This window comes from Cupressus sempervirens, chromosome 5, assembly GCF_028749045.1.
Source record: "Cupressus sempervirens isolate cs-2001-9-10 chromosome 5, ASM2874904v1, whole genome shotgun sequence".
NCBI classification, from domain to species: Eukaryota; Viridiplantae; Streptophyta; class Pinopsida; order Cupressales; family Cupressaceae; genus Cupressus; species Cupressus sempervirens.
The window spans coordinates 135110322-135182410 of NC_143122.1; the positions used below are offsets into that span (position 1 = coordinate 135110322).

Sequence of the window (72089 nt, forward strand, 5' to 3'; positions counted from 1 at the left end):
CATTGGCAGAAATTTTGACCAACAAAGGCAGGAAAAAATTTAGGCATTGGTGGAAATTTTGACCAATGAAGGTGGAAATTTCCACCAACAGCTAGTGTAAATTTTTTTTAGGCATTCTATAAAACAGTTCACATGCCTTGCCTATGATATGACATTTTGCATGCATCCTACACTCTCTCATCCAACTAATGATGGATTATGTAGAGTGATTTGAAACCATGATTCTAAAAAACATACACAATCAAATCCAAAATGAACTTGCACTACAAATGGATTGTGGAAATTTGATATTGTTAATTTTGCATGCATGTCTACTCGGACAAATATATGTTTAAGTTGTGATTGTCCTGGTAGACATGCATGCAATTTCACCAATATCAAATTTCCACAATCCATTTTTAGTGCAAGTTCATTTTGGATTTGATTGTGTGTTTTTTGGCATCATGGTTTCAGATCACTCTATATAATCCATCATCAGCTGGATGAGAGAGAGTGCAGAATGCATGCAAAATGTCATATCATACGCAAGGCATGTGAACTTTTTTATAGAATTCTTGAAAAACACTGATAGTAACTAATATGAAGAATATATAATTAGTTATATGATTGAGACAAATCATTTACATTGTATGAAGGTAGTTTGTGGCTGACATGGCCCACCAAAAGATAAAACATATGATAAAAAGAATTATTTTCATGTTTTGAACATATGGGGTACACATAACATGACTTATTATTGCATAATTCAACTAAGTTTAGTTAATTTCCACAGGGATTGTCCCCATTTAATGGTGAAAGTTTTGCCACATTTCAAGCCTTTTGATTATATAAAGAAATGGATAGCATGAAAAGTTTAAGTAATGTCAAGCCATTTATTTACTTGATATATAATGTGAATAGAACTATTATGTTGCTCAACAACAACCACCAAATAAAATTATCATCATGTACCCAAAAAGGGATGGATGGAATGTCAAAATTAACCTCCAACTAACTACTATCACCATCCCTCTATATTATAAGTTATAGTGGTACTCTAGATTTTCTCTATTCCATCATACACTTACATATCATACACTTTACCATAGTCCATACCAACAAGGTCAGAGAGATCAGTTTCATTTGACTGGTATGTGGAAGACCTTGATGTTGAGAAGTTGTGTGATTCACATGGAGTGGAAGGTGTTTTGGTGCCTTGGAAGGAAGCTTCATCTCTTTTACCGGCTTCTTTATTTTTACTTGGAGAAGCATATTTCTTTGAATTGTCCCCATGGCTCCTTGTAGATGATGCCAAGAGTGTCCTTGCTATTTTCTTCTTCCATAACATAATGTTCACAAAGTGTTAGAATTGTCTCTAGATGGAAAGAAACTGTAGAGGATTAATTGACATGTGATCTTAGTTAATGTAGAAGATAGATTATGAAATATCATTTGAAATGTTGATACAAAAATCTTTCTAAAACAAAAATGTAAACCATATCAATTAGAAAAAAAAAATGTAAACCATATCAATCCTAAAAATGATTTATATCATTAATCAATGTAAAAGAGAGTAGAAAGAAATCATAACTGATACCTGAAATGTGAACATTGTAGGCATTTGATCCTTTGAAATGAAAATGTTCTCCTGATGAAGGCTTAAAATAGTCTAGATCCCTATAGAAACACATGAAATGTAATCGAATGGATTAAAATTTATGGTACAAAGCACTTGAAACACTTAGACTGGATAGTGCAGCTCAAGTGCCAAGGTCTTGAAAAATGCTGAACACATTTACTTATTGGTGAAGTTTATATGAAACATCAAGCAAAAGTTTTTTATATGATGCAACACATTCACTCAAAGCTAGTGATCCGGCTAAAGTCATCTATTTAGCAAGAAAAACTCTTTACTATTTTTCCCATTGTTCTTTGCACCATCAAGTTTTATTTTAACTATTCTATGTCGAAAAAATGTAATATGGAGAATAGTTTCTGTTCTACCAACAGGTTCCATATAAATAAATGTCAAGGATTTTATATTATTCCAATCTAAACTAATTAGAAAGTTTACCTCAAAATTTTGCAGATCTATCTCCGACCATGTGGAAGCTATGTAATAGATCAATTAGAGCTAAAGCAAGCTACCATATTAAGATGTTGAGGAAGATGTTGTACTTCTATCACTGGGAGCTTGTGTGTCTTCCTCATTACATGCTTGGGCTGAATATGTGATTGTAGAATCACATGTCTCACCTATTAAAAAAATATAGTACATCAGCATGGCAAGAAGGCTTCCATCTTTCGACAATACATTTAATGAATTGAACATCTCAATTGCAACTAGCATAGTTTTGAGGGCTACATCCCAAATGATTTGGCTAGAACTTGTGTTCCAGGCCCAGATGTTGCAAATAACGACCTATGATACCTTTATCTATACACAATGTCTTTCTAGTTTCTTTCTACTCACACGCCCATTTCATCTCATATGATCATCTAAAAATTGTGTCACTCTAAGCTCTCAATTATTTCCTCCTGATTGATCATTTGATAACTATTGAATGAGAGCTTTGGGATAAGCTATAGGCATCCATCAAAGCATAAAGGATTTTTTTAGATGGTGTAGATGAAGTAGTAGCATTTTCCTTAGGAGACATGCTTGCAAAATAGAAGCATAGATAAGTCATGTGAACTATTTGACAGGATGCATGAATGTAATGTGGTCATCAAAAGTCATGGTTGTTGGATATGCACAAAATAGATATATTGAGAGAATATATTTGTTTAAGTTGCAACTGCCCTGGTAGACATGCATGCAAAATGTGGAATCCTAAACAAATAGTTCAACTGAATCCTCCTCTTGGAGGAATGCTACAACAAATACATAGTTCAATTGAATGGTCTATACATACCATCAGGATCATCATTTTGAACAATCCATCAAGATCCTATTATGTATTGGCCACTATTCCTAGATGATTTGTAGTCATATGTGTCATGTTTTTGGCATCACATCTCACCACACTTATCGTTGTATAAAGTTTTATGTCTCTACCAGTAGGCATATTCAACCTGCAATAAGTTTGTGACAGCTAATATTGAAAATCTCTTACTATAGTTTTGAAATAAAAGCTCCACTAAGTAGCCAAAAAAATTTCATCCATATTTTATATAATATTGAGCACCACATTTAGCATATGCTTTTTCTATCTCAAGGAGCTTAACTAGACTAGTATTGGGTTGATGATGGCCTAATACTACCTTGTTAAGATCCTCAAGACAAGACACATCGACTCTGAGCGGAAAGCATCTTGATAAATTCAAATTAAGTGTGGAATAATTAGCAAAGCTAGCATTCAAGTATTAAAAGGGAATGGAATAAAATATTTAATTTCTTACTAGTTCATGTTTTCTAATTATGCACTGTTCTTTAAAATCCATTTTTCTATTGTCTCACAATCAACATGACGATGAGCTTCCTCGGAGTCCTGAAGAGGTTTCAGTCAAAATTTTAAATTACTTAAGTTTCAATAAAATATATTAAAATAAAGAACAATCTATTGGAAAAGAAAAGCACCTTCTAGAAGGACTATTACTAAGCACAATATAACATAACTTACATTAGAAGAACTTACAATTAAATTATCATTATTATCCCAATATAGGGAACATGGAGTGCTCTTCCTAAAGATTACTAAGATGGAAACATGTATATTTGTAGAGAATTATTCAAAAGATGCTACAAAAAATAAAGAAAACTACTCTACAAACACACTCAACAAAAGATAACCAATTTTTATCAGTTTAAGTAGAGAAATAGATGAACCATTGAATGCAAAATTTAAATCAGGTAGTCCCTTCTTGCAAAGAAACTAACTCAAGAGAAAAAGAGGTATATATTTTGTAGTCTTATAGATAATAGAACAATAGACATCTATTTTGTTTTGACATTTCAACAGAATTGAGAAAACAATGATACAAGAACATGAATCTCAATAGATCTCAATAAGCTAGAAGTGCCATGCCTAACTAATACCACATAGCATGATGAAATTAAAAGCTAATATGCACTTCAAATCTAATCTAGATGACATAAACTACAAAAAAAAAATTATCATATTAAAAAACTTTTGTTATATGTAAGTCATGTGAACAATTTGACAGGATGCCTGAAGGTTCACAAACAAATTGAATTTTACCTTTACATCTCATCCATACCATCTAAAGTAAACTAACTCTAAACTATCAAAACATAGTTGTAAGTTTCTAACTTCTATGTAGTACATTATATGTAATCATTTTTGACTCACGTACCTCCCTGGATAAATCCTGTGGCACCATTTCTTCTAGATCCCTTAAACTCTGATTCAACACATCCTTGATCTTTGTGAATTTTACAAGGACAAAATCCCTAGTAACTACCTAAGAAAGCATGGACATATATGTGAACATCACATAACTTGAAAAAATTCAAAACCTCTACACTTATCAGTTCAACTAATTAGTTGCTTAAGAATATGAAGTTGAATTGTGTGACATCTGTTGGAAGCCACCCTCGGATGTCAATGATCTTAGCCTAAATGTTAAAAAAATGGCTTAACTTCAGCTTTGAAACAGTCCTATTAAAAGTTTTAAGCCACTTTGGATACCATTTGTTTCCTAGAAAGTCTACCATGAAAGGAATGAAAGTACCTTTAGAAATAGAAGCAGAAAGACAAAGTAAGCTATGAAGAGAAAAGAAGGGTGTGTATTCAAAACTCGAGACTAGAAATAATATAACAACCTGTAAAAAAATGGACTCAAAACAAAATGCTCTCTTACGTCAATTAAATCTTCACAATGACTGAAATTATGTCACTAAGATCATGATGTCCTCTTTGTTGGTTAGAAATAATAAGATTTAAGTTAGAATTTCAGGATTTATTCTTTTGAGAAGGAAAAACTTCAAAATATTTTCATGTGTTATGTTTTAATTTTAAGGTAATATGGGAAGCTTTCCTGCTTTAAGTTTAGGAGATAAGAAACACAAATTCCTAAGTATAGTTCTATAAACAACATATGGAATGGAAAGAGGATGAGCTATTCTAACTCTGGGGATTGTGGAATGGCACTTACTATGGTGGATGTTGCTGGTATCATCCCTTGTACTTCTATTACTAAAAAAAGTAATATGAAAAGGGGGGCCATTTGAAGCCCAATTTGCAGAGAAGCTCAATAGTTTGCCCTTTGCAAAGTTAGAGATTAACATAATTGTTCCAAATTAAAAAATCAAGCAACATACTCAAGAAGGCCAGCAACACAAATAGAAATAAAAGAAAAACCATTTATAATTATGAGTTGTTGTTGTACACATGTGATTGTCTCCATACGGTAGGTAATGGATACCAAAGAAAGTTCCTCAACTATTCTGGTGCATCCAATTATTTGTTCGTTAGAGTGGAGAATTTAATCGAAGACTTACTTGGCTCGATAATTCTGAATGATGATGGATCTTATATTGACTAGACTGAGGAACCACTTCTTGACCTGATGATGCCAAGGAGGCTAATGAATGCAAGCATGGAATTCAATGCATTGTTTTTAACAACTTGGGAGTTATCAAACAAATAATCTAATTTACATTTTCTTGTGGATGCAGATTGAGAATGTAATGAAGTCAAAGGATCTCGATGCAAATACTTGATGTTTCTAGTTTTTGGTTACCTAATGTTGGAGCTAAAATTGTGTTTACATTCTTTTTTGCAAATCTGTACATCAAGTACTTCCATTATAAATCTGGACTTTCCTGCTAAAATACTAGCTTGTGATTTCATATTGGGAAATGAGGTAGGGGAGTGGGGAAATGGAAGATAGAGATTCTTAACGTGACACAAAATCTTATCATAGGGATATGACACCTTATAAATAGCTTGTAGTAGTAAATGGATAGGTATATCATACATTAGAATAATAAGCTAGTGAGGTCCCACGAGGTGAATAGTGGCTCGCATTAGTACCATGGAGAGTGAGGATACAAATGCATCAACTTTGAGACATACACCCAAAAAACTGCTTCTAAGTTGGCAAAAAATTATAGTGTTCCACAAGGATGTCTCCCCCTCAAAAAACCACGTCCCCAATAAGGAATGTTTCCAAGACTATGGAGCTTGGGGAAAATATCCCCCATAATACTATAATACCCCAAAATTGGCTCATTGCCATGATACCAATTCTAGTCTATTTTTTATCAATTCTAAGACCTATTCTAATAGGCAATTCTTATTCTGCTACCCACTACTTGACTTAATTGTCAGATGCAAAAACCCTAATCTGCATTCATCATGCTTATTATTTAATTCCTATAGTATTTACTCATATTAGCCACATTAAAAACCTATTGCTTAATATTTAATTTAATTATTAAGTATTTATACTTTAATTAAATTAAATTATACCTTAAGGCTAATGTACTAAGGAATTAAATTGATTTAATTTAATAAATATGCCTATTCTAATTAATTCAATGAAATTATTTAATTAAATAAGAAAAGGTATTTATGAGGTCATATCTCATTTTATTAAATTACATATCTTTCCTAATTCTACCCTTCAGTTCTAAATGGAAACTCTGAGTGAACTCTCTCTCGAATTAGAAACAATCTAGTTAACTTCTTCTCACACTCATGAAAAGCTCAGTTAACTCTCCTTTCTTAAGGAAGTTTCCATTTTAACTGAATCTTGCTTCAATCCTGACCGTTGATCCGAGTTGATCTCAACCATTGAAGGATTTCAGGAATTCTATTTAAGAAGCTCATAATTCCTCATTACGGAGGTTGAATATTATTGCTATCAAAACTCTAGTAAACTGTGCACTTATTTACTTGTTATTAGCTTACACTTCCATTTCTTAGATTAAGAATCATTCTAGTATTAATATGCATACATTTAGCTAATCTTTCTTTATATGTTCTTAGATTAAGTACACATCTCATGGTAGAATAATTGCATTCATCTAGCTTAATTGTATTCATCAAATCCTTCATTCTTAGAGGGTCTAGTTGCTTACACTTTGAATATGAGGATATCTAATAAGAAAAAACCCTTTAGATAGGAGGCAACGAGTTTCTCTATTAGGCATTCTAGATGAACAATCTCATGTTTATCCCAGGATGATTCTGTAGGTAATGACCACGTTGAAGTGTTTGTGAGGTTCAGAGGCCCACAATTCATAGGTACATTTATGGCACCCACCATGGGGCGTTAGAAATGTATGCATGAATATGTGGCCTCTGTTAACACATACACTTCAACACGGTCTTTATATGAGGATTCATCGCATAATGAACATTGAATTGTTCATCTGAAAATCATCCAACAAAGCAACCTGTTGCCTTCTATCTAGAAGGTTTTTGCATGTGAGTATCCTCAAACTCGAGGTGCAGGCAACCAGACCCTCTAAGAACGAAGGATTTGAAAATGAGATGCGACTAATCTATGTGAATATGAAAATTAATCTATGATGAGATATGCATTTAATCTAAGAACAAGTAAAGGAAACTAGACTAATCATATGTGATTAGTCTAGTTTCCTTTACTTGTTCTTAGATTAAATGCATATCTCAAATCTAAGAACAAGTAAAGGAAACTATACTAATCATATGTGATTAGTCTAGTTTCCTTTACTTGTTCTTAGATTAAATGCATATCTCATCATAGACTAATTTTCATATTCACATAGATTAGTCGCATCTCATTTTCAAATCGTTCGTTCTTAGAGGGTCTGGTTGCCTGCACCTCGAGTCTGAGGATACTCATAGGCAAAATCCTTCTAGATAGAAGGCAATAGGTCGCCTTGTTGGATGATTTTCAGATGAACAATTCAATGTTCATTCCGGGATGAATCCTCATATAAAGACCATGTTGAAGTGTGTGTGTTAACAGAGGCCACATATTCATGCATACAAATACAAATAGCTCTACCACCTCTGATGGGGATACTTCTGAGTCACTTGATATAAGGCACAAGCCATTAATTACTAATTGCAACCTATAACCTTGTTAAAACCAATTTACCTTCCATGGACACTAAGAATTGATGGAACCAATGCCTCATAAACCACATCTTACAATTTTTATCCACATAGCATAGTAACAACAAACACACACTCCAAACAACTATCAGATTCTTAATAATAGTCCAGACATGATAGCAATGTAAACACTAATAGGAATAATTCTATAAAGTGGATGAAAAAGAAAAATCAACTCTTGTTTCAGGAATCCAACATAATTTTCCCTCCATGATCTCTATCTATTAAATGGTGTAACTTCAAAGCTAACTGCATGTAAGCATGATCTTCAGAGACTAGGATTCCCCACTACTATCAAATGAGTAACAAGGAGGTCCACAAGTTTCTTTGGTCACTATCCCAAGCCAGTGTCTTATAATTATTAACTATTCAATCAATTGTAGAAATAACTTCAAATTCACTATGCTAGAATTGTACTAGTTAATTTCCTTCAAAATGCATATTCAAATAATCAAATTTAGAAAAAAATTATCATGCCTGTAAAGCAAGACTCAATCCCCCATTCTCTTCTTGTTCAAAGTACAACAACTATTTTATAAAACAATACTAAAATAAGTGTTCCCATTTCAATTTATCATAGAAAATGATTATAATTAAATATTAATGAATATCAACTAATAAGAAATGAATGTTAATGGCACTGTAAGCTAAACATACACAAGAAGGCTTAATAACACCCTAAAAGTGCCAGTCACTTAATGCCTCAAATAATACACATAGATGTATAGTGGATCAACTAAGCAGAAACTATAATGAATACAAGCCATCTTAACTAAGTACAAGTTTAAAATCCATAATAGATAATACCTTTCCACGTTTACTAAGAACTTCAGAGTCTCAGATAACAACTGTGTCCTAAGCTGCCAATACAATTGTTATAAATATGATGTGATGATTTTGAAAGTCTAAAAGTTGTAGTTCAACTAGTACAATTGATTCCATCATGAAGCTTAAGTCTATATTTCAACTTCCTCAAATTTTTGGGACATTTTCAATACATTTCTTTCTATTTAAAAATCTTTGTATGCACATCCACCATCAAGTGTATCTTAGCTAAGCTATAGACAAACATAGCTTTAAGATATGACATAGTGCAGCCCCAACATGGTTGGTCTCAAGATATAAAACAAATAAGATCATTGAATCTTGAGAACATCAAATTATTTTAAATTAATTGGTAGCAAGCAATTTTTATTTTTAAAAAATGGTCAAGTCCTATAAATATGCACAATAATAATATAACCAACCTTGAATTTGCTTTTATCAAAGGATATTACTCATATCACTAAACTTGCCTCTACTTTTGTTTCTTTTATTGTAACAGAATAAAAGTGTGTACATTATTTTTTGACCTATTGTGGGATCATATCCACACCCAATTTTTATGGCATTCAAAACACAAGAAAATTAAAATTAGAAATTAAACAAATATAAAAGTTCAAAGAGATGATTTTTCCTCACCCTTTTATGAGTAGGCTGGCCTAAAATAAGTGGTCTGATTGTAACTGTACCAGTTAATGCCTCTTCCAAAATAGTTGTTGATACTGTAGTCTTTATGGACACACCAAGCTTGCTTTAAACATTGAAGATTTCAACCATTAGTGATTAAAAGGTTGGAGGATCTGAGCAACCCAATGCCTTAAAGATTTCACAAGATATCACTTAAACTGGAGAGATACTGACCTAAAAAGAGCAGCAAACATGGTGTTCACTACCCCAAGACTAGACAAATCCAACTCCAATTCTTGGTTCTCATATTCAATTTCCTGTTTCAGCAAAGACCTAAGTCTTAGTTTATTATATATGCTTAATATCAATACATGACACAATTAGGTCAAGTTTGTATGCTTCCAACACAAGAAATTGACTCAGAAATCTACATAACCCGTTGCTTAAGGATATTACAAGGCAATGACTCAACTTCCAAAGAAACAATATTAAATTCAAATAGTATAATAAAGGAGGAAAAACTTTAGGCTAATATTTATCATATATAAAATTATAACTAAATAGTAAAATATCCCAAAAATTTTTGTAAACAAATTAAAAATCATACCTCAAAACCAGCTGCATCATACTGACAACGCTTCTCAGGATCTGAGAGAATACCATAAGAAAAGGTCATTTCCTTGAACCGTTCAGATGCTTCAGCATTGTTAGAGTTTTTTTCAGGATGATACCTGTAGAATATCATTCAACCTGTAAATATAACATCAATTTTTGAAAAAAAAAGATAACTGATTGACGTTTAAAGCTTCTCCTAAATTTCTAATTTTTCCCACTACTCATCTTTTTAGTTGAAACCTCACTAAGTATAATACATGGAAAAAGTAGAAACATTACCTGATATGGTCTAAAAGTAGTCCATACATAAAAAGGACAAAAATACAATAAATATTGTTAACAAGGAATTCAAAATTTAATAATAATTTATACATGGAAATTACCATAACTGTATCTATACCCAAATTTCTTGGACTAAACCAGATTGCATACATACAGGGATGCATAAATCTATATATTTACATGAACATTTATAAGCTTACATATAAAAATGAACATAGATACTTTAGCAACACATCAAAAACTTTTCTTGCCTCAAGGCACGTAAGCTAAAATAGGGTCTCGATCCTAGAGGATAAAATGTTTTTGTATTCATGATATTTCCCAAGTCCCAATTTAAACTTCTAAGAAGAGGTATGATGCACTCAAGAATGGGGGATGGAATTAATGATAGCCTTTCTCCACCAATTACATTGTTCCAATCTATGAGACAAAGAATCCTATTTATCAAGTGTACTTATAACAATCTGACCTTTCACAAGTAACTTCAAATTAGTCGCAGTCTCACCTATCAGTTCAACTACTTTCCATCCTATATATTATAAAGTTTCTCTAGTTTTAATACAGTTGTCCCCACTATAGTCCCCTATTTTCCCCTACTCTAGGATTAAAATCCATCCCAGAAATCCATTTTCCTATTCCCCCATCCCCCCTTTGTGGAACCCCGTGGTGAGATAGGTTTGGACCCAAAGCATATTCCTTTGTTCTCAATTTGGGCTGTGGAAATAAATTTATTAAGATGGTCAAATAATATCTAATTCTTAGCATCTCTGAATATGGTTTTGTTTTTCTATAAATTTATTTTCCATTTAATTGTGTCAGTTTCTAACAACACACTATGAGGGAGTTACAGGGTGACTTCTAAGATGATTTTATGTTGAAAAAGTGGAGTACTACTTTGGACTAGAACCTTTAATGACACTTTCTATTCCACTAATGATGTTAGCTTATGTGCATCACTAGGATTTGAGACCTCCTTTGTGTTGTAAATTGAGGCATATGGCCATTAGAAGACTGCCCTTTTCTGATATGTTTGTCAGGCTTATTGCTTAGCTATTGATTTGTGTTGAATCTATTTAGTCTTTTTGGCTAGTTGTTTTTCTAGACTTAAATAGCAATAGAGAGTAAACATTGGGTCAGTTTTAGAGAAATGCTCATTGGCTATTGCATATTGCTGCAGGTTATTTGCAAGCAGTTGTATGTTATTGTTGATTAATGTAGCCTAGCATGTTTCATCAATAAGAATCCAGTAGTTTTAGTGTGGTGAGTTCTTTATAGACTTTTTTTTTGTAGAACTGGTCAATGGTTGCATTCGTTAGAGAATTTACACAATATTATCAGTCTATGGAATTAAAATTCAAATGTAAAGGGAAAGACATGGTGCTTAAAGGAATTTTTGATTAATCAGTATGAGTGTCACTCCTAGGGGATGGAGAGGACTCTCCATAAGGGACATATTGCATAGGTAACCAACTACTCTCTAGTAAAAGGCATGCCTACTAGGTAAGCTTCATTTTTCATAATAAGATTCATATAATATTGGATAGCCATAATGTGCTATTTAGTAATTTGTCTCTAGGATTACTATTGGATAGGGTATTTCAATGCATCATAGAGTTGGAAATAGGTTCTAAGCTTGTCATGAACGTCCTTTACTACCATCCACAGATGTACAGAGAAGAAAAACAAAACATTACAAAGCAATTGCTGGAGATGGATCACATCAGGCCAAGTTCTAGCTCTTTTGAATCATATGTGGTGCTTCTAAAGAGAAAAGATGGTATGTGAGAAGTGCATAGACCACAGAACCTTGAGTAGGAAAATCATCAAGAATAGGTATTTGTCTCTCATGATGAATGGCTTATCAATGAGTTGCATGGAGCAATCTATTTTTTAAAGATTTATCTCAAGTTAGGATATTGTTAAATCCATGTGTGCAACGAGGATTTTCATAAGACAACATTCATATTCTATTTTGGGTACTAGAGTTTTGGTCATTCCATATGGCTGATAAATGCTCTAGCGACTTTCTTGTCATGTACCCATTGCCAATCAATAATCAAGTAAGATTTTTTTTTTTTTTTGATGATATATTGATTTACACATAACATAGAAATACCATCTAAAGCATTTAAATATAGCTCTTGGAATAGTAGAGCAAGAGGATATTTTTAAGGAAGTGGGCTAGTGCTAGGTTGGGGTTATAAATTTTCTCTACTTGTGCCTTGTTATTAGTGCTCAAATTTTTCAGGTGGATCAATAAAAAATCCAAACCATTTTGGATTGGCCTCTTACTAATTGAATTGACATGGTTAAGGGGATGCTTTGACCTTTATAGTTAAAGTAGGAGGTTTGTTAGGTTTTCACTCTCGACCAAAAACTCCCATAACTAATATGATTAGAAAGTGCAAATTCTCATGGGAGTGACATTTCCCAAGAGGTCTTCAAGAAGCTCATGGAAGTAATGAATTCATGCTCTATATTATGATTACCATCCAAATTTCTCACAACCATTTGTTGTATAGTGTGATGCATTAGAAGAGATAACTGATAGGATTCTAGAAAATTGAAAGAATTTAAAAAGGGGTTCTCCATATATGACAAAGAGATGCTCATTATCATGCATAATGAGAAAGAAGAAGAGACAAAAACTAGTGCTTCCCTAATAAAAAAGTGTTTATAGAGAAATAAGAAGAGAACATACCCAAGATCTGGTGTTGCTCTTGAGAATGGTGATGTTAACTTCAAAGGCTTTAGATAAAATAACTCCTCTTCTTAACTGATAACTCTTTGTGTGTGATATCTTCTTACCTACTGCCAATGAACATGACATTGTAAGAAGACTCTGAAAACTATTTTCAAAAATGAGTGAAAATTGTTTTCAAAAATGTGATTTAACATGAGAAATTTGTAAGTCATCAAATCATCCCATGGTTTTGCAAATAAGAAAATAATCATTGCTATCTACTAGGATAGAGAACATGCTATAATAACACTATTAAAAAGTAAAGCAATGAACTATGTATATAAAATATATTAATAATGCAATTGCACTAGTATCAGAAGTACTTCAAAAGACAAAATGAATAGGAATAACAATTGTTTAAAGTGATAAAAAAAACAAACAAATAATGTGGCATTTCCTAGAGAAACTACAACTTTCATTCTGGCACAACAAAAAATGATGGATAAATTGATAATAGACTAAACCCACAGCAAAAATATTGACTTGCAAAATAATAAAATAAAAACCCCTCTAAAGCAAGTTGTGTGAACAAAACTAAATAACCACATGCACTTGAGAGCACTGAAAGTGATCTAGATATTGACAACAGTAGAAATAAAAGAATATATATAAAAAGCTTAGCTCAAATAGGAAATAACATACAACATTGATATATGAACAACATAATCATTAAAAATTAACAAAGTAACTTACCATCTAAGTCTGGTACAAGGGTTATAGGTGGCCTTCGCTTTGCTTGTTTGAGTAACAATATGGGTCGATATGGAGAAACCACTTTCGAGAGATTAGACAAACTCTTGATGAATAAATATGGGTCAAAATCATCAAGTTCATCAAAGGTGTTTGAGTCATTTCCATCATTAACACCATATTCTAAAGACTTTGTCTATTGCATTACGAGGAACAAGCATGCCCCATCTGAGTTAAGGAAATCTTCAATAGATACAGTGTCATATGTATCATCACATGTTGCATTTTCATCCACAAGAGGCCATACAATGCAATTTTTAGTGACATAAAATGCTTGTGATTGAATAAATTCATCTTTAGGCAAGCTTGTTGTATTTGTGAAAGAATCTTGCACTGTTGCAGTTGCATCAGTATAACCCTGAACATAGATGTGTCTTTAAATACATCTAGAGATGAATAAAAAGCAGAGGAAGTCATATAGTTCTCTTCAGATGCAACATTATCATTGTCTTGTATGTTGTCTACTATATTGATTCACTTATCATCAACCTCACAATCATCAACTACAAAAAGAAAAGTGTTAACGAGTTCAATATTCAATGCCCTGCCCATTTCTTCTAAAATATTTAGATATTTAAATTGTTCCATGAAATCTAAGAATTTAAATAAAAAAAGTGAAAGAATTTGAAAGTATGAAATTTTGAAAAAGATGGATGTGAACCTTGGTACAAAAGATTGGAAAAATGGATTTCTTTGGAACACAATAAACAAAATTGATAGAAACAAGAGCTATTAGAAATCCCTGAAAAATGGATTAGAAAAAGGTAACCAATTTCGATGGTAAAGAAGAGAAGTAAAGCATGTCACACAACTATCATATAAGAAGAAACAAAAAGAAAGCATTTCATGGTCATGGCTATGCAATACAAGTTTTCTCTTGACCCTTCAAATTTTTATTTTAATGATTAATCATTATCATAGGTCTATGGTATATGTCCACAATGTCTACCTGTTTTTAGATTTGGTTCATAACTCAAGGATTACCCAAGTTTGACATCAGTTATCCACAATGCACACAATCATTTATCCAAGATAAGATGATGCCAAAAAACATTTAAAAAGATAAGGCTTTGTAAAATATAACACATTTGACATGTCACCATTTAAGGTTTGTATAGTATGATCCTCTCTTGTTGCATTATTGATCAAATGTTGTCCATGTTTTCAATAAAAGGAACCAAGAAAGACAATGACTAAAGAAGATCCACAAAGTGTGATAGGATGAAATCCTAACAAGACCAAACTTTGGTTAGAACCTATGTTTTGGGGATGTTACAAGTGGCAAAAATGTCAGGCAATTTTTGTAAGTTGTAACTGTTTAATTTTATATAATGAATATAAACATTGATAATGAAGTTGAAAATAATTATACTTAGTTGATTAGATAGCCAGCTTTTGATTTAGCCAAAATGTTATGTACAAGAGTAAACTTGGTGTAATATAGGTTAAAAAAAGATGTAGATGATTGGTTTACTTTTGAATGATAATCTTATAAGCTTAAGTATCTCAAGCTAACTTCAATGTTAATCTTAAACTATGAGCCAATTTTGAGGCGGGTCTCACATACCCTTGAGCAATAAAAAGCTTGCAAAATACTTCCCATGTCTTGCACTAGAAGAAAGTACTAAGGAAATATGTTATCTTGGTTCCTAAAACAACATTTTTAGTGGTAGAGAAACAAAATTCTATACTTGTAGAAGGATCACTTCAAAATGCATGGAAAGGACTAGAAATATAGCAACCCCTAGCACTAAACTAGTCAAAGCAGTTCAGGTGTAGCTTATTAGCTCATTAATTAATTTTAGTTTTGAGAGGTAAATGGAGATTTTTTGGGTTCTTAACTTTTAAATTGATATTTATTTGTATTTTACGTAAAAAGAGTCATGTACAATGTCTATTATACTATTCTCTTAGTTCAATTTTTTTTAAAATTATGTGAAAATTAAATCTTTCACATGGATAAAGGTATACGTGATAAGTTAAATTAAGCCATTAGGCCTTAGAAATATATTAATGATTTTGGATGTATGTGGTTGTGCACAGGCATATGACAACTATGCCTCAACTCAGGCATCATCTAAACTTATCTAGTAGGTAGTTGTGGCTTGAACTTGTGTATACACCTGCATCAAAATATATCTTGCCTCTTTATGAACTTTCACATAAGTTATCTAGTAGTACTAGAGTTTTCATTTTTAACCAATTTTTGGGAAAGGAACTTCAGGGAGATTACTTCCACTAGCTACAGTTTCATGTTTTTCTAGTAATTACAGATTTCTATTTTGCAGAAGTCACATATTTTGCATGCAAACATTCGACACATTAGCTGAGTTCAGATGTTTTTAGATTCCTCCACTTGTTTCAGATTCTGTTCAATTTCATCTTTCGTGAGGCTTGCAAAATATTACCACAATCTTTGAAGTAAGGCTCATAACATCCATATATGCATATCCACAAAATGGAACAATGAACCTTCTAAAATAGAAGCAAGAGTATTTGTATCCCTATTATGATATTATCCATTCTTTTCACATGTATCATGTAGTTATATTACCATTGTATTGAGTTATATTTAACAAACAATGTGCCTTAAAACATTTGCCATTGGCATGCCATCTAATTATTTTTAGTTTTTATTATTTAAATATTGATCAAAACAAAAATTAATAATAGCATTATGATACACATATTCCATAGGTATTTATCTAAGTGCTAACTAAAAAAATGCTTTAAGTTAATAATAACCGACCTTATTATAATAAAAAAGGTTATCAAAGGGGAAGGTTTCCAACATACCACCACTAGCACAATTAGCTAAGGCTTCATCGTCAGGCATATGATGAACATGTGAAAATTGGGTCTCAACTGCAGATTGATGTGTTGTATTCATGCATAACCATACAAAGAGATAATAGTTTTCTTATTTACAAATAGGAAATGGATCCAAAATGACAACTCCTACATTTATTTCTATTGGCAGATTTAGAAGAAAAACAAATTACGTTTAGCAATATTCACAACTTTTTTCCAAAAAGCAATGTTCACTTTGAATGCAGATACATATGAAAAGACAATCCTAACCTAAGGTGACCTTCAATGTTTTGTCTTCTCAATGGCTACCACTAAGCCACAACATCTAACTATTAATTAGCAAAAAGCACAGGCAGAATTCCAATACAACAATAATCTATTCTAGTCTATAATAATGTTTTATTTAGCTATTAGAAAAGTCAAATTCCTAATTTTATTTTTTTTAACTCTCAAACTCAAAAAGCATTTAGGAGAAGCTTTCCCATAAATAGAACTGTCATTACAACAATTTGAAACTTAGCAACATTCTCTGAGAATGAGAATGTATTATAACCTCTCCTTAAATATTAAAGCTATAGGTCTAAGACAATTATTTCAGAATCCCAACTATATCAACTAAATCTAAAACATATTACTTCTGAAGTCTTTGTTTAGAAACCCTACATAATCAAATGACTCTCAAGATATTGACAGTTTATGGCACATTAATCAAGAAGAAAATGGTTCTACAAGGAATGCAATCAAGCATTATATAGCCTATTGATCATTGCAAGAGTCATTTGCCATAGAAAATGTGAGTCTTATATCTTGAGTTTGACAGTCATCATCAGCTAACTCTCTTTTATAGTTGGTATCCTTGACTCATTTTCCTCCAACATATTCTAACTGGTCATTGCATGACTTAGTGAAATGCAAACTGAAACATAATTAGGATACAAGTCTAGGCTTTTGACAATTTCAGCTATTATTACTTAATGGAAATGAGATGGAAGGATAAGTCCTTGATGCTTTGTAGGCCATTTAATGATGGATCCATAATCTCACAACACACTAGACCAATCAATCTTAAAGCATTGCATGATTTGTGTTTTAGTAGTTGTAGGCATATCAATGCATGAATCAATGGAAGTGGCTATATTAAAAGGCATTTCAAATAGCTAGTTATTCCCTCTTTATAATTGGATGTGAAAAGCAAAAAATGATGATTATAGAGGTGCACTCCACAATGAGTAGGGTTTGTGTCATGGTAAGTTCATAGTCTTTGCAATCAAATTTATTGTAGTCCACCTTAGGAATGTCCCCCTTGGTCAACCAATGCTAGAAGAGGAGGTCCTACCCTCCTCAATAATTGATCCTAAAGGGCACTACTTGGTCACAATGTGGCAAGTTTGGCCCTAAGTTTGACATCCTAAGCACTCAAGAAGAGACCTACCTTAAGAGATTTGGTACAAATGCCCTCAACCCTCCTTAGGTTAATGCCAAAAAAACCCCACTCTATTTCAATAAGCTTCTTTATGATCAACATTATATGATTCTCAGGTTTAGAAATAGTTGTAGGCTAGTGCTTATAGTCAAAATGATGAAGACAAATTTCAGTGTGTCTCTGTTAGATTACTCTAACAGAATAAAGTAATCTATGTAATAAAGTCAAAAAGATAGAATGTAGAACAAGTATTATTTAGACAACAACACACAAGAAGGTAGGTATGAGAAATTAATTTAATATTTCTCACTTATTATGGAGATGCTAAAAAGACTAAAGAAGTGTAAAAGTAAATGAAATCATAGTAGCATGCCATTTAAATAGCAATGGTAAAATTACAAAATGTAAATGGAATTCAATTACTCTAGAATTGAAATAGCTACAACTGGGGAGAAAAAAGATAATACTATATACAACCGAAAAAATAAGGGCATTCAGATAAATTCCATGGGCAAATTTCGCTCTGAAGGGCCTCAAAGATGTAGAATAAGAAAATGTAGAAACTATTGTAAACTTATTTTTTTCTGGAAAGTTTAGAATTATGTATAGAATTGTTATTTGGATGATTGTGTCACTTCTTTGATCATTCGTTTATCCTTGAGAAGCAGTAGGTCCCATTGCTCCTAATTGTAACAAATGAGGTAAGTTTTCTTGATTTTGGTACATGGTGAACCATTTTCTCTTTTCCCAAAATTGTCCAACTCTAATGATTGGATGGAGTGGAATCTGTCAATTATTCATTTCATTGACCACTATATCAATGATTTGATTAGTAGTCATTTTCATGGCGTTGGTCATGGTTTGGTCTTCTGCTCTATAGTGGCTTAGCAACATCTGACATGTGCATCAGTGGTGGGATTTATGGATAAGGTAATTCTACTTTGAGCATTAGAGGCAACTTGTGGTAGGGTGCCTGCATTATCACTTGTCTTCTTATTGATGGCCGAGGTCACTATTTTCCATTTGGACCATTCACATGCTCTTTTTGAAGATGTAACCATAAATTGTGTCCACTTGAAACTAATGAGTGCTATAAAGCTAATCAAACTATTGCTTGTATTTCCCACTATTATATGCTATAAAATTTTGTGAACTAGCTATCTTTGTCAAATGCATACAATTTTTTTTTCTTATCTTGTTCCCTTTTAATGCAGGGTTAGGCCTCTTCCAACATGACATGTAGTGCTACATCAATGGATGTAATTGTTCGAGTAAGCTTTTTGAAATGGATTATATCTTATGAAAATATGAAATTCTTTTGAATGTAGCTGCATGTTAGTGTGAATAAGGTTATTTTCTATCTAGCTCTTTCTTAGCTCTTTTCATGCTAGGTTAAGGTTACTTAGGGTATCTTCATCAAATGCAAACAACAAAGTTTGTTTTCTTATCTAGTTCCCTTTTAATGTGGGTTGGGTCTCTTCCAACATGACACATAGTAATACATCAATGGATACAATTGTTCAAGTAAGTTTTTTTTAAATTATTCATATCTGTCAAATCATTTCTTCAATCTTCCGTTGTGCATCAATATCAAAAGGATCGGCATTAAGAAGTGCTTGCGACATACAAAGCCCTTATAGAATTAGAAAATAAAAAAGAGGCAATACCTTAAACAAGAAAAACTCGGTATGTCTCAAGCTGAAGGTTAGAATTAATATAAATATCGAAGCATTATCCCCCTCCAACAACTAGCACTTCATTCTCCCATCCTAAACTAAATGAATAAAAGGAAATAAATAACTAGTGTAATAAGATTAAAGTTTAGATACGAGTTTGAAACATGTGTAATCCCTAGAAAAAATTAGTCATGACCATACTTGTTGGATTTGAATATAGAATAGATGTGGCATGCTAAGTTTGAACCCAAACTTGGAGTCAACACCTTGATTTGGCAGACACTTGGCAGATTGAAGAAACCATGAAATATAGAAGATTTTTAGTGAACTAAATGCTTTTTCTGTGCACACTTCTCCTAATCAGCTTTAAGAGAGATATATATTTACATAACAATATATTATGTAAGACATTGTTGTACACCATAGCCTAGGGGCATCATAATCAACCCTAGATCCCAAAAGATCATACATCCAAGCTTTGATCTTTCCATCAATGGTTGTAGAGAAAATGAACTGTATGCAAATAAAAGAATTACAACCATCCTACCTTCCACATTATCAAGTACTGAAAGAAATGGTGAATGACTTGACATTGGGTGGAAATCAAACACCAAAACAAGTAGTGGTGCAAATATTCTTAAATATTCAATTGCCATGTCAATACATTAGATTTTGAGAAATCAAGTACCTAGATAGTTTCTTTGTGGTGAGGACAAACTAAATGTACAAGTGCTTCATGCCCTTCAAATGTATATTGTTTTCGACCAGCTATTGCATCCCATACTTGCAACATAGAGAGGAAGCTTACCTCTAATCTCACATAAACTAGATGAATATAAGTAATTGAGATTTGATAAAAATATATATGGAAAATATGCTTGGAAAAGGCAACACCTACAAGACCAATGCAAGTGTGTTAATAAATCAATGGAAAGAATCCTAACCCAAGCAAACATAATAATATTTACAAAGGGTATTTAGAAAATATGCACTAAGGTCAATTTTTCTACACACTTCCCTTGAGAATACAAATAATAGATTCACTTACCAAGTACTTGCCCATCTAGGCTCCAGATACAATGGTTCATTGATACAATTGGATCTTTTAATAGGGCTACCTAAGACAACATAACAGAAAGAACATATATAATTATTACCTAAATAAACACAACACTATCCTCTTGAGTATATACTAAATATATTTTCATGTTCCTTATTAAAATATTAAAATCAAAATTCAAGCTTATTAAACTATGCCTACTTGCATTGGCATTGAGTAGGCAAAAATGTCCCAAACTTTAAAGGTCCTTTGAGCTAACTTTTCCCTAGATGCTACCTCCCAAATTGCAATGTCACCAACATTTTTTCCAACTGAGAGATCAAATCAAAAATCAAAATCTCCAAAAAAAACCAAAAAATATTCTTTATTTACAAAACCAAAGCCACATCTTCATAATTGAAGGAAGAATTGTACTTCATGTGGAATTACCTCATAAGATTGTTTGCTGCAGATGATAAATCTGATGAAAATGCTATCAAACCTATGGAAGCTGCCTCCAAACTTGATGATGTGATATTTTTAGGTGGAGAGTGAGGAAGAGATGCAATGAATACTGCTACAATTTTTACTGGATCATCTTCCTCCTTATTTTCCTCTTCAACTTCTTCCTCTTTTTCTTCCTTGTCTTTCTCCATTAACGTATGCAGCTCTCCCAGTGAGACTATGATGGATGGAGAGGCAGTTGTATCATCATTGTCACTGCTATCATCATCCTAGATTTCTACTAGATCTTCACTGGGCTTATGTAGATGATAGATATTTTTCCACATGTTTGTTCTGTCATTTACAACATGCTCAATGTCTTTGATTAAAATCAAACAAGTGTGGAATTTGATCATCATTTTTCCTTCATGATTTTTCATTGTAGCCTTTATTTCTACTCTAGTGAGATTTGGTTGAAGGTTTTTCAGAGATTGCTCATAGATATCTTTCACCATTTTGGTGGCTATTTCCCATCTTGGTTGCAATCTCTCTAGTAGTTCCTTGGAGATTTGAGAGGCAAGCTGGCTCGAGGAGTATTTCCATTTTCCCATCTTAGAGAGTACCAATTCCTCTATCTGCATTTTCTCAGCATCTGTTCTTGTTTCAAATTTCAAAGCTTTGAAATTTGTGATGCCTTCCCCTTCTTCCAATTTTTTGAGCCTTTCCTCAAATGTTACAGGTTCCTGTTTGCCTTTCCTGGTCCTCCTTGAGAATACTGCAGTAGGTATCTTCTTAGGTTTGGTAATGGTTACCTTACCTTTCTTCTTTAAAGGTTCTTCTCCTATAGATTCTTCTTCTTCTTCTCCTTCTCCTCCTTCTTCTTCATCATCTTCTTCATCCTCTCCTTTACCTTCAGTTAGCATAAGAGGACCAGTAGCAGTTTTCATTTTGGCTATCTTCCTCTTGCCTTTGTTTATTGCCTGAGGTGGCTTGATTTCAAGCTCTATTCTGGCCTTTGCTTCATCATAGGTTCCAAAAGAAGGAATGTTAGGGATAGCTAGTTCATTGACCAGTACCTCAATGATATCTCTTGCATCATCAATATTTAATTCATAAGGCAATGGTTTTACCCATGCCACTCGGGGTATGACTACCTGTATGTACACATGATCACAGTCAACCATGAAATAGATATCATCTTTGTAATCCTCAACAAGCTTAGGAGGAATTTTAAACCTGTTATTCATCCTTTCCTTGAAATCTTCAAAATAGTTATCCATGACTTTGTCAAAATTTTCACCCATGTTTGTTATGAAATCATTAATCTAATATAAAATTGGAGTGTCTTTCCTCCATACTACAGATCCTTTTGATGGAAAAAAATTTTGTACATAAAAGAATAAACAAATTAACAAAGAACCAAATTTATAGGGGTTATTCTTGGAAGTCCTTATGCTTTCTATATTTTTATTCAACTGTCTTAACAGAAATTCTGACAAATCAAATTCAATATTTTCCTTTACAATCTTAAATGCTAAATCCATAGGTTCACACGATACACTATTCAATTTGCTGGAACTGAATAATTTATATGCAATCACATAAATGCCAAATCTAAGTTCCACATTAGATATATTGTTAAGCTTTAGTCCTCTACCGTCCCACTCTTCTATGGTTTTCTTCTGTAACTCATCCCGACCTAGGATTTTAGTGGCTTTAGCTTGGCTTAGCATAGGCAAACCCATGATTTTATGAATCATATTTTTGGTTAGCAATATGGGTTGTTCCAACCACAACTGACCATTATGAACATAGCTCAGAACATATCTAACCCATTTAACCTAGAAACTTCTTGGTAGGTTCGAAATATGGGTCAAACCTTTTCCTTCTAAGTGTTTGTGCTCAGGTTTTAGGGCTCCATCAAAACATAATTGACCTAGGGCATTATCCATATCTAATGTACCAATTTCTTGAACAACACATTTGAAATGAGCATAAATATCATTAACAAGAAGTACCTTAGGAGGGATTTTTGATTGAGCTTTGTGAATGTCAAGTGATTCTGCAACTATGAGCACTACCTTGAATTTTGGGGCTTTCCATTTGACTCCTTTTATGAGCATTTCAGAACCCTTCTTCACCTTGTTGTTGCTATTGCTTGCGGATGCCATTGATGCTCGGTGGATGAAAATATTTTCAAATAATTACTTCACAAGAATTTTGCTTCAAATCGCTTGGCATGCAACTGGAAATCCTTTTGGCTCTGAGAATTTTAAGTCACGGTGGAAAATGAAATCAAATTCTGCCCTTTTAATGAAATACTATCATAAAGGCTCAGTACAAAGGTAGATGAGATGACATAGTGCGTGCCAGTCTTTCATTGAAATACTTGATAGAATCTTGCAACTCGGTGGACTAATAAAATCTTTGATACTCCCAACCTAGCTCGGTAAGGTCTTTAGTCAACCTTGCTCGGTACATGCAAGTCGATGATTGATACCATTTCTATGATCCATGTATCTAAAATACTGTATTGATCATTTGCACCCATTTTTATAATCTAGAACTATTTAAGATGTGGCTAGAAGATGCAGTTCCTAAGTATTCTTAAGTCTCAATTGGAAATGATTGAGTCACCCACTTCTTGAGTGACATGATCATTATTTGAATTGTCTTGATCGGTAGATTTAGGAATCAACTGTTGTCTCATTTGCTTCTGAATGTTATCAACTTTTGCTTTCTTTTCATCTTTAATTCTTCTAGTATTCATGCAATTCTTAGCTATATGACCAAGTTCAGTACATGTGTAACATCTTATGGTTGTATCCTTCTTTCTTAGGTGATGTCTTGCATAGTTTATCCCGATGTGTCCATATTCTCCAAAATAGTGACATCTGCACCAGGTATTGTAGTCCCAAGAAAATATTGCTTTGATAATTTTTTCTACAAGATTAAATGCCTTTGATTTGCATTGAGATGCCTTGTCACCTAGTTTCCTGCATTTGTGACATTTGCCTTCAAATTTTGGTTTTTCTTTGCATTCATTAGCTTTTTGACCATGCTGATTGTAGTTGAAGCATTTGCCATTGAATTTTGCCTTTCCATTACTCCAACATTAGTTTGATGTATGACCTATCTTACCATAGTGATTAAAAGTAGGCCTTTGATTTCTTTTTGCACCTTGTTTGGAAGTTTCACCTTCTTCCTTGTAACCAAGTCCAACTTTTCCTTTTTGTCTATGAAGATTTTGCTCACTTAGCTGATTTAATTGAGTCATGTCTTCTTGTGATTTCATCATTCTCTCATTGATTTTATTTTCAGTGTTTAGGTCATTTTCCAAAATTTCATTGATTTGTCTTTCAAATCTCAAGTCACTTTTTAATCTTTCATTAATTTGTCTTTCAGTGATTAGAACATTCCTCAGGTCTTCATTTTTAGATCTCAAATTCATAATTGCTTCATTTGCATTGGAAAGTTGATTTATAAGATCTTGATGCTAAAGGGATTGACTATTTCTTACCTCTTAGTCTTCATTTGCCTTTTTTCTTTGTTCTAAGACTTCACATAGCCTAATTGATTGGATTTCTTGTTCTCTTTTGAGTTTTCTTACTTCTTCCTGCAGGGAACCATTCTTTGCCAAGAGTTCCTTGATTGCTTCATTAGCTTCATTTGAACTACTTGAAGGTAAAAGGTCTTCAGTCCTTTCTTCGATATACTGATGATCATTCATTTGTCTTGCAAGTTCCTTCCTTCTTTTTAGGGATTGAGAAAGATGCTCCTTAGCTTCTTTGAGTTGAGCCATGATCATTTCCAGATCTAACTTTTCATTTTCAATAGTTTTGTCAAGTTTGAATATCTCCATTGCTCTTGATCTTTGCTCAAGCTGTCAAAGTTTGTCCTAAGAACCAAATGCTCTAATACCAATTGTTGGAAATATTCAGGATGAAATGTGTTACTAAGAGGGGAGGGGTGAATCAGTAACATATAAAATTTTATGCATTTTAACCATTCATCATTCATTCATCTAATCTACTACATAAATGAAAGATCAATCATTCATAACATATGAACACAATGATTTGGTGACCCAAAAACCTTCCAATTAGAAAGTAAAACTGGGGTGTGGATGATGCCCACAAAACTTTGTTACTCCAATATGAAGTTGGCTGGTTAAGGCTTACAATGATCACTTCTGGTGATCTTCCCTGTTAGGAGCAAGTAGGACTACTAGATCCACCTTGTTAGAGGATTTACAAATGTACAGTGAAGTATGCACTCTGTTAGGAGATTTACAAAAGACTGTTAAGTCTACCTTGTTAAAAGATTTAAAAATTGATTCACCTGTTAGGATGAAACAATGGATCTACTTACAACTTGTTTGTTGATAAGATCCTTTTGCATTTATCACCTAATGTGATAGATATAACTTTTCTGTTCCTTATGCTGACCTTGTTGTATTCCTTTTGCTCTACTACTGATAGCAATACCTTCTTCACATGTGAACAATACTTTCTTATTTCATGCCAATATGTTCATATTCCTATTCATATATCAAAAATGATATCATACATTACATATATACCATTCCAATATTTTACAGTTACAAGGTCAACCAAAACACAAGTGAACAAAACATTACTGAGTCGGCCCATTAGTAAACTTGGGTTCACTGAACTGACTCGGTAACCTTCTGATACTCAGCATCAACTATGCTACTCGGCATCATCATGCACTCAGTAGAAGTAGAGACTCAATTCATACTAGTCACAGAACATCGCTTGGAACTCAGTAGCCATTGGTGACTTGGTAGATGTAGTGTTACTCGGTAGAAACTATCTTCTTCGTTTACCTTGCTTAGCTCGGTAAACACTAAATCCTTTGTTTACCTTTTTCACTCGATAAACTCTGCTGATCTTCAATTACCTTTTTCACTCGGTAAACACTATTGATCTTTGATTACCTTTTTCACTCGGTAAACACTGCTAAACTTCCTTTACCTTTTTCACTCGGTATCTTCTGGAATTCTTGGTGAGAACTGTTTACCTACTAAACTCGTAAGGTAACCACTGAATGCTCAGTATATACTTGAGACTAAGTGATGAGCAAGATAAGCATTTAGGATAGAATAAGTGTTTGTACTAATGAAAAATATATCATAATTCCATCAACCTCATCAGATTGTCCAGTTCGAAGAGGCTTCATAAGATGCTCAGAATCAATAAACTGATAATCAACTATATGACCATTTGAAAGTGGAGTTCTAGGCTGTTTAAGGATAGCAACTGATGCAATTATACAAATTAGAAAATGGAATTTTCTATGTATTGGAATATCCAATTAAAAAAATTAGATAATATTACACTTCTTACAAGATCTAAAAAAGACAATGTTATCCAATACAGCTCATAAGAAATACAAATTCTTTCACATGCCACTGAGCTTGTGAAATGTGTCTCCTTATTAAAAAGTATATATATTTTATGCTTCTAGCAGCCATGTCTCGAGATATGGTCAAGTAAATTCACCTATATTTTGAGGTGGTGTAAGAGATGTAGACCCAGGAGCTACTACACAATGTGGAGCAGAAGGATTTTGACTCGCCATCCATCCCATAGAACTAGCAGAAGGAGCACCCATGGGTTGAAATGGCTAAAATCATATTGCAAAGGAGCTTGTCTTGTTAATAGTAACACCAAAATGAAAAAATCACTAAATAAAAATTTATAAAAGAATTGATAAAATACAAGACTTAAATGAGTGATGTACTGGCTGATTCACATTGTGGGGAGAAAGAGGAAAGGTTGCTCCTTTTCGGAGTGCCCCAACAAGGGGGTTATTTGAAGGAGTTGGTGCTTGAGTTCCATTAGTAGGTGCACATGTATGATATACAAATAATGTCTTTCTATTGGGATTGGGTCAAGGGTTCTTACAAAGTTGATGCTACCAATTAAGACTGAACATAGAAAATACATTACCAAACTTCAGAATATAATAACCTTAACTAAACCTCTGTTTTAGATTAACACTTTAAGATTATATGCCATTCAACAAGTACTACTCAACCTTCTCACACCACTTTCATTAACTTAAACATTTAAAATTCCTAAACCAAGTTAGCTTGCTACAACATACCTTTGATTTATGAGAGTTCTAAGATGAGATGCTTTGAGGCCATGAAATTGGAGCTTGTCACGAAAGTGAGGATTGGCCTCTATCAATTTCTTAAGTTCCATCAGCATAACATTTCTTGTAGACTTGGACTCCCCATATTTAGATAGCTTCTCATTTTCCTTGCATGAATCACAATCTCAGTCTTTAAATGTTGTGCTCAACATAACACAAATCCTATACAAGCTCCCAGAAAAATAAATAGAAAATTAAACTTTGCTTGTCAATCATTCCAATATGACTGCCTTTGTCAAAAAAGGGCTTCAACAAAATGAAGTTGTATATCCCTACATGATAATTTTAGTTCCCAATAATACATAATAATCTATCATAATTTGTATTTATGGGGAAACAATCAATTTCTGAAACTCATTATAGTAACGAACAATTTTAAAGTATAGGTGAGAAAATGAAGAATTAAATATTGAAAAAATGACATGGGACCTAAAGTTCTCAAGAGTAAGAAGTTGTATAATCTCCTTGAATAGTTGTTCATTGAAAGAAGAAAATACTTTGAGATCCTTCACTAGTATGTCCACAGCCTTAGTCTAATCTTGTCTAAACACACACAATCTTGAATTAGTTTTCCATAACCAATCATAACTGCCATCTTTCAAAAATTCTTGGATATCTAAATCCCAACTAAACAAAAGTTAAGCAATCCTTAATATGGTTCCCACAAAGACATCTGGAAAAATATACAACATTTCCAAACAATATTTTTATGCACCTAAATTATTTACTATTTACAAGGAGCATTGATTTCTACAAGACTAATATTTAGGTCATCGTTCTAATACTATTAATTTTAATAAACAAATGAAAACTATAAGTATCTATAAAGGAACTTTAAAAACTTACTTGTCAAGTGCCTCTAGATATTTATATTTTCTGATCTCAAAGAAAATTTTCATGGAGTATCGATTATCATCCACCTTGGTGAACCCAAAAAGGTAACTTTCTACCTCATCCCAATCCCCTACTTGCACTTGATCCTAAAAGTACTTCATGTTGAAAAAATACCCAGATTCTTTCTCTAATCTACAAATATCCACAAACCAAAACATCAGAAGCCAACAAAACTAGATTCAAAAAATAAAAACACAAGAACATCCATTAAAAGAAAGATGGGTATCTTCTGTTTTCTATAAGCTTACTTGTGTGTAGTTTTCTTGAACTTCTCCTCATCTAGAAATTGTAAGATTAGGAACACCAGTTCCCTACTCAAAGAAGTCAGGTATGTCACCCCTGCCTCTAGTACAACAAATCCAATAGACCATACAGAACTGTGAAAATTACTAGAGAGTCCAAACTTCCCAAAACACATGCTAGAAAATAATGCAAAAACTAACCAGAGCTAAACTTGCCTCAACACGCTGCAAAAAACCATGTGAAAACATACAAAACCCAAATGAACCCACACATGCGAAAAAAAATACAAGAAAAAAATGTTTCTTTTTTTACCATGTAAGCCCCATGTTGGTCGCAATTTCGACCAACACAGAGCTTACATGTAAAAAAAAGAAATTTTTGCCTTAACATTCCAACCAACCTAAAATTATTTAGTTGATGGTCAAAAATTTTGGGAGAAAAATGAGGTTAGATGTAGTAGTTTTCAACAAAGGATCTAGTATAATAAAATCATAATCTTTCTATTACTGATAGCTTGATTAACTTGGTTGTAAATTTGGAGATGAAGATTCAAATTTTGGAACCAGTTAAAACCACATGGGATCATGCTCTTGCCATGATTGTACAAATTCATAAGCCATTTATTGATAAGTATGGTTTGATTCCATCCTTCCAACCCTAGTAGTAGACATGAGTGAAAAATCAAGCGGGATAGAACAAGATTTGACAGAAAATAGAAAAATGATATCATTCAAAGAACTAACGAGCAGCTGAGGAAAAATCAAAGGTATGACAAAGCTACGTCAAACTAATTGTGTCATGTAATAAATGTAATGTATACATGAGTATGTTGTAAAAAAAAATTGTAGTCCTATATGGATTGAGTCATAGACATAAGGGGTGTTCTATCATTTTTGTATTGTATTATAGTAATGTAATGATGACAAAGTATTTTTACCACTAATGTCAAAGGGAGAGATTGTTGATCTCTTTATTTTTGTTGTCTATTAGTGTCAAAAACTTACTCATATAGAAGGTAGAGTTGGTCAATCATCATTGCATCTTAGTCATTCTATATAGTTCAAGTTATGTATTTGTTAGACTTGTAAATAATCTTGTAAATGTCGAGCTCTATAAGAGTCAAGCATGTCTATGGTCACCGAGTATTCCTATGGAAGCTGAGTTCAATGAGTGTTGAGTAATGCAAAGTCAATATGTATTGAGTCATATATAAAGAGCCAAGCTAGTTGAGGCTGAGTATCAACAGGCATAATAGTTATGAGTGAGCATCAGATACTATATGTGCCAAGTAACACTATTTGAATGTAAATGATATTTAATGATTGTAGAGTGTGTTATGCATTTTGGCATGCATCATTGATCCTTATGAAGGGAAGCTAGCTAATTAGATTAAGAAGAAAAAGGTGAAGCATCAAGATCATTGATTATATTATAGAAGACTCTAAAGATGTCTATTTTAGGGAAGATCCAAACCATACTTTGTAATAATAATATGAAGTTGTGTGAATGCATGTGCGAAGGAATTGTATTTTGGAGGCTATAAGTAAAGTTTTTTAGTGATAGAGTACAATGACTGATTTAAGTAGTGGAGAGTAGGGAAAAGATATACCAGATAAGATATCAAGTCAAAGAGTGGAAAGAGAAGATACATAATCAATATTGTGAGTACAAACCAAAAGATTAGGTATTGATACATTTTAGCAAGTGAATCAAGGTAAATATCTTAATAGAGTGGTCCTAATAGGAAAAAGTAAATCTCCTAATGGATTACTTACTTTATTTTAAGTTATAAATCTTTTAATCAAGGTATACCTAATGATCTTGTAAAAATCTTAAAAGGGAAAACCCCTTATAGGGTAGATCATCATAAGTGATCAGATTTGTAGCTCTAATAGGCAAGCTTTGTTACTACAGTAGTGAAGATTTGTGGTTGTCATCTCCACCCAAGTTTTACCTTCACCTTGGAGGGTTTTTGGGTAACCAAAATCTTTTGTGTCATGTGGTTATTGTTAAGCTTATGAAAGTGATGAATAGCTAGATCTATTTCAGCATTTCAAGTTTAAGGTTATTTTATTCATGATCTAGATATGAGATGGATTAAGAGGTGAATAAAATTAAGTTTTTATTTTCTTTGAATATTAAAAGATTAAGTGATCCTAATTCATTTCCCCCTCTCAATATATCACTTTTCCAATAAACTTCCAAAAATGATGACAGAGGTAACTCTGCAAGTAACTATTGGTATCGATACCATGCAAGTGGATATTACAAGAATTATTTTAGATATAGTAGAAGATTTATTCAAGGAATATGGGCCATCTATTGTTGAAAATTTGGTGAACTATACTAGTTCTAAGGATGAGGAAGAGAAAAAGAGAGAGAAAGAAGTGGAATAATTAACAAAAGAAGCAGAGAAAAAAAAAAGATTAGAAGAAAATAAAATAAAAGAACAAGAGAAGAATAAGACAAAAAAGGAGAAGAGATGCAAAAGAAAGAGAAAGAGATAGAAAAGAAGAAGTTAGGAGAAAATAAGAAAAGAGAAGAAGAGGTAAAGAAGAAGGAGGAAGAAAGGAAGAAGAGAGAAGAAGAGGTAAAAGAGAAGCAGGAAGAAAGAAAGAAGAAATAATAAGAGGATAAGAAGATAGATGAAGAAAAAAAAAAAGGATGAAGAAGAAAAGAAAAAGGAGGAATAAAACAAGAAAAAGGAGGAAGTAGGAAAAAAGGGAAAGTGTATCTAGTTCTTCTAGGTCACTCCTTGCACTAGCAATCATGATAGGATTAGATGATGATGATGATCAGATAGAGTAGATCTCATCACTCGGTATGACTATAAAAAAGAACAAAAAAATGAAGAGTCTTCAGAGTTCACTGATGGAAGTAACAGACAAAATTTAGAGCACCATATTAGCAAGGATGACACAATCAATTAAATATATAGAGGAAAAGTTGTAAATCAATATTTTGACATAAAGTTCACTAACTTATATGATATAGCCATTGTTGGAATACTTTAGAATAATTGGGGGGGGGGGGGGGGGGGGGAGGGAGGGTGAATAAGTTATCCAAATTCTAGATGTATAAATAAAACTTTTCATAGCTTAGTGAACCCATAGAACATTTATACTCATGCATGCATCCATATGATTATGCAATCACTTAAACTTTGTAGGTTATTTTCAAATCAATTTGCAGAAATGTAAAGCATGAAACATAACATATTCATTAACACATTTGACACAATGATTTATGTGGAAACCCAATTTGGGAAAACCACCAGTACCATGCTGCTCTTTTCACTCTTTTGAAGTGATGCCATATGAAAGGACAACCCTATTAAAGGTTACAATACACACTGTTAAATGTGACCCTATTAAAGGATTTCAATCACCCTATTAGGAGTGAGCCTTGTTAAAGGACTTTAAACCATTCACTTGGAATTTCACCTAGTTAAGGGATTTACAAATTACTGTTAGGTTAACCTTAATCCAAATGATTTACCCTAGACTAATACAATTATTAGAGAGTAATAGTAAGGCTTTGATTTGATACAACTTACAACTTCATTTGCAGATTACATATCATTATTTAGTCCTCAATTCTACTTGGCCTTCATACTTTGTAGTTGTGATAGCTTATTCACCCTTCAAGCATTCCTCTCCTTAAGCCTTCTTGCTTAACATGCCATTGCAGACTCTTCTCTTAGGTCACTTGATGAAGCAAAATCCTTGACTCCTTGTCTCCATTAGGTTCTCGCACATGAAAACCTTGCTTCATGAAAAGCCATTCCTATAAAGAGGAAATTAAAATATTTTTCTACTCACTCTCCATTGTCCAATACAAGGTTTGGGTGAATTAGTTAGGATACAATGTATCTACCCCATATCTCATATCTCTTCTAGAAACTTCTACTAAAATCCACTTTGAATTCTTCTAAAAATGGTTTACCTTGAATTTTGTGCCACCATCTCATCAACCTTATCTTCCACTTGGTTCACATAATCCAAGAAAACAAACTTCTTGGCTCAGATTCATCAAATCCATAATCTTTTAAATAATGCAGTAGCTTGGCATTATTAGGCTTCTGATGCTTGACACATACTACGTTTCTCAACATCCACCATGAAATTACTCAAGATGAACTAAAGTTCATTGGTGCTTAGCATCAATTAAACTTTACTCATCATCCACTATTTTTCTTGGCATACACTAGAATAAGCATTTACTCAGCTCTAGTTGATTTTCTGCTTGACTTGCCCTATCTTTGCTCGGCATCTACTATTCACTCAGTCAAGCTTGGCAAACAAAATTTGTGTAAAATTTTCTTCCAAACTTTCTTATTGTAACCAACCTTTGTAACCTCAAGTATATTACCAATACATCATCTCATCACTATCTTAACTAATTCATATGCTTCACTACATAATCATAACTCAACCTTTCCTCTAGGTGATATTGTTACATCTTTTGATCAAACCCTCTTCATCAATCAAATAAGTGATAGTACTTGAATCTTATAAGTAGTTGTCTTACTAAAAAATAGCATGTTTGACATCCATGAGAAAATAATGATTGAAACACATAGTCTTCTACAACAATCTCCCTCTTTCAATAATCTCTCTTAACAATGATCTTTTCAATCTATTTTCAACAATGTCCCTCTTTGGCATTGATGGACAACCAAACTAATCAACCAAATCAACCAAATGGTAAACACTTTTGTTCAACTAAACTAATTAGGTTAAAATAGTAAGACAATACAAAAAAGAAAACTTGTATTAAAATTTCTCCCTCTATCAGCAACTTCCATCTCTAATTGTATATGCTACTTTAGTATGCAAGAAACACTAATTTAATGAAAATGAAAGCATTAGCATTAACTAAATTAACATAACATATAAGATAGACAAAAGAGGAACCCCTAATTAGGAATGTGAGCCAAATGAATGGACTCTCCCAATAGGAATTAGCTCTTTGCTTGGTAGATGAGTCTAAGTAAAGGATTGGTATGTATGCTCAAAGGGCTTCAAGTTTGCTTCAATGGTGGGGATGGGTAATGGAAAATTGGTATCTTTGTGAGCTCTCAATTTGGCATTATAAGGGTATGGTTAAGGGCTTTATTTCTCAAACTAGCATTATAACTAGCATTATAACTTTAGCTCAAGGATTGTGATGAAATGGCTTGGGAGGGGATCAAATTTATAGGCTAAGGGCTTGAGGGTTTGAGGTCTAAGATGCAAGGATGGGGAAAAGCTCATGGAGGGCTCAGATGTCATGAGAGGAGAGCACATGGATTGTTCTTCCTTATAGCCAATCAAGGAAGGTGAGTGGATGGAGGAAAGGACAAGGATGAGTCAAAAAAGGGAGCTCAAGGCCTTAAAGACCCTCATAAATGGCTTATAGGAGCAATGAATGAGCTTGTAAGAGTCTTTATGGCTAGATGGTTGGGATATTTTGGAGGGAGTTGAGATTGTTAACTTTGCTTGGTTTAGGAAAGTATTAAGCTTTCTTAGGGAATGTGACAAGGTTGGGGGGGGGGGGATTAGAGGTGATTTAGGATTTAGATTAGGGATGTTAGAGATATGCAAGTGGATGGCATTCAATGAGGGTGGGTGAGTTAGTAGCTAAGCTTGGTTAGTAAGGGTGGATGGGGTGGATTAGGCTAAATGGAAGATTAGGGATAGGCTTAGGATGAGGATGAAGACTTTCTAGAAGAGTCTAGAACTTCCTAGGATGAGGATAAATAAAGTTTATTTATCTCAAAGGTTTGGGTTGAGGAGATATTCATTAAAACATTTTTAATAAACATGGGGATTAATATTTAATCTTAATTAAATATTTTGAGTTGGGATTAAGGGTAGAAATTGATGGGATTAGCCTTTAATCAAAATTAAAGAAGGATTAGAAGATTTTTGAAGAGGTTAGTGGTCTTAAGGAAATTGGCCAAATTTTGGGCAAAAAATAAATAAATTATTTATTTTGGGATTTTTGGTCAATTTATTAATTAAATAATTAATAAATAAGGAAAATAATGTTTAAATAAGATTTAAACATTTTTGGGATGTATTCTTTAATTAAATATTTTACATTAAGACAAGGGGATTTAATGGCATAAAAATAAATTCATTAATTAAATAATTAATTAATTAATAAATGATGATGTCATCAGGGACCTTTCAAAAAATAAAAATACTTTATTTTCTAAGGGATTTTAGGTGTCTACACTAATTAGGTTACAAAATTCTTTCTTATAGCTCCCTCTTACTATGTCTCCCTCTGACTAGGTAAATATTAGAATTTCTCCTTTTCTACTCTCTTGATCAACAATTGTCTGCAATAATTATCTCCCTCTTAGAATTAGTAAACTCTTCCCGTTTGACAACAATCTCTTGATATAATCTCTCTCTCTCTCTCTCTCTCTCTCTCTCTCTCTCTCTCTCTCTCTCTCTCTCTCTCTCTCTCTCTTGATGAGTAAAATTTCAGAAAAACTTTCTTGATTAGTGAAACTCTCCCTCTTTGACAAAAATGCCAAAGACTTGTTATCTTTAAAATGATAGATAAAACTTTATAGTTTCTTCAATTTCTTCTGCTGTCACCTTGCTTGTGACTACTTTGAAGTTTTAGTTCCTTGATTACTTTAGGCAGCTCTTAAAGTAAGATCCTTTGCATCAATGTGTAGCATATGAACATCAACTTGTTTTATTTAGGGCACTCCTTTTGTTACTTAGATATCCTTTGATAGGGGTATCACCCCTAACTTACCTCTTAGATACTCATGAGCATCCTTAGGTATTGCTTTTGTAGAGATATTAACAATTTGTTCCTTTGTGTTGACATATTCCATCTTCACCTCTTTATCTTCAACTAACTCTCACAAGTGATGATATTTAATTGAAATGTGCTTTCTCTTTGTGTGCATCATTGAATTCTTTGATATATTGATAGCACTAGTATTATCACAATAAAATATCACTAGTTCTGTGATCTCTTCCTTCATACCTTTGAGTAGTTGTTTGATCCATACAATGTTTGTGCAATTTAAAGCAGCATCAACATATTTAGCTTCAACAATAGATTGTTAAGTGCAATTTTGTCTCTTGCTAGTCCATGTAACTAGTCTCTTGTCTAAGAAAAATGCTCCTCCACTAGTGCTCTTTTAGTCATCAATGTTTCTAGCTCAATCAGCATCAATGTAGGCTATCAATTCAAATTTTTCATTCTTCTTATAGTATAGACCAAACTCTTCTGTTCCTTTCAGATATCTCATTATTCTCTTTACAACCATTAAATGATTCTTTCTAGGATTACCAGAGAATCTTGCAACTATCCCTATAGATAACGCACTATCAGGTTTGCTATGTACTACATATTGTAATTTTCCAATCATAGACCTATACAACATTTGATTCACCTTAGCTAAATCATCATTCTTTGACAACTTATGTCCTGTCACCATAGGTGTACTTACTAATTTGGGATCCCCCAATCCAAAAAGATTCAATATTTCCTTGACATATTTTGACTAAGTGATGCATATACCATATTTCATCTGATTTACTTACAAACCCACAAAAAATTTGATCTCTCCAAACATAGACATTTCAATTTCTTGTTTCATCTAATTTTTGAAGTCCTTACATAAAGTATTTTGACCTCCAAATATGATATCATCAACAAAAATTTTAGATAACAAAATACCTTTTTCTTTTTCTGTCTTCATTTATAGATTGTTGGTATCATTAGTCCTTTCAAATCCAATGTTAATAAGATGATTATGAAGTCTCTCATGCCATGCTCTTGGTGCTTGTTTTAAACCATATAGAGCCTTGTGTAGCCTACATACCACGTTCTTATTGTTAACATCAACAAAACCTTCTAGCTATTCTATGTAAACTTCTTCCTCTAAAATAACATTTAAAAATGTAGATTTAATGTCCATTTGATAGAATTTGAAACCTTTGTATGTAGAATAAGCAAGTAAAGTTCTTACTATTAGAATTCTTTAGAATAATTGAGAGGGGGGGGGGGGGGTGAATCAGTTATTCAAGGTCCAAATGCCCTATTAATACCTTTTTACTACTTTTAATGAATCCATACACTTTTCATCCATCCAAACTTAAATCAATCATATAAGCAAGTTACAGTAAATCAATATGCAAAGATAAAACATCCAAGATCAATACATGACACAATGATTTACGTGAAAACCCAATTTGGGAAAAACCACCAGTAACATGCTACTTGATTCTCACTCTTCTAAAGTGATGCCCTGTTAAAAGCCTACCCTGTTAAAGGCTTACAACACACTGTTAAATGTGACCCTGTTAGAGGATTTCACCAAACTGTTAGGAATGGGTCTGGTTAAAGGTCTTTAGAACATTCACTTGGAATTTCACCCTATTAAAGGATTTATCTAATGGCTATTAAACCAACCTAAGTCCATAGGATTTAAACTTACTGTTACAATTGCTAGAAAGTAATGCTAATGGTCTTTTGATCTGATATAACTTACAACATACTTTGCAAATTTTAGATCACACTTTCAGTTCAATCCTTATGCTTGGCTTCAATCACTCCAGCTCTGACTGCTTGTCTTCCTCTCAAGCTTTGTCTCCTTGAGTCTTCTTACTCATTCTGCCAATGCAATCATCCTTTTGGTCGTCTATCCAAATAGAGTTCCTGTGCTTTTCTTCTCCTTAGCACCTTCTTTAGTACTTCATGCTTTTATGCTTGACCACCTCTCTCTCTCCTTTTTTTTCATTAACTTATGTCTTCTTAAATAGAAATTTGATTTTCCTTTGCCGCTCAATTCTCCCTCTCCAATTTTAGGGTTTCAAAATGGATTAGGTAGGATACAATGTGTCTACCCCATATCTTGTTCTCTTCTAGAAAATTCACCAGTTGTATCCTTAAAAATGTTCTACATGGTGTTCTGTGCCACCAACTCATCATTCTTATCTTCCTTTTAATTCACAAATTTCTAGATAACAACCTTGTCATCTTAGATCTGGCAAATCTTTGATTTCCAAAATAATGCAGCAACTCAGAATTATTGAGTTACTGGTGCTTAGCACCTCTGTGTTACTTGACACTTGTACCTGCTCGGCACTTGGTTCTGCTTGACACTTGATAAACTCTGTGTCACTCGACATCTGAGGTTTACTCGGCATCTGAAGTTTACTCGGCATCTAAACTTGCTCAGCATCTAAAGTTTACTCGGCATCTGAAGTTTACTTGGCATTTGAACTTGCTCAGCATCTGAAGTTTACTCGGCATCTGAAGTTTACTCGGCATTAACTAGGAATTTCCTCGTCTCTTACTAGCTTGCTCGGCTCCTCCTCTCTAATGAACTTAGTTGAGCTTTACAAAAGACTTAGCTAAAACCTTAAATCTTTGATATGTTTCAGTGTGGCCATTCTTTGTATCTTATAGTATGTCATCAAATACACTTTTTCAACAATGGCTTAGCTGATCCTTGTACTTCATTATAGCATCATAACTTCAACCTTTCTCTAGGTGTTCTAGTTACATCTTATTGATTGCCTCCTCCTTGACAATCAACTAATTGATAGTATTTGGATCACTAAAGCAATTGTCATTCCTGCAAGTAGCAAGTTTGACATCAATGACAAAAAAATGATTGAGGACATTCTTTACTAATTCCATATATTATTCCAACAATCATTTCAATCATTTCCAACACTTACTCCTTCCAATTTGGCAATAGGGGAAAATGTGATGCAAGAGCATCCAATGGTGTAAGGGCAATCCTGTATCACGCAAAAATATGCTTAATGTTACATATTTTTTAATGTGTTTTTATTTTTGGATACCCATTTGGGTCAAATAAAGATTCTAACTATCATAGTTCCACTATTGATTTTTTGGGTTAGAGTTTTTGAGCACCTTGTGATATGTATCAATGTAAAAAATAGGTTATTTTGTAATTGATCCAAAATTATAATGAGTTATAGGGGGTACGTTTGAGGGATGATTATACTTGTAATTTAAAGCACTCCAAAAAAGGAATTAGGTCAAAAGGCTTTACAGTTTGAAAGTTATTACAGTTTTAAGTTTCTTAGAGACCTCCTAAGATCACTTCAAAGTTAGATTTGAGGCAATAAATGACCTTGTATGGGCTTGAAAAATGGCAGACAAGAAAAGCTAGTCCCGAGGGATATAGAGTGCTTGGACAAATTTTTAGAGATGTAAATGGTTCATTAATCAGAGTCTTGGATCAAAACTTATGCCTCTTGAAAATTGGACTACCATTTCTGGATTCTCCTAATTTTACACCAACTTCTGATGTATTTTATAGAACCTTTTGTTTTGGTAGTAGATGCCAAATGGCATATTCTAGAATGTATTCCTAACTGTAAACCTAATTTGGGCTACTTAAGGTAGTTTTTTTGGTGGAGTTCGGGAGAAGTTACTGGAGGAGGCTTTTTCTCTAAGATTAGACAACATTGTAAGTCCATAAGGCACATCTTTCGTCTATTTTCATTGTACTAAATGTGACAGTAGATCACTTTTAATAATAATATTTCCATTTTCCTATTGGGTTCATTTTTTCTTGGGTTGTGTCCTCATTAAGTGGTATAAGAGTTGGTTTTCTTGAGTGTGTAGATAGAGGACCAACTATGAGGCAATTTGGACCAAGACTGTGTGGTTGTGGGTTTTGATACAAGAAGATGCCTCCATTAAGGGAGTGTGGTGGAAGGATTAGATTTGTTACTCCTGGGTTCAAAGCCCTCTAGAGACAAGTCTAGGCATTGCAGGAGGAGATCCATAGAGGGATGAATGTTGTTGTAGGCAATGAAAGTGAGGAAGAAAATGAAGAAGAAGGAAATATTGGACAAGAAGGGAATGAGATGGAGAAGTCATAAACTAGGTATATGAGAAGCTTTTTAGGGCCATTTCCAAGCTTGGAATAAGACCTAAAATTGACGTGGAAACATGATTCAAGGAATCCATATGAGGTGGAGTTACTAGATGGGACTCACATTTCTCCTATTTTCAGTATTACAGACTTAACGAAATATCATGATAATGGTTTAGATGAGGAGTTGATGCTAGAGCCATGTCCAATTCCTACTTTTGTGAAGGAAGAGATTGAAAAATATCTGGATAGTTGTGTGGGTCAGAGTACTAGAAACAAGCAGTATGAAGAATGCCTCGTGAAGTGGAAAGGATGACCATTAGAAGATTTAACTTGGATGTCCACAATGGAGGTTTTCCATTTGGGTTTCCCTCTACTAGATATAAAGTGATGCAGTCACTTTTCAATCTACCCTAGGTGTCTAATGCAAGAGCATCTAGTGGTATAAGGGTAATCATATATCACCCAAAAACATGCTTAATGTTAGTTTCTATTTAATGTGTTTTCATTTCTAGATACCCATTTGGGTCAAATAAAGATTCCAACTCTCATAGTTCCACTAATGGTTTTCTAGGTTAGATTTTTTTAGCTCCTTGGGATACGTAAATTTACAAAAAAAGTATATTTTTAATTGAGCTATAATTATAATGAGTTAGAGGGTGTATGTTGGAGGGATGATTATAATTTTAATTTAAAGCACTCTAGAAAAAGAATCGAGTCAAAAGGGAATATGGTTTGAAAGTTATTACAATTTTAAAGTTCCCTAGATACCTCCTAAGAGCACTTCAAAGTCATATTTGAGGTAGTAAACAGCCTTGTACAGGCCTAAAAAATGGGGGATGAACAAAGTTGGTCCAAAGGGCTATAAAAAACTTAGAGAGCTTTCTGAAAATGTAAACGGTTCATCAATCAGAGTCCCAAATCAAAAGCTATGCCTCCCGGAAGTTGGACTACCATTTCTACATTCTTCTAATTTTACACCGACTTTTAACATGTTTTCTAGAACCTTCTTTTTTGGGGTGGATACCAAATGACATATTCTGAAATGTATTCCTAACCCTAAGCCTAATTTGGGTTACTTAAGGACATTTCTTACATTATAAACGCAGTTCTTTTGGTTGAGTTTGGGAGAAGGTACTAGAGGAGAGTTTTTCTCTAGGATCAGACAACATTGTATGTGCATAGGGTATGTCTTTGGTCTATTTTCATTGTACTAAATGTGATAGAAAATCACTTTTGATAATAATATTTTCCTTTTCCTATTGTGTTTATTTTGTCTTGGGTTGTGTCCTCATCAAAATGTCTCTCCATAGTCAATTCCTTCTTCTTGTGCATATTTCTTGCAAACTAATCTTGTTTTGTTCCTTGTGTCTTCACCATTTTCATCTAACTTGTTTCTAAATACCCACTTGGTGCCAATCACATTTTTTTCTTCTAGTCTATGAACTAGACTCCATGTTTTGTTCTTTTCTATTTGTTCAATCTCTTCTTCCATGGCTTTATGCTAGTCATCATCTTTTGAGGCATCTGTCACTATTTTGGGTTCCTTCATGCTCAACAAACATGTATCACTTCTCAATCTATTCCTTTTCATTTTTCTAGCATCTTTATCTCTAGTGATTTGAGTAGCAGGATGATGTCTTTTAACATACTTAGACAATCTTGGTTTAGCTCTTGTTTCTTCATCTTTTCTTTCAACTTCTAAATCAATGTGTATATCTCTATTAGGTAGCTCAGCATCTCTTTCATATTCACTAATCTCAGAATTAGAATGTGCATCCACTTCATTCTATAACTCAACATTTGAATTTAGCTCGGTTCCTGAATGCAACTCAGCATTCATAGGGTGTGACTCGGCAATCACAAAGCTTTTTGTTGATTTGTATATTGATTTGTAGCATCTTCTTCAACAAGCATACAAATGATTTGTATTCTTTTGGTTCTTTCATAGGTTTGGCCTCATAAGCTTCTATGTATTCATCAAAGATTACATTTGCAATTTCCAAAATTTTGTTAGTATCAATATTTAAACACCTATAAGCTTGACTTCTTGTGGAGTATCCTAGGAATATGCCTTCTTCACTTTTTGCATCAAGTTTACCATTCGTAACATTATTAAGAATGTAGCATTTACTTCCAAATACCCTAAGGTATTTTACATTGGATGAGTATCCAAACCATAGTTCAAAAGATATTGAATGAGTACCTTTCTTGATTTACACACGGTTGAAGGTATAGACAACTTTACTTATAGCTTCTCTCCAATATTTCAAAGCAACATTCTTCTCCATCATGAGTGTTCTAGCACAATTCATTATGGATCTATTCCTTCTTTTAGCTAGTCCATTTTGTGGAGGTGTTCTAGGGGCAGATGTGTGTCTTTTGATTCCTTTGTCATTATAGAACATCTTAGACTCATTTGATGTGAACTCTCCTCCTTTGTTAGATCTCAAACACTTCACACTTTTACCTATTTCTTTTTCAACTCTTCCTAAGTACCACTTAAACATTTGGAAAGCATTAGATTTTTGTTTCAGAAACATTATTATCATCATCCTAGAATAGTCATCAAAAAATAACATAATGTATGTATCTCCTTTGTAGCTTTCCACATCAATTGGTCCACACATTTCAATATGAACAATCTATAGTATTCCTTTAGAGGTATAACTTTTACTCTTAAAACTTGACTTTGTCATTTTTCCTAACTAACATTGTTTGTACATTACATTATCAAGCTTCTTGAACTTAGGAAAACCTCTATCTTTCTTCATGTTATTGATAATATCCAAGTTATCAAAGTTAACATGACATAACCTCTTGTGTCATAGCCATACATCATCAAATTTTACAACAAGACAAGTAACATCCTCTATATCAAGATAGAATAGATTACTTTTAGTTTGATCACCCTTTCCAATCAGTTTTTCATTTGTGTCATATATCTTAGCAATCTTGTTTTCAAACTTAGCCTTGCATCCCAAATTCTTCAATTATGACACACTCAACAAATTATAATTAATTCCTTCAACATAGTAAGCATTGTTGAGTTTGATATAACCTTTTCCTTTTGTCAAACATGGTTCATCATTACCAAATCTTACACTATTTCCATCATAAAAATTTAGGGTAATGAACTTACTTTTGTCTCCAGTCATGTGATGTGAACATCCACTGTCAATGATCCATCTATAATTCTTGTTCACACAAGTCACAAGTGTAATTGCCTCATCTTCATTATATTTTTCCTTCATTGCAACATACACCACCATCATGTTCATCAGATTAATCCTTTGTTTCCTCTTAAGCAATGTAAAGAGACTTCTTGGCTTTGTCTTTGTAATCTTTGTTGTCTTCATCTCTTCTACCTTTTTTCTTATCACCACCTCTTTAGTTATTCTCTAGACATCTTACAACAATATGACCAACCTCATTGCAATTGAAACAAATAATGGGTAACTTAACTTTGAACTTGCCTTTACCTTTTTGGAATCTTCTTGCCAATAGTGCTTCAAGTTGTTTGGCATCCTCCTCATCTCTATCACTATCACTAAACACGTACTTCTTCATTTTCTTCTTCTTCTCATTAGGTTCCTTTAATGATACCTTAGCTTTGAAAGTAGATTCAATCTTTTCAGGTCTGTAATTGTCAAAGTTGGATAACTCAAAAGTAGTGAGTCTACTTCTTAGACCTTCAAGTGATAGCTTATTCCCTGGAATACATCTCATTTCTTGAATTGTAGAAACTCTAATAGAATATATAGGCAATGATGTCCTTAAAATAATTCTTAGTACAATATCATCAAAAATATTACTAGTAGCTCCTCTTATTGCATTGACAACTTCTTTTATCCTTTTAACATATTGAGCAATATTCTCACCTTCTTACATTCTCATATCATCAAACTTACCTTTGAGACTTTTGGCTTTGGCTCTTATAATATTTGAATCTCCTCCATAGATAGTGGTTAGGGTATCTCACATTTTCTTTACACTATCAATACCTTTGATATCATCAAATTTGGCATAACTTAGGGCAGAGGCAATCTCCAACATTGTTTGGTTGTGTTCTTTCTTCTTCTTCATATCCTTAGCCATTGGGGCACCGACAGGATCAACATGCTCCAAAGAAAAAGTAGATTGTGCAGGATCTCCAAGTCCTCCAAGGTGTAGCTTCATCAAACTTTTCCATGTAGGAAATTTATCTCTATTGTGCTTGGGTACTTCTCTTTTTGACATCTCAATCTTTGTGCTTCCAGTACCTTTAAACTAGTCCTCTTAAGAAAACGGCTCTGATACCAATTGTTGGAATACTTTAGAATAACTAAGAGGGGGGGTGAATCAATTATCCAAGGTCCAGATGTATAAATAAAACATTTTATAGCTTAGTAAACCCATAAAATATTTATACTCATATATGCATCCATAAGATTATGCAATCACTTAAAACTTGTAGGTTACTATCAAATCAACTTGCAAAAATGTAAAGCATGAAACATAATAGAATAATCAAAACATTTGACATAATGATATACATGGAAACCTAATTTAGAAAAAATCACTAGTAACATGCTACTCTTTTCACTCTTCTGAACTGATGCCCTGTGAAAGGCCAACTCTGTTAAAGTTTAAATACATTAAAGGATTTCAATCACCTTGTTAGGAGTGAGTCTTGTTAGAGGACTTTAGACCATTCACTTGGAATGTCACCCAGTTAAAAGATTTACAAATGACTATTAGGTCAACCTTAATCCAAAGGATTTATCCTAGATTGATACAATTGGTAGAGAGTAATAGTAAGGCTTTGATCTAAGACAACTTACAACTTCATTTGCAAATTACAAATCACTATTCAATCCTGAATTCTACTTCACCTTGATACTTTGTAGCTCTAATAGCTTATCAACCCTTGAAGCATTCATCTCCTTAAGCCTTCTTGATTAAAATGTCATTGCATACTCTTCTCTTTGGTCACTTGATGAAGCAAAAACCTTGACTCGTCTCCCTTAGGTTCTCACACATGATAACCTTACTCATGATTAGCCATTCCTATAAATATGAAATTAAGATATTTTTATGCTCATTCTCCATCATCTAATTTAGGTTTTGGATAAATTAGTTAGAATACAATGTATCTACCCCATATCTCATATCTCTTTTAGAAACTTCTCCTAGAAACCACTTTGAATTCACCTAAAAATGGTTTACCTTGAATTCTGTGCCAGTAGCTCATTAACCTTATCTTCCACTTGGTTCTAAGAAAAAAAAAAATTAGCTTAGATTCATCGAATCCATGATCTTTTAATTAATGCAACAGCTCGACATTATCAAGCTTCTGATGCTCTACACATACTACATTTCTTGACATCCACTATGAAATTACTTGGCACAAACTAAAGTTTACTGGTGCTTAGAATCAACTAAAATTTACTCAACATACACTAGAATAAGCATTTACTCAGCTTGCTCTCTCTTTTCTTGGGACCTACTATCCACTCAGTCAAGCTTGGTAGACAAACTTTGTGTAACTTGTTCTTCTAAACTTTCTTAGTGTAACCAACCTTTATAACCTTAAGTAGATTACTAATACATCATGTCATTACTATCTTAGCTAATTTAGTTTCCTCTAGGTGCTATTGTTACATATTTTGATCAAATCCTCTTCATCAATCAAATAAGTAATAGTACTTGAATCTTATAAGCTATTATCTTACTAGAAAATAGTAGGTTTGACATCACTGAAAAAACCATGATTAAAATACATAGTCTTCTTCAACAATCTCCCTCTTTCAATAATCTCTCTCAACAATGATCTTTTCAATCTATTTGCAAAATTCAAAGCACCATATTAGCAAGGATGACACAATCAATTCAACGGATAAAGAAAAAGTTGTAAATCAATATTTTGACATAAAGTTCACTAACCTATATGATATAGTCACTTTGAAGCCATAAATGTTGGATGATGCAGATATATATAGAAAGACTTTGACAACATTAGAGGTGAAAATAGAAGGGAAGAATGCATATGGAAAGTGAATTGAAGAATAAATATTAATCAAAGATATTTCAAATGAGTTGAGCACTAAATTCAGAGATGTAGAGGCAATTGTGAATGAAGTGCATAATCGCTTAGTTGAGATTATTGATCTGGAAAGAAGAGTCAATAACATTAATGATGAAATCAAGCTTTTGGAATTGAAAAAGGATATGACATGAAGATATTTTCATTTTTAAGGGATCACCTTACCTTGAAAATTGATATTGTACACAGACAGTTGGAAGAATGTCTATCAATTAAGGCATCTTATGAGAAATTTGCATATACATATTTGGTAGCAATAGATATTTCTTCTTATGCTCTATGTGTAGTATTGAGCATTGTAAATGCAGTAAAGGAAAAATGGGATATGGAGTTCTCCATCTTGAAAAAGAGCTTTGATGATTGTATCTCATAGATTACCAACCAACAACAACTTTGAAGGAAAAGGCAAGAAATTTGACTTTTACATAAGCTTTGAGACCTTTTCCATTGATTTCAAAGGAGGAGAGATAAGGGAATATATATATATATATATATATATAATTAGGAGATATAAGGAAAATATGGTATATGTAATGGTCTACAAATTTTGAAAATTTGTAAAGGCCAAGTTTTGTGAAGTTTTGTTTTGGGACCTAGTCAACTTTCCCATATGTTTCCATCAATGCCAAAAGGGGAGATCATTCACAATTTGGCTAGGTTAGATATTTTGATGATATCATTTATGGAAACATATTAGTCATATAAAGTAGGAAGAACATGGAGATGAAGATATAACAACTATACTTAGAAAATTGTCTAAGTGTTATGCAATTTATCAGGCATAATAGAAAGGGTTTTGATTGGTGAGATTCATAGGAACATCACAAAAATTTGTGTATTTAGGTACATATACCTGATATTGTGATGATTATGTACACAAGTGCATAGGAAAATATAGACTGTATGAACATAGTTATGATGCGTTTACTAGTTACAATAGTATACTGGCAAAACAAAGCATGATGAGGAAATGAATATTTTGGGTTAAGGAATTATTTTGTTTACCAAAATAATTACTTAATTAACTAATTAGGAACAACATCCTAGATGTTAAATCTAAGTAGGAAAAAGTTAATTTTGTATTTTGGTTAAATGTATAAAGACATTAAAGCTGACTAAGCAAATATTTATAATTAGCAAGTTATAAAGAAAGATTGCTTAATGTGAATTTAGTGTGGTGTAATGTGATATTAATATAATCTTTTGTGATGTAATTTATGATGTATGATCAAAGTAATGTAAATTTTGTGATGAGAAATAAAGGGAGTATTAGATGTTGAAGATATCAAGAATAATGTAAAGAGGTTTTTGAATATGTCTCTTTGTATTGAAGAATTATATTGTATATTAATTTTTGAGCAGTGGCTCATCTTTAATACATTTTTTAATTGTATATAACAACTCCTACTAGGGTTGAGGATTCTAAAAAGGATCGAGACACTATACATATGTAATAGACTACGACTATGGTCAATATCATTCACAAGATACTTTTGATTAGTCGATCATTTTGTGGGTACCATCCCCACTAGGTTTTTTCCTTGGTCAAGGTTTCCCTAGTGAACAAAATATGGTGTTATGAGTTTCTTTATGGCATGGTTATGTTTACTATTTAGTATAGTTAGTTTACTTTCTTATGCATATTATAAAGTTGTTAAAGATATCCAGTTTTGGGATAAAATTTATGAAATAATATTGATTCATCCCCCTCTCAATATTCATTATTTCTAATAGGTACTAGAAATCAACTCCATCTATCTACACAGGTCCAAGCATAACTTCAAATCCTCAAAATAATTGTTGATCCAGAGATGATTGTTGATAAACTTGTTAAGTATAAACAACAAGAGACTTGACCTAAACTAACCTTCCTTTTCTACTTAATAGGTCATCTTTTTTTTTTATTGTCTTATATTTTCTATGATATCTTGTTGTACTATTTTACTATTCCTCCTTTTGATAGATAATCATTGTTCCATACACAAGAAATACTTTCTCATCACTTTACATCTTCTTCTTTTTCACTTATATATTTTCCCTACATCATAATCTAATTAGGGTTCCTTAATATTCCATAGATTAATTCATCTCTTCTTTTTCTTCTTTGATAAGCTCTTTCTTTTCTAATAACATGATTTTAATACATTACAATTTTTGATAACTCTACTAGGTTTCCAATAACACTGTTTGATAGTGTCCCTATTGTTGATCTTTGAGCCTATGTTATAGATTAGTGACCAAACACTTAGTCATTTGCAAGTCATTTAATAGGAAAGATTATGAGGTCATCACTTTGATCGAGTTATCTAGTAAAGGCTGAGGAAGTTACACTTAGACTGAGTAGAACATTGATTGTCAAGAAGATAGTAGAGATCAAGAAGATATACGAGTTGACGAATATAATATGAATTGAGAAATTTAATGATGACTGAGAATATTTAGAATTTATCAAGTACCAAGCACATAGACTTATAGAAGTTGAGCAACAACATACATGACCTAGCATCAAAAGCACTCAAAGGCCAAGCAATATAGTTTTTTTTATGTAAGTTTGTAATGGCACAAACTCATATATGATTCACTATGGCTAGCATTTTTATAATATCTATAGAGGTAGATTAGATTCTATTAATGTGTCATTAGTAGAAGGTGATGATCCCTAGGAAAACAATTCAACCAATTAGAAAAAGGGACATAAACAAAAAAAATGATTCAATTTAAACCATTGATCAAGATCTAGAAGCTTCATCTAAAGTATATTTAAGGAGGATCCTAACCCTAGAATTAAGATATAGAGAGAAGTGGGATGAAATGCCAAAGGAGACACACATGTGAAGGAGTTGAAGAGTCGGTGCCAATAGAGAGAGAAATTAAAGTAGTGAAGGACTAAACAAATTTATTAGATTAGGAGAATTAGATTAGAGACAAAGGAAAGAGGAGATCCAAGATCAGCTTATAGAGAATACCAAGGGTCAAAAACTAAATAAGTTATTTTGAATTGAGATAGGGATAAATTCTTAATAGAGTGGTCCTAACAGGCCTATGTAAATCTCGTAATAGATTCCTTACTTTATTGTAAGTGTGAAGCCCTCTAACAAGGCAAGACCTAATAGTCTTTTATTCTTTAACATGACATACCTTTCACTAAGTAGATCATATCTTATGGTCAAAATTGTAACCTTAATAGGTTAAATTTATTATTGTAGCAACAAAGACTTGTGAGTTTCATCCCCACCCTAGTTTTACCTTAATCTTGAAGTGTTTCTGGGTAACCAAATCATTTTGTTTTGTCTTGAACTCTTATAGATGTGATGAACAATTTTATGTTTCAACATTACCTTTTTAATAATGAATTAGGTATGATTTAATGAGATTTATTTTAAAGTCAAAATTTTAAGATCCTAATTCACCCCCCCTCTTATTATCTTATTTCCCATATATATATATATATTGGTATCAGACTCAAATATCTTGTCAGGAAGCTTAACATCTTGAGAGTATAAGATCACAAATATGGAAGTATACAATATGGGAAAGATCATTAAAAATTAGATAATTGAAGTACGGATTGGGTTACAACAATTAGAGACAATAAGAGAAGAATTGAGAATATCCCTCAAAAAGAGAAGAGAGATGGTTGCAAAGCTTAATGAAACTCAATACAAAGAAGTTGACACAATAGGTTTGATGGATAATGAAAAGAATAGTAACAAAGATGAAGCAATGACAAAATTACTAGAGAAAACCAATGTCCTAGTGAAGGAAGAAGAAGATTTGAAGACAGAACAAGAAATCCAATCTATCACACTAGATGAAGCTATTAAACAAAAGAACAAAACAATAGAAGATAATATCATAGCTAAAGAAGACAAAAGGCTAATAGCTAGCAGAATTGAAGAAAAATTATTTGAATTTAGAAGCTTAGAAATACTCATCTTGATATGATAAATCAATTGGTAATTGCAAATAAGGGAGGAAATAGAAAAGATTTGGAGATCACAAATCTAAAGTTACAAAATGAGAAATTGAAGAACAAGTTAAAGCAAAAAAGGGAACTTGTGGAAAGGATGAAAAAACCAAATGAAGCAATCAAATATTTTGAAGACATGATGAAGTCACTAAGAGGAAAAGAAGCATTAGGATTGGATAGACACAATTTTCAATTACTAAAGAAGGAGAATCATCCAAAAGTGGAGAACTAAGGAATGATAAAGGAAAACCTACATGCCATTACTATGGAAATATTGGACATACATAAAACATTTTTAGAAGAAAAATGGTACGCAAACTCTTAAGCCTAAGCCAAGTGGTAATTGTTCCAAATGCAAGAAAGTAGGACATCAAGTTCATGAATGCAGAATAGAAATCATAGACTCAACTAAAAAGGTATCTAGATTCTAAGGTCACTACTATAACTGTCAAAAGTATGGACATAAGGCTTATGTGTGAAAAATTAAGAAGAAATCACATTGATCACCTGGAAGACAAACTTGTGCATAGAAGATCGGTAATTCCTACGATCAAGATTACAACATATGGTATAGTTGTCACTATTGTGGATAATATGGACACATTCCAGAGAATCTCTTTAAGACACATTATAGAGGAAATTTCAAGAAATGGATAAATGGTGAGATAATATGTTTTAGTTGTCTTAGAGTGGGACACATTAATAAGAATTACAAAACCAAGATACCTGCACTAGCATCAAGAAATGTAAATAAAAAACTAGAAAAGAAGAAGACATGGATAGATGTAGTAAGAGTTGGAAGCATTAGAGTAAAAGACATTGTGAGAATCCAATCTAGTGGATCTAGTGATCACACCACATCTCACTAAAAAAAAAGAGGTATATAGAAACTATATACTTGAAAGCTATATTTTACATTAGTTCCTAGCATTAAAGTATTGAAAATATATATTTTCATAATTAGAGATGTATGGAGAAAATTTGGTAATTAAGCATTAGTAAGTATTGAGCATCAATAATATAGTATATATTGATCGAGCCCTATAGTATCGACAAAGTGATTAGGAAGGATCACATTCTAACTGAGTGAATTGGTTATGATCGAGTGCATAATTTTGATTGAACTAAAGTTAAGGCTAAGCACATCTATCATACACTATCTAATTTTGAGGACATTTATTACAAACCTAAATTGAAAGATCAAAGGTATATATTGGATCTAAATGATTATTTTTATTACCTAGCGATTGAAGAGTTCAAGAGAACACTAAAGGTGATCTAAACAACTAGAGAAAGGAATTACATAAAGGAATTATAAAATTTGTGAAACAAAGTAAGTACTACTCTTATTGTTGAGTAAGGTATTCTATGAAAAGATTTTATTGAAATTCCTATTTGACAATGGCATCTGGAAGTTAAATGACAAAAGATAACAATACACAAATTATACAAAATGATCGCGGGCCTCCACCAAACCTCAGAAACATAGTTAATATTGAAACCCTTGATGATAATATTGGATTGGTGTCATGTATTCCACCTAGAGTCTTGAATGTATAAGATATCAAATCATGTTATCAATATAAAGTTGGAGAAATTGGAGATTTTTAAATTAGGACAACTTATGACAAGTTGTGTATAGATGGAATTCTAAAAGATGTGTTGGTGTTTTAAAACTACTGAACAACAAAATACTCAATACAAAATTGATATTGCTCACACAACCTAAGGATTAGCAAATTCCTATTAATAATTACATATGCAAACCATTTGGACCTAACTTCAACAAAACCAAGGATGGTTTTCTACTCTTTAGGCTCTACAAAACTAGGGTGGGTATACCCAGGGGATGATTCAAGGGTGTATGATAACTATTTTAGTTTCATTCTGATTCTCATCTCATATCCTCAAACACATGCATGATTTTGGCATTTTAGATAAAACACATCCCATATAGTAGATTTGGTCAAAATTCTTCTATAGATTTGCAAGTGTTCCCAGCAATAGTGGCTAACTAAGGCTAAAACATTCCATGCAAACAAGTGTTGACCAACTTTTGAAATATTCAAGAAAAGTAATTTAGAGCTGATTGTGATTTTAGATTTGATGTTTCTTCATAGTATACCTAGCTGTAGACTAAATAAATTTTGATCAGTGCCTATTCCATTGGGATTCAAAGTCTACTCCAATTTATAGATCTAATATGTTGCCTTACAACAAATATTATCAGCAATTCTTATTGAAGTTCATTCTTACAAACATCCTTTATATTATGTTGACAATCCTATAAAATATATCAAAAGAATTTACTTAATTCATTGAATTAATAGTAGTAATGGATTGATATACAACCTAAATGAATTGCATTCAATTGAGTAAGCTTTACTCACACAATCTCAAAATAACTAGATAATAGCAAAGGATACAAAATTCAATATAAATTGATATGAGGATAGCTGAAAACTTGTATTAATTTTCAATTAGCTCTTCAGTGAGTTGTTCCTCTTCAATTCTCATAGGAGTCTATGAGGGTGAGTATTCATCACTATTAGGATCCTCTTCCCTTATTATCTTTTTCCTTTTAAGGATGGGTTTAGAAGGCCTCTCTTCCAAGACATCACTAGTGGACTCAATTATTTGTTTTCCTTTATCCATAGTGGTCCTTTTATTTTGAATAACAATATACCCTAGCCTTTTCTGGATAGTTAATTGTCCTACCCCTATATTGGGAGTAAAGCCTAATCTTTTCATTACTTCCCTAGCCTTATCTAGGTAAAATCTAATAAAGAATTACTTCTTTTCATTCATTGTCTCCATTATTTCAAGAAAAGTATTCATAAGTTTATTTATCTTATCTGTATTTGTAACTACATTGTCCAAAGGACTATAATCCACATAAAAACAATGAATGAAACCCAAAACTTTAGAGAAGATTGTCCACTTTTTCTTTCTAGTCTCCTGCTCTTGCAAGGAGTATTCATTCCTTATTATGTCTATAGTAAAATAGAATTCATGCTCAACTTTACCAAGCTTGATTCTATGCCTCAGAGCTAGATGATAAAATCCCTCAGAATCACAAAAATGAGGGTGAGAAATAGCCATCTTATAAGGATCCAAATTTTTTTCAGAGAAATCCAACCCCCTTTTGTGATTACAAAATGATGGGCCACTATGCAAGTGGGGAAAATTGACCCCCTTTTATCTTTTCAACAAAAAGGTTTCCTCCACTCCTCCCAACTGCCACAAAAATTCAGCTACTCCTACCTTCAAGGGCACTTGCTAAGGTAGTATATGAGAGCTCCCTTTAAAACCATAAATTTTGAATATAGTTGAAACAGAGTATGGGATGATATCTCCCCAATTATGTGAAACTTTCAAACCACTAGGATTATCCATAGGCCTAATGAGATTGATTAGTGCCTTGGGGATTCTGGGATTGTCACTCAATATGAGGCATCTCAACATGGATGCAAAATACCTATCAAACCTAACAAAGCTAGCCTTCTCTGCATCCCAAGTCATATTTGCACTCCATAATTGGACTGGTAGTGCTTCTCCTTTTTCTTCTCTATTTAACTCCATTTCTTTACCAAAATATGTAGCTCCCTTCAACAAAAACATGTGCATCAACAAAGAATAATCGCCAAAAGTTTTTTCAACATTGCCCTTAGAAATCCAATTAGTCCATTGTGAATTTCCTCAACTAAGTAAGAAGAAAAATCAAAAATTATGTCCACACCAAAAGATGAAATTTTAGTAACCATATACATGAAATCTACAGGCATAAACTCCTCTTCATCTCTCCCAAAAACTCTGCACAAGGTCTTATATATCTCTACAGCCCTGGCATTGAAGTATGCCCTTTTGAAAGGTTCCCTTGAAGCTATTGTTATTACTAGTAGAGTTCCAATTTTACCTATATGTGCCTTCAGTGCACCTTGCCTAATGGTATCCTTCTTGGATATGTATTCCTTTTCTAGCCCTTTCAAATCAATGGCCACATGATAATCAGTGAGAGGACCTAAACTAGAAACTTCCTTAATTTCACCTAGGCTAACTACAATGAGGACCTAACCATAAGTTCTTCTTGCTACTCTAATGGCCTAGTCATAGTTCTTTGCCACAGCTTCAAGAAGATCATAATCCATAAAACACTAGGAACTACCAATCTTCCTCAATCAAAATTCCAAAGATTGGCATGTGGGGCAAAAAGGTTCCTCTCTGAAAACCATTTCTTGAACAAATCCAAATTAGTTTGAGAGGTATTAGCATCCCAAATCCAATTCCCCTTGTCATACAATCCATCTGCTATTTTCAACCTAGGGTTTAAAAAAGTAAGCTTTTTAACTTGTATAGTTTCAATAGTGGAGTTAGGGAACAACTCAAGCAAATCATCATGGAGATTCTTGTCCAAATAATTCTTTTGACCATAAATACCTTCTTTGGAGGCATCTTTGATTATAATTTGTAGAAGTGAGACACTGCAAAGATTATAGTATAACTACTTACTTGATTCTTTTCTTGTTTCTCTCTATAATCTTGCAATATCTTCGTGAACAATGGAATTTTCCTTCATGCTCTTGTCAAGCTCAACACAATCTTCTCAATAATGGCTTCTACTCAGGAAAAGTCTTGAAATCTTTGTTCATGTGAGATGGAATTGAGAAAATCTTCTGTATTATACTCTATTTTTTCTTTTGCATGTGAAGCTTTCATTCCTCATAAATTTAGAAAGTGGCACCACCTTCTACGTTCAAATTTACATCATTGATTTTCAAAAAATCCTACGATCCAGGGATGTAGGCAAAGATGACTCATGTTCCACTTGACATATTGGCAGTCAACCCAATGAGATTTTGTAATGTGTATAGTTCCTTCATTGTTGGCTTTTTAGTTTGGACCCACTAATGATAGAGGACATGTGCCCCCAAGTCGCTACCTCGCTATACATAAAGAGTGACCACCTTGCTATAGGAATATAACAATGAATGTTAATTTTGCATTGATCATGTGGAGGACATTTGATGCATTACTTAAGATAAATATGGTGGTCCCTTGGTCACTATATCAATATACATATCATTCGAGCAACTTACTATAGCATGATAGCAACGATTGTAGATTTGAAGTTAATCTGAGGGTGTAGAAACTGCATGAATTATATAAGATGTGGTGGGTCCCCTAGTCACTATGTCACATAGAGTAAAAAGTGCACATCTTTCCATAGAAAAGTAGCAACAATCATTGATCCAAGCTTGATCGAATGATCAAAAATTTTCATATGTTTTATGAATGGGGTGTGACGTGAGAAAATCTTGTGTTGTTGGCATATAAAACCAAATTCTAATCCTAGTCACATTGACATGTTGTTTGGGTCCCACCATGTGTTTATTTCACAGCTGTGTGCTATGTCACTAATGATGAGATGCATAATTTTCATGATAGTGAGATAGCAACCTCCGATGGCTTCACTTTTCTCGATGCATACGTGTATCCCACTAGATGGCACCATGTCCCAAAAACTATATAACTCATGTCTGACAGAGCATGTGTCTAGGACCCACCTAAAAATGTTTTCGCATTATAACTTTCCATTAAGATGATATGTCACTAATGACAAAGCTCACAAATTTCTTGACAGCAACATAGTGACCTCCGATGTCTTATCAATACTCGGTACCAAAAAGACAAAGGCAAGTGATGTCATAATCACCCTCATTAATGCTTATGACATAACAATAAAACCACATGTCCACCATGCAACTTGGGAAGTTTATGGTCACCAAAAAACTTAAAAGTGACTATTGTCTATATTTTCTATGAAGGCACTACGTCATTGATGGAAAAGTGCAAAAATTTTCTTATAGCAACATGGCAACCAATTAAAAAATTTGATTTCTACTGACACCTTTTGTACTTCACTATTTTAATCCCTTTTTTGGTTCTAGCAAGTCTAACATGAAAAACATGACCAAATACTTCTAATGCAATACAATCTCTGAGCACCGCAACCCCATTTTATGGCACTGCCCTTCAAATTCATGGCAGATGCTATGTCACATAGGGTAAACATACTTGCATCTTTTGATAGTGACAATGCAATTGCTATTGATCTTGTGTTGATCAGATGGTATACATTAAGAGGGAAAAGGTCATATGGGAGCAAAAAAGATTTGAACTTTTCAAGGAATATTCACAAATTTTTTAAAAGGTTTCACATCTAAAATTTTTAAAAGACATGAGACCTAGGGTTTAACAAATGTTCAAAGGCTAACAATTCTAGAGGACCAAATACCAAAAACCCTATTCACCATTAAAGGATTAAATTCTGATTTTTTGTACCTAAACTGGGGAAAATTTCCTTGTAAAAAATTAGACCAACAGTGGCTCTATCTGGGGATATTGAATTATATTGACTCAAATGTGGGCTTAGAATTTTTGGGAGAAGTAGACCACAAAGGTTTCCTACAAACTAATCACTCTAAGAGAACAACAAAACACAGGAAAACTATATATAGGAAACTGAACAAAGACAAAAGGATTTACGAATGTGCAAGAAAACCCTAAACTATTATTCATGGCAGAAACAAGTATTTTTAAATAAAAATACCTCTTTAAGAACTGTCCATGAACTAGTAGTTCAAGAATGTTGTCTGACAAATCTTTGAGAACATAAGAGTCTTCTCCCCAAGTGTTTTCAATAAAATAGGGACCTAACCAAATAGGATCAAATTTACCATGTTTGCCTTTATCTTCATTCTGGCATTTCACATTAGGACTAAATCTCCATTTTCAAACCTTTTACTCACTATCCTTTTATCATATAATGTCTTAACTTGTAGTTGCAGCTTTTGATTCTTAAAAGATGCTTCTCTTCTTGTTTTCGATAATCCTATAAGCTCATCCAACCTCTCTTGCATGTCATCTATAATATCTTCATCATACAATTGGATATAATTGTATAGTCCTACCAAGTTATTCTAAAGCATCCTTGCCTTAATTCCATATACTAGATCAAATGGGGCTACTCCAATGGCCTTCTTCATAGTCACTCTGTCAGCCCATATTGCAAGTTGCAACTTGGAATCCCATGCCTTCTTCTTATCATCTAAGGTCCTCTTAATGACTTTTAACTGGCTTTTATTTGTGGATTCAACTTGTCCATTTCCTTGTAGATGATATGGGGAAGATGTTGATCTTGTAATTCCATAATTGTCACAAAACTTTATGAATTCTTCAGACCTAAAGCACATTGCATTATCTATTACAATTCTTTGAGGGCAATCAAACCTGGAAATAATATTATTTAGCAAAAAATTGTTGACAACTTTACTAGTTTTATTTCTTCTAGGGATGGCTTCTACCCATTTTATGAAATAATTAGTAGAAACTAAAATCTAGGAACAACCAGTGCTAGATTTAGGAGAGATCTCACCTATGAAATCCATACCCCATTGCTAAAAAGGTGCTTGAACCTAATTGGCTTCAAGGGAGTATTACCTAAGAATTTTAGTTTTCTAGCAAACCTTTGGCATGCATCACATTTCTTAACTATGATTTGAGAATCTTAAAAAGGGATGGCCACCACAAGCTAGCTCTCATCACCTTCTATGCAGTGGTTTTGGCCATATAATGTCCCCCACACACTCCAACATGCATTTCACTTAGGAATTCTTTAGCCTTTTCTTGATCAAAACATTTAAGTAATATTCCTTCAAAATTTCTCCACCAAAAGTTGCCTTGGATAATTATGTACCTGATGGCTTGTAATTTAGTTCTCCTCTTCTCATTTTTAGTCAAATGAGGTGGGGCTTCCATATGTTGTAGATAGTGGATAACATTAGCATACCAGTCACAGTGATCCATGTCACATAAATCAAATCTGAAGTCAACTGTTACCATATTTATCTGATTAGCATCCAAATTAGATTGATCCATGAGTTTAGCTAAACCTTTGCCTCTTACCAATTTTGTTATCTGTATCTCAATGTTAAACTCTTGGATCCTATTGATCCACCTACACCTTCTTCCTGATACTTCTTGTTGAGAAAAAATATCCTTTACAATAGCATTGAGCACAAATGAAATGACAATAGCACCTACCAAATAGCATCTAAATGCCTTAACAACCTTTACTAAAGAATATGCTTGTTTCTCATTTATCCCATATTTTAGTTCAGCAAGTTGCAATGACTTACTAAAGAAAGAAATGGGTTGTTCATATCATTCCTCATTCTTTTGCAATAGAACTATAGCTATAGTGTGAAAAGATGCAAAAGAAAATATGTGCATTGGCTTAGTGTAGTCACGGGTCCTCGAGACTGGGGCATTCTTTATAGTAGTCTTAATATCTTGAAATGGCTACTAAGGTTCACCATCCCAGTTAATAGTAGCCCCTTTCTTGAGCATTTTAGAAATATGTCTACTAATCTCAACAAATTTTTTAACAAATCTTCTTAGAAAATTAACTTTTCAAGAGAAAGATTAGATTCCTTTTACATTCTTTGGCCTAGGTACCTTATCGATGGCAACTACTCTTTCAGGATCTATCTTTACTCCATCCTTCGATACTATATGTCCAAATAACTTGCCTTCAGTTACCCCAAATGCACACTTCTTAGGGTTTAATGACACTCCATATTCCAATGTTTTAATTAAAAAAATTTCCAAATGCCTACAATGGTCCTCATCCTTTTTGGAATAAGCTGTGAGGCCATCTTGATGCACAACCATAAATTTATTTATGTACTCATGGAAAGCCACATTTATGGCTCTTTGAAAAGTGGCACCAGCATTAATACATCCAAAAGGAATCCTCACATGTACATAAGTTCCCCATGGAGTTGTAAATGTTGTCTTGAATTGCTCTTCTTCTTTCACTAAGACTTGGTTATATCCTAAGAATCCATCCATCATACACACATTCTAATATCTCCATTCTTGTTCCTAACAGGTACTAAATTAGAGACCCAAGTGGAATGTTTGATAGGTTTAATTAATCCCCCATCCCTTAACTTCATTAGTTCCTCTTGAATTTTAGGGGCCAGAGTGGGATTAACTAGTCTCTATTTTTGCCTAAAAGGTTTTACATTATCCTTCAGAGGTATGACATGCTAAAAGAGATCTTCTCTATAAGTGTTTAAGTCATCATATGACCATGCAAAGACATGTCTATATTTTCTCAATAAGTCAATCAAAGGCTTTCTAATTTTAGCTAACAAATTCTAGCCAATATAAACTTTCTTAGGGGCCTCAGTAGTACCCAAACTTATATCTTCTAGCTCTTGAGGTTTACAGTCTTTAGCACTAGGCATTACCCTATCTTAGTTATCAAAAATGTTCTCCAAAACAACCAAACCTTTAGGTACTTTATTAGTTTTTAACTGTATAACCTCTTAACCAGATTTTTTTCCCTTCCCATCTATTGTTTGAACCAAATCACTACAGTCCAACTCTTATCCATGGTATTTATATTCATTTAGCAAGAAGTTCACAATGTATTTGTCATCTTCAAAGACTTGCCAATGCTCAATATTGTCAGGTATTGATGGACTATTTTGAACTTCAATTTTTGATATTCCTCCAAATGATATCTCCTGGGGTTTAATTGCTACATTTGCTAATAAGTCAGCCATCTTATTCTGAGTTCTATCTCTCCATGATATACCAAATGCATCAAAAAATTCAATCTGATCCCGAACACCATTTCTATACTATTTCAACCTTCTGTTCTTAGAAGCATATGTTCCTTTTATTTGTGAGATAATCAATTTAGAATCACCTATAACATGCAACTTCTTGATCCAGTGGTGGGTAGCAACTTTCAATGCTAACAACAAGGCTTCATACTCAACTATATTATTAGTACATGAAAAGTTCAAGGTAAAAGAATATCTGAAAGTTTTTTTCTCTCGAGAAACAAAAACTATCCCTACCCCTACATCTTCTTTAGAACTGGCCCCATCAAAGAACATTGTCCATAATATTGGTGAGTCCATACAACACTGAACTTCATGTTCAATAACAATAGGAAATTTCTCAACTTCTTGAATAACTAATTCAACTTTGAATGCATTCACACTAGTATCTAAGAAGCAAGTAGCATCTTTGTCAATTTCTTCACCCAAGATATGACTAACCCTTGGCTCTCTGTCTACTTTAATAGCCTTATCACCTATGTGAAAAGTTGCATAAGTTAAGTCACATTGTAGGCTACCTCCCATACTAGCACTCCAGTTTCTAGAAAACAACATTCCATAGTGTGGAGGTATGTCAACTACAAGGACTAACATGGTCAACTCTACCTCAGGATATGCAGCTAGCTTAAATGGAAAATAAATTATAGTACCTATGACTGGGACTTCTCTAGCATCCATACCTCTGCATCTGCCTTTCTTAGTATCTACTTTCAACCCTAAAGCTTCCATTACATTGAAAGACATGATGGTGTTAGAAGCTCCTAAGTCTATCATACAATTTTTTAGGGTCCTTCCTTTTATATTTAGATTGAGAAAAAATGGGTCAATATCTTCTATGTATGCAACTAATGAGTCATCCAAGAACATTTGGGGAATTTGGGACATGATACCACTATCTTCTATTACTAAGGGGGTCTGTTGGGTAGCATTTTGTTCTACATTGTTATTACTATTTCCTATCCCTCCCAACCATGACAAGGCTTTACGCTTATGCTCTTCAATTCTAAGGAGTTCAGACAAGGGTACCTTAACAATAATTTGTGAAAACATGGATAAACACAGTGGGTTTCACAATCATACCTGGAGTAGGAACCTTCTAAGCAATAAGGACTACTATTTGCATGGCATTATCAGCTCCTAATCCCTTCTCTTGCACAATTTCTTTTGCTGCCTCATTTTCTTGGAATTGCACTTTCTTTTTGGGTTCCCACTTCTTGGTTTTGATTTCTATAATCTTGACTGTCTCTACATTAGCCTTCTTGTCCTCATCTTTCATCTTATCTATAATATCTTTTATGAATATACCAGAAGGCTTACCAATATCATTGTTAACTATTTTGTTTCTCAAGTTGTAAATGCTATGTACTTGGGAAATCATTTATGTAGTGATCCTATCGATTTCCTCCTTAGAAGGCATTCTCAAACTCACATGACCAACTTCGAAAGATGTAACACATACATGATCTTCGTCATAGCCTTCATTATCTGAGAAGATTTGTTGATGATATAAGTGATAAGAAATTTTGTTATTCTCTAGATCACTTTCTGTTTCTTCCAAATCAGAATCCACACTATCATTACACCTGCTAACCATATTACAACTTACATCATCATGGCTCTTTTATTCTTCCTCCTCCTTAGTTTATAAACTATGATTAGAAGCAAATGACTAAGCAATTGCACAATATTCTATAGAGTGAAGTGATTGAAAAATAATACATCGTGGCACATTATCATTCATATTTACTAAACTTCTTTGCAAAGGGTCTGGTGTACCCTTATTTTTTACATTTTGGTTCTAGTTAGGGATCGGTTTGCCATCCTTCCATTGGGTGGTATAAGGGTAAATCTGCATTCTAGCTTGTCTATTGAAATTGCTATTGTTCACAGGGGTTTTCTCATCAACAATTGGCTTATAGGTATTGAAACTAGTAGGATTCATCTTTTTTAGCAATTCCAGTACTTGACCTATCGTGGGTTCTTCTAGCTTCTTTCCTGTAGGATTTTTATTAACCTCCCTTTTGTTGTTATTCTTAGGATTGAACAGCTTTGGATCATCTCTCCTACCAAGTTTTCTAGATGCTTTCCTATTATTCTCTATATTTACTGCAACCTTATGAGAATCCCTTAAAGTTTTAGGATCTTTATCCCTCAACTAATAAGCCATTTTGTTATCAAAAGCGTTAAAATATGTCATGAGAAAAACATCCTCATTCAATCTCATAACCTGAAATAGTTTGTACATACCTTTTTAGAATCTTACATTGAATACAAATGTGGACTCATTAGGATTCTTCTTGATGCTATTGAATTCATTTAACATGAACCCTACATTAGTGCTGTCTCCATATTGCTCCTTGAACAATATTTCCAAGTCACTCCATGAGGTAATACTACCATCAGGTAACATTCTAAACCAATCCCTTGCATCCTTAGTTAGTGAATAAAAAAACAACTTCATGAACACATCCTCATGTTCAACTTTAGAATCATTTAACATGTCTATGAAAACTCTCAAATGTTCTTCACTAGTAACAACATTATTTCCAAAAAACTTAACCACTTTATCTCTTAAATCAAAAGATATGGGATGTGGAGCAAGAGGAATACCTGCAAATGATATTTTTCTATACTTTTCCATGTATAGAGGTTTCTTTTGAAAACTAGGAACATTTGAGGTGCTTGCTATGTTGACTTGTTTAAGAGGAACACTTTGGGATTGTTGAGGTTGAACAATAGGGGTTTGAGTATAAATGGTGGATGATGAGGTAGGAGCAAACTGAGATACTCCCTGAATTGAAATCATTGGACCACTAGCAGGTACAAAACTTGTAGATGGGGTGGAGAGATTTGGCCATGAAGCCAATGCAAAATTAGATTTTATGAACTGGATTTTTCTCCTAGTTTTTGCAGCTTGAGCCTCATTCTCCACCTTCTCAAGCTCTTTTGCAAGATCTTCCTTCTCCTTTCTAGCCTTCTCCAGATCTAGATTTAATTTTGACATGGGAGGTTTTATGGGTTTGCTTGGTTGAGCCTAAGGTTCATTTATTTGGATTCTTATAGCTTTACCCTTTCCTTTATCTATAGCTTTCACAATGGGTTCTATAGGATCTATTTGGACATGTTTATAATCTTGGACTTGAGTAATAACTAGTTCTTTCTTTTGACTTAGGAGTTTTTCTTGTTCTTGAACTTTAGCTCCTAGACTGTCTACATCTCCAAAGACATTAGTATGGAGGGTTGTCATTTTTTCTTCTAACTTTTTATTTTTTCTTTCAAGGCAGTCATCCTTCTAAGTAGAGTGTCTCTTTCTATTATAGCATCTAGGGTGGATTGCTCTTTCTCATTTTCAAGATGAATGCTCTCATTTTCAAGATGAATGCGCTTAGCTTCTTCCTTAGCAACCCATTTCTTTAGAAATCCTATCTCTTATTGTACTTCTGAAGGATCTACAAAAGTAGCTTCCAAGTCAGCAGGGTCATCCAAATCTATAAGGTTGGGTTCAGTTTATGGGACTATTTTAGGATTAGAAGGATCTCCAAATGAACTCCTGAGTGCTAGCCTATGATGCATTTCAGCTATAAGATATAGTCTAGGGGATATATTCCCTACTAGTGACATATCCTTATCTTGATATGTTCTTTCATCTAGTACTGGGGTACTGAATATCCCTCCTAAGAGTCTTGAAGTTTCTGATTTAGAGCTGAGTGAAGAAGACTCTCTTCCTATCACTGGTTGATACTAGGAGCTAACTAATACAATACGTCTGAGTTTCCAAGTAGGATTTGAATCTACCCTTTTCTTATTCAGGTTCTTCCTACCACCTTTAGGTAAATCAGTATACATTGGTACATCAAGATCAGCTCTTGTGTTTTTTCTTTTGTCATCCATTTTACTATATATGAAATAAGCACTAGCTTCAAAACCTTGACTGAGTTGCCACCCTTTTCTTGGGAAAATACACAATTACAATTATTCCTAACTTCAAAGAAAAGACACAAATAAAAATGGAAATATTTATACATCCTCCCCATATCATCCACAAGGAAATGGACAAGCTAAATCCACAAATAAAATCCTGTTAAAAGTCATTAAGAGGACCTTGGATGATAAAAAGAAGGCATGGAATTCCAAGTTGTAACTAGCAATATGGGCTGATAGAGTGACTGTGAAGAAGGCCATTGGAGTAGCCCCATTTGATCTAGTATATGAAATTCAGGCAATGATGCCTCAGAATAACTTGGTAGGACTCTACAATTACATCTAGGTGTATGATGAAGATATTACAAATGATATGCAAGAGAGGCTAGATGAGCTTGTAGGATTATCAGAAACAAGAAGAGAAGCATCTTTTAAGAATCAAAAGTGGAAACTACAAGTTAAGACATTATATGATAAAAGGACAGTGAGTAAAAGGTTTGAAAATGGAGATTTAGTCCTAATGTGGAATGCCAGAATTGAAGATAAAGGAAAGCATGGTAAATTTGATCCTATCTAGTTAGGTCCCTATTTGATTGAAAACACTTGGGGAGAAGACTCTTATGTTCTCAAAGATTTTTCAGACAACATTCTTGAATAGCTAGTTCATGGACAGTTCTTGAAGAGGTATTTTTCTTTAAAAATACTTGTCTCTGCCATGAACAATAGTTTAGGATTTTCTTGTACATTTGTAAATCCTTTTGTCTTTGTTCAATTTCCTATGTATAGTTTTCCTATGTTTTGTTGTTCTCCTAGGGTGGTTAGTTTGTAGGAAACCTTTGTGGTCTACTTCTCCCAGAAATTCTAAGCCCTCATTTGAATCAATATAATTCAATGTCCCTAGATAGAGCCAGTGTTGGTCTAATTGTTTGCAAGGAAATTTTCCCTAGTTTAGGTACAAAAAATCAAAATTTAATCCTTTAATGGTGAATAGGGTTTCTGGAATTTGGTCCTCCAAATTTGTTAGCCTTTGAACATTTTTGAAACCCTAGATCTGATTTCTTTTAAAAATTTTGAGCACAAAACCTTTTTAAATTTTGGTGAATATTCCTTGAAAAGTTTAAATCTTTCACGTCCTCGTATGACCTTTTCCCTCTTAATGTATATCATCCAATCAACACAAGATCAATGGTAGTCACATTGTCACTATCAAAAGATGCAAGTATGTTACCCTATGCGACATAGCAACTACCACAAATTTGAAGGGTGATGGCATAAAATGGGTTGCAGTGATCAAAGATTGTATTATGTCAAAAGTATTTGGTCACCTTTTTCATGTCAAACCTACCAGAAATGAAAAAGGGGTCAGAAGAGTGAAGTACAAAAGGCGTTAGTAGAAATCAAATTTTTTGATTGCTCACCATGTTGCTATCAAAAAAAATTTGCACTTCACCATTAGTGACATGGCTTCTTCACTAAAAATATAGAAGACAGTCACTTTTAAGTTTTTCGATGACAATAAACTTCCTAAGTTTCATGGTGGACATGTAGTTTTATTGTTATGTTAGAAGCATTAATGAGGATGATTATGACTTCGCTTGCCTTTATCTTTCTGGTGTCAAGTTTTGATAAGACACTAGAGGTAGCTATGTCGCTGTCAGGAAATTTGTGACCTTTGCTGTTAGCGACATAGTACCTTTAAAAAAAGTAATAATATGACAACATTTTTAGAAGGTTGGTCCAAGGTAGATACTCTACAAACATCAATTATATAGTTTTTGGGACACGGTGGCATCTAGTGGGATACACATATGCACTGGGAAAAGTGAAGGCACTAGAGGTCACTATGTCGATGTCATGAAAATTATGCATCTCGTTGTTAGCGACATAGTGCACAACCATGAAATAAACACATGGTGGGACCCAAACAATGTGGCAATGTGACCAGAATTAGAATTTGGTTTTATATGCCAGCTACACAAGATTTTCTCACATCATCAATAATCTAGACCCACAATAATCAAGCTTGGATCAATAATTATCGCTACCTCGCTATGGAAAGATGTCCAAACTAAAATGCCAATAATGAAGGAACTATACAGATGGAAAAATCTCATTAGGTTGACTGCCAACATGTCAAGTGGAACATGAGTCATCTTTGCCTGCATCCCTGGATCGTAGGATTTTTCAAAAATCAATGTTGTAAATTTGAATGTAGAATGTGGTGCCACTCTGCATTTATGAGGAATGAAAGCTTTGCATGCGAAAGAAAAAATAGAGTATAATACATAAGATTTTCTCAGTTCCATCTCATGCAAACAAAGATTTCAAGCCTTTTCCTAAGTAGAAGCCATTATTCAGAAGATTGTGTTGAGCTTGACAAGAGCGTGAAGCAGAGTTCCATTGTTTGCAAAGATATTGCAGGATTACAAAGAGAAACAAGCAAAGAATCAAGTAAGTAGTTATACAATAATCTCTATAGTGTCTCACTTCTGCAAATTATAATCAAAGATGCCTACAAAGAAGGTATTTTCTGGTCAAGAGAATTATTTGGATAGTAATGTCCATGATGATTTCCTTGAGTTGCTCCCTAACTCCACTATTAAAAATGTACAAGCTAAATAGATTACTTCATTAAACCTTAGGTTGAAAATAGTAGATGGATTGTATGACAAGGGAAATTGGCTCCAAGATGCTAATACCTCTCAAACTGGTATGGATTTCTTCAAGAAATGGTTTTCAGAGAGGAACCTTTTTGCCCCACATGCCAATATTTGAAATTTGTATTTAGGAAGATTGGTGGTTCCTAGTGTTTTTATGGATTATGATCTTCTTGAAGTTGTGGCAAAGAACTATGATAAGGCCATTAGGGTAGTAAGAAGAATTAATGGTTAGGTCCTAATTATAGTCAGCCCAGATAAAATTAGGGAAGTTTTTGGTTTTAGGCCTCTAATTGATTATCATGTGCCCATTGATTTGAAAGTGGTAGAAAAGGAATACATATCCAAAAAGGATGCCATTAAGCAAGGTGCACTGAAGGCACATGTAGGTAAAATTGGAACTCTTCCAACAATAACAATAGCTTCCAGGGAACCTTTCAAAAGGGCATACTTCAACACCAGGGTTGTAGAGATATATAGGACCCTGTGCAGACTTTTTGGGAGAGATGAAGAGGAGTTTATGCCTGTGGATTTCATGTATATGGTTACTCAAATTTCATCTTTTGGTGTGGACATAATTTTTTATTTTTCTTACTTAGCTGAGGAAATTCACAATGGACTAATTGGGATTGCTAAGGGCAAGGTTGGAAAAAAATTTGGCCATTATTCTTTGTTGATGCACATGTTTTTGTTTAAGGGAGCTACATATTTTGGTAAAGAAATGGAGTTAAATAGAGAAGAAAATGGAGAAGCACTGTCAGTCCAATTATGGAGTGCAGATATGACTTGGGATGTAGAGAAGGCTAGCTTTGTCAAGTTTGATAGGTATTTTTCTTCCAAGTTGAGATGCCTCATATTGAGTGATAATCCCAGATCCCCAAGACACTAATGAATCTCATTAGGCCTATTGATAATCCCGGTTGTTTGAAAGTTTCACACAATTGGGGAGATATCATCCCATACTTTGTTTCAACTATATTTAGAATTTATGGTTTTAAAGGGAGCCCTCATGTACTACTTTACTAAGTGCCCTCGAAGGTAGGAGTAGCTAAATTTTTGTGGCAATTGGGAGGAGTGGAGGAAACCTTTTTGTTGAAAAAATCAAGGGGGTCAATTTTCCCAACTTTCATAGAGGGCCATCATTTTGTAATCACAAAAGGGGGTTGGCTTACTTTGAACAAAATTTTGGATCCTTACAAGATGGCTATTTTTCACCCTCATTTTTGTGATACTAAGGGATTTTATCATCTGGCTCTAAGGCATAGAATCAAGGTTGGTAAAATTGAGCACGAATTCTATTTTCTTGAAGACATAATAAGGAATGAATACTCCTTACAAGAGCAGGAGACTATAAATGAAAAGTGGAGAGTCTTCTCTAAAGTTTTGGATTTTATTCATTGTTTTGATGCAGATTATAGTCCTTTGGACAATGCAGTTACAAATGTAGATAAGATAAATTAACTTATGAATAGTTTTCCTAAAGTAATGGAGACAATGAATGAAAAGAAGCAAATCTTTATTAGATTTTATCCAGATAAGGCTAGGGAAGTAATGAGAAGATTGGGTTTTACTCCCAATATAGGGGCAGGACAATTAACTATCCAATAAAGGCCAGGGTATATTGTTATTCAAAATAAAATGACCATTGTGGACAAAGGAAAACAAATAATTGAGTCCACTAGTGATGTCTTGAAAGAGAGGCCTTCTTAAAAGGCAAAAGATAATAAGGGAAGAGGATCCTCATATTGAGGAATACTCACTCTCATAGACCCCTATGAGAATTGAAGAGGAACAACTCACTGAAGAGCAAGTTGAACAATTGGGATCACAAGGGGGAGTTTTTGTTACACAATAAAAAATAGATGTAGGAGATCCCCAAGAGCCTTTAGTACCAAGTTTTGAGTTAACAGTTGTAGATTATAGAGGAAGGGAATTAGACCCTATGTTGGAACAAGCAAGTCAACAATTTTTATCAGATGATAATTTTGTTAAATCTAGGGCTTTCTGCCAATTTCCATGGACAGCCAACATGAGAAATTTTGAAGAAAGATGCAACAATTGAGGATAGAACATCCTAGCTAAAGGAGGTAGCCCTACAAAATCAAATAAAGGAACAAATGATTCAAGAGTTCTAGAACATAACCCCTAAAGAGGGGAGTTAGATAGTCAAGGCCTCAAACATTTTATTGTAATCCAATTAGGATATTTTAGATGCATTAATTTATAATTCTATTTCAAATAAGTTGGAGTTACAAGACCCCAGTAAAAAGGAGTTTTCTAGGATTTCATTTAGTGAAGATCAAGTTGCTCTGGTTATGTGGTCATTGAGAAGGGGATCTAGGGCCATTTCATCATAGCAATATGACTTAGAATTAATAGGAAATATCATTGTGAGGAGAGTGGTTGATACCTCTCATGTGTAGGCTACACATTGGAATGTTGATTCATCTCAATTTGTTTTGGCCACCACTAAAAAGGAAGAAAGGGCCATGTTTGAATTACAAAGTAAGTATGAAACAATTTTGGAAGCTTATAATAAAGAGGTTCAAAAGAGGATTGATTTTGAGAATAAATTAATGGGGAGGTCTACAAGACTAGGAATAACATATCCTTACCCTCTAGTGGAGCCTGTTAAATCCACTCCTCTTATAGAGATGCTAGATACCCCATAGAGGCCACAGTATTACACTACTAAAGACTTTGAAGAAGAAAAGAGCAAGTTGTGGGCCTTACATGTAGAGTTTAATGTAAAATATGAAGATAAATTGAGAAAGGCTCTCACATATTTGGGGGACAAAATTGAATGGGCATTAGTCTATGATTAGTTGGCTAGAGTGATAAGCATCTGGGAAGAACTAAAAGAAAGTGATGAGGCTCTAAAGTCTATTGTGAATAAGTGGGTAAGAAGGAGGAAAGAAATAACATTTTTATGTTATTCTATCATAAAATTCTCATATGATCAAATTGAAAAGACTTCTAATATTGTTTTTGAGCTTCCTAATTTTGATAATAAGAGAATTTATTTGTAGAGAATAATAGTTGGCTATTTGAACAAATATAAGAGCCAAAAGTTTAGTTTGTTTTGTCATGACCTAAATAGAAGAAATAATTTGAAAAACAAAGATGAATGGGCTAAGGAACTTGATTATTTATTTTGTCTAAGGATGAATAAAATTATCAATGAAACGAGGCATGCATGGTGGGCTACGACAATCGAGGAAATAGTGAAAGCCCAAATATTCTTTGATTATTTGAAACAATAATTTGTTGATATTGAGAGGGATGTAGAATATGTTATCAAGAAACAAAAATATATTTTGCATTTTGAATAGCCAGATGATGCACTTAATAACAAGTGGATGGTGGATATTGTTTCTAGTGAGCAACTAGAAGAAGTTTAAAGTGATGATGATGAAATGCATGAAGATGAATTACAAATCATTGATCCATTTCCATCAGCACCTAGAAAAGAAGAAGGGCAACCATCACATGCTAAAGATGCAATGGATCAGTTAGATGTCACAACAAATAGAGAATCAAGAGTAACTATCACCTTGGTAACACATGATGATATGAGTGAAAATGATAGAGTGGAGGTGAAGCTACATGAATTAGAACCTAACACATCACTGGCAAGTTTGGTAGCTACATATGTTGAGGATTCAGAATAACAGCCAATCATAAAATTAGCAATATAAAAGGGTGTAATAGAAAGGGACCCACAAAAGGAATGTTTGATGTACAAATCTTACTGTTAATCACAATTTTGTCTTTTTGTGATAGGTGTATGTAAATATTTCTTGTAATAGACATTTATTAGTTCTCTATGCCCTAATCTTGTTGCATCTCACATTATATAAGTGAGATTCTAGGGCTAGAGAATGGTCCAATTTCTAATGCATTTTAGTATTACACTTATAATGTTTTTGGTCTAGTCTTTGAGCAAAAACTTTATAGTGTATCTTCTCTACATATGTTCTAAGAATACATCAATATGGAATGATCTTTGTGTCTCTTTCTAAGGTCATTCTGAGTTTACTACAATTGTATACAATTTTCAAGGAAAATTAATACAAGTTTTGAGCTATCCTCATATCAGTTTTTATTGAATTTTGTCTCCTTTGATGTTATCTAGTTATTTTGAGATTGTGTGAGTAAAGCTTGCTCAATTGAATGCAATTCATTTATGTTGTATGCCAATCCATTAATGCTATTAATTCAATGAATTAAGTAAATGCTTTTGATGGATTTGATAGGATTGTCAAAGTAATAGAAAGGATGTCTGTAAGAATGAACTTTAGTAAGAATTGTTGATAATATTTGTTGTAAGGTAACAGATTAGATCTACAAATTGGAGTAGACTCTAAATCCCAATGGAATAGGCATTAATCAAAATTTATTCAGTCTATAGATAGGTATACTATGAAGAAGCATCAAATCTAAAATAACAATCAACTTTAATTTACTTTTCTTGAAGATTTCAGAAGGTGGTCAACACTTGTTTAAATGGAATGTTTTAGTCTGAGTTAGCCACTATTGTTGGGAACACTTGCAAATATATAGAAGAATTTTGACCAATTTTGCTATATGGGATGTGTTTTACCTAAAATGTCAAAATCATGCATGTGTTTGAGGATATGAGATGAGAATCAGAATGAATCTAAAATAATTCTCATACAGTAGCTTCTAGGCTTGAATCATCCCCTAGGTATACCCACCCTAGTTTTGCAAAGCTTAAAGAGTAGAAAACCATCCTTGGTTTTGTTGAACTTAGGTCCAAATGGTTTGCACATGTGATTGTTAATAGGAATTGGCTAATCCCTAATTTGTGTGAGCAATATCAATTTGGCATTAAGCATTTTGTTGTTCAATAGTTTTAAAACACCAACAAGATGAATTCAAAATCATTGCAGACAAAGGATTAACTCATGCCCTATATTTTCCCAAAGTTTTCAAGAATAGATGGATAAGAATTGTTCTAAGCTGAGTTCATGACGTGAAAGTATGGTTGGAAGTTGGACCAATCAAGATCAACAAAGAAATTATTTGAAGAGTAATTACGTATCCTACATTGGATTGACCTAAGATCATAAGGAGTGGCACATAGAAAGAAATTGAAAATATAACTAAGAGAAAATTGAATGGACATGGAATTTCAATAGATTGCATTGAGAATCCACTAATTGAATTCGAAGTTTGTGTGATTGCACACAATTTTTATCAATCTAGAAGATTGAACATCATAACATGCATTGCAATTGATTTGGGATATAGAATTGTGAATAAAGGTCATGAATATGATCTTGCTGAGCTACAGTTACAAGAACTTATAAAGAACTTGGAAGTAGTAAGAAAAGCTAAGAACACATCCTGTAAGTTTGGATCTCTATTAGTTTGTATATTTTTCTATGTATAGAATCATTTCCTTACTATTGGAAGGATTACATGAGATAGAAACATAATGCTATAGATCAACAGACTGAATTAATATAGAGACTAGGAGATAATTTTGAAGTAGTCATGGACAACAATTTTGATGAATTCAAAACTAAAATGAAAAACAAAATGAGGATTACAAAATTGGATGTGGATAAATATTATGATGAAATTTATTTCATTTTGGACACAGATTTATTGTACACACAAGTACTAATACCTAGGGTATCATGGTTGAGACCTATGCCCTATCAAGTAAATGTTGATGATATATCAACAAGAGTCACTATACTATTGGCAGAAGACATAGATGCTTATGCCAAGAAATTAACACATATGACATAGTTACTGCTGAGTTGACTATTAAAGCTAGCATACCTAATGTAGGTAAGAACAGAAAAAGAAAATTTGTTGAGGCTAGTCAAACTAAACAAGGAGTAAGATCAGGACAACCCTTAGAAGCTAAGGAAGGAAAAGACAAAGAACTTGTAGTTGTGAAATAAAAGACACCAAAGCAAAGAAAGGTTATGATTATTGTACCTAAGGTAAAGGAAGACCTCCAAAAGAACATGAAAGAAATGGTAACACCATCAAGGCCTAAGGTAAAGATGTTCTTCACAAGAAGGATGTCAACACAACCTATTGTCAAACTACTACCAAGAATCCCGTCAAAGAAGAGAAAGCAGGCAGATGTACAAGTTAAGCCAAAGAATTTGATAGTTGCACAAGAGGATGAGGGAAATGAAGAAAGGATAGAGTCTGATGAGACTAGTAATCTACATATTATAAAGAGACTCCCTCCAATGACTGTAGATCAGGTATGTGAAAAATTGATAGAAGTAG

At 33.3% G+C, this 72089-nt stretch overlaps 2 pseudogenes; both read right to left on the minus strand.

The window, feature by feature from the left end:
* Positions 1-9709: 9709 nt before the first annotated feature.
* LOC149554872 (uncharacterized) lies at positions 9710-17849 on the minus strand (annotated as a pseudogene).
* Positions 17850-20166: 2317 nt separating this feature from the next.
* LOC149554873 (protein TOPLESS-RELATED PROTEIN 2-like) lies at positions 20167-28778 on the minus strand (annotated as a pseudogene).
* Positions 28779-72089: the final 43311 nt, after the last annotated feature.